The 72,089-nt window shown below is 37.2% G+C and overlaps 9 protein-coding genes and 1 pseudogene across 9 annotated transcripts; 4 read left to right on the top strand and 6 right to left on the bottom strand.

The window, feature by feature from the left end:
* Positions 1 to 3,261: 3,261 nt before the first annotated feature.
* LOC119818810 (olfactory receptor 5M11-like) lies at positions 3,262 to 4,224 on the top strand. Its single transcript, XM_038336583.1, has one exon. The coding sequence runs from the start codon at positions 3,262 to 3,264 to the stop codon at positions 4,222 to 4,224; it is 963 nt and encodes a 320-aa protein (XP_038192511.1).
* Positions 4,225 to 8,380: 4,156 nt separating this feature from the next.
* Positions 8,381 to 9,319, bottom strand: LOC119818821 (olfactory receptor 5M10-like). The gene has a single exon (XM_038336610.1). The coding sequence runs from the start codon at positions 9,317 to 9,319 to the stop codon at positions 8,381 to 8,383; it is 939 nt and encodes a 312-aa protein (XP_038192538.1).
* Positions 9,320 to 10,995: 1,676 nt separating this feature from the next.
* On the top strand, positions 10,996 to 11,159 carry LOC119820174 (annotated as a pseudogene).
* A 5,163-nt stretch (positions 11,160 to 16,322) lies between these two features.
* On the bottom strand, positions 16,323 to 17,273 carry LOC119818812 (olfactory receptor 5M10-like). The gene has a single exon (XM_038336586.1). The coding sequence runs from the start codon at positions 17,271 to 17,273 to the stop codon at positions 16,323 to 16,325; it is 951 nt and encodes a 316-aa protein (XP_038192514.1).
* A 4,153-nt stretch (positions 17,274 to 21,426) lies between these two features.
* On the bottom strand, positions 21,427 to 22,380 carry LOC119818820 (olfactory receptor 1020). Its single transcript, XM_038336608.1, has one exon. It carries the CDS (start codon positions 22,378 to 22,380, stop codon positions 21,427 to 21,429), a length of 954 nt encoding a protein of 317 aa, XP_038192536.1.
* An 8,723-nt stretch (positions 22,381 to 31,103) lies between these two features.
* LOC119818822 (olfactory receptor 1019) lies at positions 31,104 to 32,033 on the top strand. The gene has a single exon (XM_038336611.1). The coding sequence runs from the start codon at positions 31,104 to 31,106 to the stop codon at positions 32,031 to 32,033; it is 930 nt and encodes a 309-aa protein (XP_038192539.1).
* Positions 32,034 to 40,377: 8,344 nt separating this feature from the next.
* Positions 40,378 to 41,313, bottom strand: LOC119818418 (olfactory receptor 2G3-like). Its single transcript, XM_038335736.1, has one exon. The coding sequence runs from the start codon at positions 41,311 to 41,313 to the stop codon at positions 40,378 to 40,380; it is 936 nt and encodes a 311-aa protein (XP_038191664.1).
* A 10,088-nt stretch (positions 41,314 to 51,401) lies between these two features.
* Positions 51,402 to 52,319, top strand: LOC119819622 (olfactory receptor 1013-like). The gene has a single exon (XM_038337899.1). It carries the CDS (start codon positions 51,402 to 51,404, stop codon positions 52,317 to 52,319), a length of 918 nt encoding a protein of 305 aa, XP_038193827.1.
* A 4,812-nt stretch (positions 52,320 to 57,131) lies between these two features.
* On the bottom strand, positions 57,132 to 58,064 carry LOC119819495 (olfactory receptor 9G4-like). The gene has a single exon (XM_038337724.1). It carries the CDS (start codon positions 58,062 to 58,064, stop codon positions 57,132 to 57,134), a length of 933 nt encoding a protein of 310 aa, XP_038193652.1.
* A 12,745-nt stretch (positions 58,065 to 70,809) lies between these two features.
* Positions 70,810 to 71,727, bottom strand: LOC119819450 (olfactory receptor 1013). Its single transcript, XM_038337665.1, has one exon. The coding sequence runs from the start codon at positions 71,725 to 71,727 to the stop codon at positions 70,810 to 70,812; it is 918 nt and encodes a 305-aa protein (XP_038193593.1).
* Between the last annotated feature and the right edge of the window lie 362 nt (positions 71,728 to 72,089).

The following is a 72,089-nucleotide window of genomic DNA, read 5'->3' on the forward strand; positions in this document are numbered from 1 at the left end:
AGGAATGAAATTCATGTGAAAAAAGCTATCCAATTATAGGAAGTGTATAGTATTACTCCAAAAGAACAATAACAATGCATAATAATCATATTATTTGAAATATGATCCGTAATTCCAAGGCTTTAATCAGATTTCAGACATATGTGTAGAGGCCCAGGTCTGCGCTCTATGCGATAGATCCCAGTTCGCTTCGGGCAAGGGGCTGGAGGTTGAGAATACACACGCAGAGACAGACCGACACACAGACCTTCTAACACTGGTACCAAAAGCTCCTCTTTATTAGCACCATGTAGGCTTAAATACACTGCAGTCAATGGCCAACAGGTGATAATCCTATCCTCTGATCCTCTAAACTAGGCACAGCTTCTAGTAACTTCAATTAGAAGGTTCTAGCAGGAAAGAGCAGCTGAAGGACAGGACCATTAGTCCCAACATCTCCCCCCTAAATTTTTTATAAAACAGAAGACCCTCCTGTCTTAGGTCATCTCAGAAGAGTAAGCCCTTACCCCTCTTTGGGAGGCCCCCTCCCTGTCTTAGGCAGGCCCTCCTCTGTAGAATTTGCCTATCTGTGGAGGAGTCTTCATAGTTTGTGCAGTATTTGCAATCAAAGCTGGAGTACGTTTGAGTTACTGGCCAACAGGCTCAGAAGAAGCTGCAACTATAAAACCATTGTTAAAAAGCTCTTGGCTAAACTTAAACGTGCTTGGGATAAAAAAATCAGATAACTTTCAATCAGAGAAAAGAACATTTCAAAGCAACTGCTTGAAAAATTATGAAAGTACTTTTGGTGAGCAGAACTTGCCTTCTTTTTCCTCTACAGCATCTTAGTTTGACACACCATTGATTGCACTGGTGTTAGAGTAGCTATGATCTATCTGGAGAAGAGAAATGGCTTTTGTTTTAACTGCATAGGCTGAAATAAAGTACCTGGTATCCTGAATAAAGTGTGCTTCTCATGATTGTTGGCTAGAAATAAGCCAAGGCAAGGCATTCATGAAAAATAGTAAACCTCTGTGTGTGATTTGAGAGCTGGGTGGTGCGTTCCCCTCCAAAAAAGTTAAAAATATGGCCATCCCTTTATGCCATGGTCCTTCTATCTCCTGATCTCTCTGAATGTTACCACTGGAGCCCACCCTTTATGCCATGGGCTTTCTATCTCCTGGTCTCTCTGAATGTTACCACTGGAGCCCAACTCTATCACTGAAGGAAGCCTATTGACTACGTATTCTCTGAAATTATAAATATATCTTTGAATAAATGGTTCATTTTCATATGCCAAATATCCTTATTACTATTCTAGCTAATTTAAATTAAACTAATAATCACATTTACTTATTTAATATCTATTTATTAAACACTAATTGCACATCTAATTTTTATGCATATTTCTATAGAGGATATCAAGATAAAATTGACATTAATTATGTTTTCAGATCATTTGTAGGGGGTTGAAACAAATAGAAAATTAAATTAGGACACAAATACTATGAAATAGAGAAAAAACCAGGAGAGAAACTCAGGAGATGAAAATTACAATTCTTTTTGAGGATTTGATGAATGGGATCATGAGAAGATATTCTGATTTAAAAAAAAAACTGGGAGGGATAATCTTTAAATTGACCCTTAAATGAACATAGATACCAAAGTCAGTCCAAGTATTTTGTTTTTGTTTTTGTTTTTTTTCCCATGGTTTATTTCTTTTTAAATTTCCATCTCCTCCCCTCCCCTCCGCCCTTACCCCCCCTCTCTCCCTCTCCAGGCCAAGGAGCCATCAGGGTTCCCTACTCTATGTTAAGACCAAGGTCCTCCCAACTCCCCCCAGGTTCAAGTACCAGAAGAACTAGCTTTGTTATTTAAGTAAATCCCTAGCTGATCATACTCTTTTTAATTTTGATTCTTCCTAATACATTCTTCATCTGATAGCAAGTATTTGTAGTTATTCAAGCCTTAGTAATATCAGAGCTAAGAATCTACATGCCCAGAAAAAAAAACCAATTTGCCTTGCTAGCAAACTATCTCATTGATTCAAGTAATGATTTATGTAATATATGCTTTGATCTCGGCACTTGGTTGTGTTTAAGGTAATACAATACAAACTAAGTTTCTGCCTATATGCAGAAATAGTAGATGAATAAAGAATCACTGGTAAAAACATGAATAAATAATAATTCCAGTAGGAGACATGGAACTTAGATGTATGGATGGTGGACTCTAAACAGCTGCTTGGTTTCACAATTTCCAGGTTTATCTTCGCTGACAGTAACCACATGGTCTCTGGATAATCATCCAAAGGCCCCATTCCTTTACTCACCTATCACAGGGACTATATTTGAGCAGCAGGAGCCTGAGTTCCTCATTAGAAACACCAAGGGTGAAGCCAAGTAAGTCCTTTGTATTATACCAGCGCTCAGGAAAAAGTTGTGTAGCAGCCATAACAGCATAGATTAAGGTCTGCAAACTCTCCAGTATTACATGTTATAAACAATACATAAACCAATTGATAAGAGCAGCTCAGTTCTTCAATTTTGGAAGTAATTTTAACTCTTTCTTTTGTTGACACATATACAAATGCATGCACTCACAAACAAATGTGCAGGGGGGTAGGTAGATAATGATGATGATGATAGATAGATGATAGATAGATAGATAGATAGATAAATAGATAGATAGATAGATAGATGATAGATGATAGATAGATAGATGATAGATAGATAGATAGATAGATAGATAGATAGATAGATAGATAGATAGATAGACAGACAGACAGACAGATAGATGAGTGTATAAATTTGTTCAGCTCTCAAATACAATGTCCAACATAGAAGGAGCTTCATGGGTTTTTAGAGTGACAGAACAAAGGAAGTTAAAAGTCAATTCATTTTGAAAACACACTGGTGAAAACATAAGTGGGCAGTTTCATCAGAAAGGGGAATCTCATCTGTAGACTTCAGATGGTGTCTGATAATATTCTTAGCTCTTCCATCGGTAGAGAACGAGGTTTGAAGTTATGCATTCCAAAGTGTCTTATCAATTTATAGGCATGATGCAGAGGAGAGTGAGGGATAGATCTTCAGGGGCTAAATATATGTCAATCAGATCACATTACATCAAGGCTTATATCCGTTGATCAGCTATCCAGACAGCTTCTTTTAAGGATTCCCAACACTTCTAAGGAGCATTTTTTGAGTGAGCACTGTTATGGGCAAACAAATTATTTTAAAAATTAGTTAATATTTCTTACTCATTTCTCTTTTAGGGAATATGATGGTATACTTAGACCCAGAGCACACTGGCACTGAGGCAACCGAGTTTTTTCTTCTGGGACTAAGCACCCGACCAGAACTGCAGCCAATTCTTTTCGTGGTGTTTCTCATGATTTACCTTATCACACTCACCGGGTTCATTGGCATGATCTTACTAATCAGGTTCACTCCACGGCTGCAAACCCCCATGTATTTTTTCCTGAAACACTTGGTATGTGTGGATATTTTTTATTCCACCAATGTCTCTCCTCAGATGCTTGTCAATTTTCTATCTGAGAAGAAAAGCATTTCTTACACTGGGTGTCTGGCTCAATGTTTTGTTTTTGTAACTTTGCTCCTAACTGAATATTACATGCTTGGTGCCATGGCCTATGACAGGTACATGGCGATTAGCAACCTACTACATTATAACACAAAAATGTCCCGACCAGTATGCATTTGCCTGGTCACTTTCCCCTACTTCTGGGGTTCTATGGTGGGCACAATGCAGGTGATATTAACCTCACGTCTATCCTTTTGTGGACCAAACACCATCAACCATTTCTACTGTGCTGACCCTCCGCTCTTGATGCTAACATGTTCTGACACTTACATCAAGCTAACTGCCCTGTTTGTGTCAGCTGGGATTAATCTCACAGGTTCTCTCCTCATCATTCTCCTCTCCTACATTTTTATCTTTGTCACCATCATGAGGATCCATTCCAGTGAAGGGCAACAAAAGGCTTTCTCCACCTGTGGCTCACACCTGACAGCCATCATTATGTTTTATGGGTCCCTCTTCTGCATGTACCTGAGACCAGCAAATGAGAGGTCTGTTGAGCAAGGCAAAATTGTGGCAGTGTTTTGTATTTTTGTGTGTCCCATGGTGAATCCATTTATATACAGACTGAGGAACAAGGATGTGAAACAAGCTCTGAAAAGAGTGTTTGTAAGAAAACTTCGCAAAGGGGAGAAAAGTTAAATGCACCTCCAATTTTAATAGAAGTTATGGATTTGAGAAGGAAGGGAGGAGAAGGAGAGGTGGAAATTATGCAAATGCAATACTCATGCATAAAAGCCCCCCCACCAATTTTAAATTAAAGAATTTTTTTTTTTACCAATTCTCTGATTTGATTTAGCTGAATGTAGTTCTTTGGAATGACCAGAAAAGAGTGCATAACTTGGGATAAAGTGAGAATATAATTGAAATTATAGATTGAAACGTTGTTGGAAGAGCTGATTGATAGGAAATGCAATCCCAGACAACATCCTTCAAGATTGAACAATATCCTGAGTTTAGCTTTGCTTGATAACATCTCTCTGTTTCACCAGCATATAGGTTCTTCCTTCCACTTTGCAAATATGTTGTTTGACACCATTTTTGATCCAAGAGGAGTTGCAATGTATCTCCTGAATTTTAAAAACATGATTTCTATTCAGGTGAATATACCACACATTTTAGCATATAAATTCTTTTTAATATGTATGTAACATTTTCTCAACTTCACGAAGACTTCTATAAATACAAGTTTCTCCTTCTAACCAGTTACCAAGCAAATTATCTGCAAAAGTAAATGACAGTCTTAAGTAGTATTCCCTGGTGCTGATGAGAGGCAGAAGAGAACTTACCAGCGAGCATTAGCCATAAGTGTCAATAGTAGTCACTTTCTGGAAGATAATTCCCTCCCGAATAAGTCAACATGGATTTTAAAATATCCGAAGTATTTGATTATTTGATAATGATTTTTATTTTTTAGGTAGCATGCACATGGATTTTATTTTTCCTCTGTTTTACTTTTATTTAAGATATATTTTGATTCCTCTGATTCGTGGCTCTATTTTTATGCAAATACCAACTGTTTTTATTGCTATACCTGTATAGCAGAGCTTGAAGTCAGGGATGGTGATACCTCCAGAAGTTTTGTTATTGTACAGGATTGTTTTAGCTGTGCTAGGTTTTTTTTTTTTTTTTTGTATTTCCATGTAAAGTTGAGTGTTATTCTTTTGAGCTCTGTAAAGAATTGTGTTGGGATTTGAAGGGAATTGCACTGAATCTGTAGTTAGCTTTTGGTAAGATTGTCATTTTTTTACTATGCTAATCCTATTGATCCATGAGAATGAAAGATTTTTCCATTTTCTAATCTCTTCACCAATTTGTTTCTTTAAACACTTAAAAATTCTTGTCATTTGGGCCATTAACGATCAGAATTGAGACTTTATCTTAATTGATTTTTCTTTTGATGGTTATGAAATATCTTCCATTTTTCAAGAACCTCTGGCTTTTAGTGTTTCCATTGAGAAATTGGGTGTTATTCTGATACATCTGCCTTTATATGTTACTTGGTCTTTTTCCTTTGGAGCTCTTAATATTCTTTCTTTATTCTATATGCCTTGTAATTTGATTGTCATGTGGTGAGGGGACTTTTTTTTGTTCAGCCTATTTGGTGTTCTAAAAGCTTCTGTACCTTTATAGGCATGTTTTTCTTAAGGTTGGGTAAGTTTTCTTCTATGATTTTATTGAATATATTGTCTGTACCTTTGAGCTGGAATTCTTCTCATTCTTTGATCCCTATTATTCTTAGGTTTGGTCTTTTCATAGTGCTCCAGATTTCCTTGATGTTTTGAGTTAGAAATTTATGGGTTTTAACATTTTGATTGATGAATCCATTTTATCTATTGTATCTTCAATACCTGAGATCCTTCCTTCTCTTGTATTTTGTTGGTGATTCTTGCATCTGTAGTTCCTGTTCATTTCCCCAGATTTTCCATTTCCAAATTTCCCTCGATTTGTGCTTTCTTTATTGTTTATATTTCAATTTTCAAGTATTGAACCATTTCCTTCACACTTTTGATTGTTTTTTTTTCTTGACTTTCCTTGGTTAAGGGTTTATTGATTTCTTTTAGTTTTTTTGTCTTTCTCTCAACTTCTTTAAAGTTTTCATTTCCTTTTTAAGAGCCTCTATCATCATCATACAGAATTTTAAGTTCGTTTTTGTTTGCTTCAGCTGCATTGACATGATTAGGTTTTGCTGTTGTAGCATCACCGGGTTTTGATGGTACCATATTGCCCTTTCGGTTTTTTAATGTATAACTACACCAGCATTTATTCAACTTTTCCTCCAACTACTGTGGCTTGTGCCTGTACCTGTTCTACCAATGTTGTGGTTTGCATCTGTTTCTATGTAGTCTGCTGTTTTTCCAACTGGTGTGGTTTTCACCTGTGCCTATGAACTTTGCTGGTGTTTCAAGAAGGCTGGCTACAGGGGGCATGTTCAGATGCTTGGAGTTGGGCCTTTGGAGTGGGTCTTGGTGGGATAGCATCCAGTGGATAGCAGGAGGGGGGACATCTGGAGACAAGTATCTCATCCAGTTGCAGGTTGGTGGGTACTGCAGCAGAGCAGTGGACTTCCACCAGATGTGGGAGCAGGATCCAGCCGCTTTGCTGGTATTGTGATGTGAGGGAACAGTGCATGGGATATGCCCTGGGGTCTGCACTTTGGGGCAGTCTAGCTGAAAGACCAGTACCTCACTTGTTTTCCCAACTGATGTGGTTGTCACATGTGCCTATGTGGTCTGCTGGGGTTGCAGTTGAGGGCTGGCCACAGGGAAGATGTTCAGGTGCTTGGGGTGGGACTTGGTGGTACAGAGTTCCGTGGGTGGCGGGGAAGGGGGAACATCCTGGAGGCAGGTATCTCCTACTTGCAGCATGGTGGGGACTGCACAAGAGCCCAGATTACCATTTTAAATCAGACTATGTTGTAATACTACTGACAAGTCACATGTCTCCTTAAATATAAATATTACATTTTACCCCTCCTTTTTAAAGTTCTGAAAGAGAAATTTGTCAGAATTTTAGATTTTTTTCCATGAACCAAGACTCCAAAGTGGTCAAGCTTTATAAAAACTATAGAAGATTTATTTCCTGCAAAAATCTATTGTACATTTTGCAGCAGGATTCCGTTAGATTTTCTGTATTTATATTTAAGTGAAAACATTAAGGAATCAAATATAAGGCAATATAATAGAAGTTAACTATACATGTTGGAAAACCTAGATGTCCAATAATGAAGGGGTTAAGACGAATGGAGGATATAGCTTTTTACCTTGATGTTTCTGTGACTGAATCTATCACTAAAACTTCTTAGTACTACAACACCTTGTCTAAAAAGTAAGATTCCATTGACTTTGGCTCCATTATATTTATATATTTACCAAATAATAATAATCAAAGATAATGAGGCCATGAATTTGAGAGGGAGTCAAGTACATGACTTGGAAGGGGTTGGAGAGAGGAATGAAAGGGGAAAGGATATAATTATATTTTCACTAAAATTAAAAGTTATCACAAATATTAAGATTTCACTTGTAATAGTAAATCTCAAGAAAAATAAGATTTCACTCACTCCTACAGAAATATTTTCACCAAAGTATCCTTAGGTACACAGAAGTCAATAGATACACCATATTGCTCCAAATTATCAAATTTTAAATATAAGTGATTGTACTGAGAAATATGTAGACTATACGGCTAAATGAGTCTGATTAATAGTCTTAGCAATATATAAAAAGATGGTCATTCAATATAGTATTTTCTGGCTTAGAGAAGATATCTAGATGAATGAGTTTTGAATGCTATATTTTAAGAAAACAAACAAAAGTCATAGGACAAAGATCCATATCTTTAATGTTAACAAAAATGCTCAATTAATTATCTGGATATCCAGCCAAATTTTTTACCCTAGACATTGTATTAGAAGTGATCTTATGAATCAAACATTATGAAATCTTTTTGGCATATACCTTTAACCACATTATTCAAAGAAGATCGACTGTAAGAGTTACACGGATCATAAATTTGTGATCTTATATACCTACATGAACGCAAGACATTGTATGGAATCATTGAACACTAACTGAAGCCTTTTTGGAGTTTTTCTCCTAAAGAGGGTATTTTTTAATGCCAGTATCACAGATTTGAACAACTATTCTCCCTAAAAAAATTAATTTCAAGAATAAATAAGGAAAATTGATGTATGACAGTTCAGGTTGCACACAGATATGACACTGAGACACATGGGTTGCATATAATGACATGGCTTTAAGGGTGATTTCAACTAAAAACATGCATAAATTGACGTTTATTGAAAGAGTTTTCCTTTAATAACTTGTTTCATGGCATTAATGACATCCTTGTTCCGTAAGCTATAGATCAAGGGGTTCAACATTGGGCTTAAAAAAGTGTAAAACACAGCAATTACTTTGGACTCTTCTACAGACCTCTTTGATGGGGGTCTCAAGTACATGCAGAAAAGGGTTCCATAAAATATGGTGACTGTTGTCATGTGGGAACCACAGGTGGAAAAGGCTTTTTGTCTTCCTTCAGCAGAACGGATCCTCAAGATGGCTGCAAAAATGTAAAGGTAAGACAAAAGAATGATACTGAGAGAACTTGAAAGAGTAAAGCCGGCAACCACGAACATGGCCATCTTTTTGACATGGGTGTCAGAGCAAGCCAGCATGATGAGAGGAGGGTCTGCACAGTAGAAGTGGTTGATTACACGGGAGCCACAGAAAGACAGGTGGAAAGTGAGCAGAGTCTGAGAGAGCCCATTCAGGAAGCCAAACACATAAGGAAATGCGACGAGAGACACGCAAACATTCTTGGACATCCTGGTACTGTAATGCAGAGGGCTGCAAATGGCCACATAGCGGTCCAGTGCCATGGAAGCAAGGATATAAAATTCAGTGATCACCAGAGCAATGAAGAGAAGACACTGTGTGAAGCACCCAGTATAGGAGATTGTCTTCTGGTCTGAGACGAAACCACGCAGCATGTTGGGAGTAACATTGGAAGAGTAGCAAATGTCTACAAAGGAGAGGTGCCCAAGGAAGAAGTACATGGGCGTTTGCAGGTGGGAATTGGTCCTGATCAGCACAATCATGGACAGGTTTCCTGCCAGTGTGACGACAAAGATGAGCAGAAACACTGTGAAGAGGATCCTGCCCAGCACCGGGCTGTCTGTGAGTCCCACAAGAATGAAATCCATCTCTGCAGTAGTACGGTTTAGGGAGGTCATTTTCTTACACTTGCAAGCTGAAAGTGGCAAGAAATATGAGCAGGACTTCTTTTTTGTACCGCCCATCAGCTTCACTTATTTCTTGAAGTTCTTATTTTCATCAATTACATTTCTCAGTATACACACCCACCTTTTCAGTGTTTATTCTTAATTCTGCATCTTTCTGTCATGGCTCCATTTCATTTTATCTGTATCTACTTCCCTCTCTCTTTTTCTCTGTCTCTCTCTCTCCCTCTCTCTCTCTCCCTAGTTAACACACAGACAACATGCTTACATGAAATTTGATTTATTTCTTTCATACTTCCTTCCTTACATATATGTATCGTCTTGTATTTTTGCGTACATCTGTGTTTTGAAAGTCCCTATTAAGCCAGGTGCTGGTGGCACATACCTTTAATCCCAACATTCAGGACGATGTTAACCTCTGTCAGTTTGAAACCAGCATCATCTACAAGAGCAGGTTCTAGGACAGGCTCCAAAGTTACAGAGATACCCTGTCTCAAAAAACCAAAAGGAAAAGAAAAAGAAAAAATAGAAAGTGCTTACTTTTATTATATTTTCCAAGCTTTTTGGGAAAAAAACTAAATAAATAAAACCAAATGAGCAAAATAAGAAAGAGTTAGTTACTCCTATCATGCAAATTGACCAGTCATATATCTTGCATTTCCAACTTTTCTCAACAGTGATAATCTCTCATTTCAGATACAAAATAAAACTGCTTCATTTCCCCTATAACCCCTGATATTGCATCTAACCTTAGTTATCTAGACAGAGCTTAACATATAAATTTTGTCTTTTAATATGTAACAATGATTCATAATCAAAAATTAGACTTTCTCTTGACAAGTCACACATTTATTCATGTGTGCATGCAAATAGCATTATAGGATTTCATAAAGTAAACCAACTTCCCATTTCTACAGCACTCATTACACTGTAGATATTAATCATAGCAAAACTAGGCAAATAAAATGATCCATTTTGCGATGGTAGAAAGTCTTTTCCTAAAAAGGTAGCATTTACACTGTCAATAAAAAAAATATACTTATCTTAGAACTAGTGTAGATTTTTGGTTCTTATTTGATTTTGATTCTTATTACTAAATCATTCATGCAAATATTAGCTTATGGAACCATAGATGTTTTAACAATGGCCTCTCTCTCATCGTGTGTGAGTGACTGAATAAAAAAAGATCACAAAGCTTGGTCGTCAAGCACCACCCACTCAGACAGGCATGTGCTTGTTCTCCAACTGTATATTTGAAATACATGCAAATTATGTGGATTCTCCAATGACACAAAAATATCAAAATATTATTAGAATGGCCAATTTTCAAAATAAATATGTTCTCAAAAGGGACAAGGCAACATGCAAACATTCACAACAGTTTTACTTACCAAATGCAGAAAGAAACTAACTGTGGACAAGTATGTACCATGTATTATAGAAACAAGGTAGAGAGATTTATAATGTATTGATTTGAAATAGCCTCGTGGGTTTCAAAAATAATTCTAAGGATCCAATTAATATATTCTTTGATTCTCAGGGGTAGAACACTAATTTGATGTTTTGAGGAACTGATTTTCCTTTGAGGCCAAAATTTCAGCTGAATCTCTGTGTACACAGGTTGCCATACTGTGCTTAAAATCTCAGCATGGCTAGAAAAGTATACTGTCATCATTATTAACCTTTTAGCTAGGATCAAGTGAAGTATCTCTTATCAGCTTAAACCTGTTACATCCTTAATATGAGGAAAATATATTAAATGCATTTTTGGAATTTTGTGCCATCACACCCATATGTCAATCTGATATTGCAGCACTGCCTCAGACAATTCCCAAAAAGAACTAAAAATAAGTAAGTTGTGAGCTAGAAATTCCAATATGTAGGCAAATAACATAAGAATTTTATTTGTTTCTTTTTATCAAGTGTGGTCGAAGATTACTCGTTTATTTCTCGGCACCCCAGACCTTAAATAATGTAGAAACTGTATTAATTAAATCATTGCTTGGCCTGTTAGCTCTATCTCCTTATTAACTAGGTCTTACATCTTAAATTAAGCCATTTCACAAGATTAATGATTAATTAATTAAGGATTAATTAATATGGCAAGATTCCAGCACATCTGAATGCTGTGGGCAGCTACATGGCATCTCACTGACTCTGACTACTTTCTCCCAACAATGTTTAGTTTTGCCACCTAGTTCTATTCTTCCCTGACATAGGACAAAACAGCTTTTTTTTTTAATTCATTAACCAATGAAAGCAACACATATACCGATGGACTTCCCACAGCAAGTACACTAAGTATACAGCTGTTTCTTCTTATGAATACAGACTGAAGTAATGGGGAAGAAGTCCTGCTGTATGAGAGATGTAAAAAAAAATAGTTGAGAGGGGATTTCAGCAAATCAATTGAACTAGTACAAAAAAACTGATCAAGTATGGGGCGTTTTATAGATCAGGGCTTCAGGACTTAAACTTGTGGAGTTATGTTTTCAAGACACTAAGAAGCACAGGCTAGTCCTAAAAACACGATCATTTACAAATAACTTAAACTTGTAATTGAAGAGGACATTTAATAAAGATCCCAAGGTGTCCATTAGTGGGTTAAGGAGTAGGCAAATGTTTTCATTGGCACTTGTCTTTCAATGTACAGGTAAGTCCGACTCAAACCACTTGAATGTGTCAAAATATAGTGTGACAATAACAGGTGAGGCATCCTCAATTTCCATAGGCATCCAAGTAATTCGATGGCAAATTAGCATTCTTTTTTATTTCTAAATCAAATTTTTTTTTCATTGCAAGACTAGAGAATTTAGGACCTGCCTTGTGACTACTTTGTCAATCTGAGTATGAAAAACTTTCTCTCCTTCCATTACAATATGAGATAAAAAATTAGTATAAAATAGCATAACAGTTCTAGATTCCAGTCCCCTACTGGTGATATGGAGATTAGAGCCTATAATCCTTATCAAATCTCTCCAAGGTTCTACCTGAAATCTCAAACGACGGGGCTACCCAGGAAGAAGGTGACACAGAATGATCACAGAGGAGTTCTGCCTCACATAGAACTTGCAGCTGGGAGCTTTTACCACTCTGCGGTGTTCCCTTCCTCTCACTGATGTCCTGCTTATCTGCTTCACTGATTACTACTTGGCTGGTGTCTTCTTAGGTACTGTTGTGATTGGAATGTGATTGGCTCCCATAAACTCGCAGGGAATGGCACTGTTAGGAGGGGAAGTTTTATTGGAGTAGGTCTAGCCTTGTTGGAGGAAGCTTATCACTGTGCAGGTGGGCTTTGAGGTCTCCTTTGTTCATTTTGCTCAGTGTGACACGCAGACCACTTCGCATTGCCCAAAGGCAAAGATGTAGGACTCTCGGTTTCGTTTCCAGAGTTATGTCTGCCTGCACACCACCATGTCCCACCATGATGACAAAGCCTCTGAGAATATAAGACACCACAATTAAATGTTTTTTTTTCCTTTATGGGAGTTGCCATGGTCATGTGCTAGGCTTCCTGAGCCTCCTAATTCCCCAGGGAAAGGTGAGCGCATTATCCACCTGTTCCACAGCTCCACAACGCAGGACAATCAGACAAAATAGGGGTCGAGTCAAAGCAGGAACTCAGTTTATTACTGTGAGCATCAGCTTATATAACTTAAGTGACATCCTGTGATATGGGGCTACCTCCAGACAATGAGAAGCAGCCAAATGCCCCCTCTGGCTGGGGGAGCATCTACCTAGGTTTGCTGTCCCATCCTCACTCAAACTCAAGACAGGCTTTTCTCTGTCCTATAAGCCCTGAGATAATTTTGGCCCAACAATCATGGTGTCTCTTCACAGCAATAGAACCATAACTTACTTCCTTGCTTAATAAAATGGAGGCTTATGGAGGAAGAAATCCAGTGTCAACCTCAACACACACACACATACACAGACACAGATTCTCTCTCTCTCTCTCTCTCTCTCTCTCTCTCTCTCTCTCTCTCTCTCTCTCTCTCTCTCTCTCTCTCTCTCTGTCTCTCTCTGTCTCTGTCTCTCTCTCTCTCTCACACACACACACACACACAGAGAGAGAGACACTCATAAACAGAACTGCATGAAATAAATCCATTATCAATAAACTCTGAGTCCCCAAAAATGGAATTAGTGTCACATTAATTAAAGAAATAAAAGTTTAGGTTGGGATAGATAGTTAATATTCTATTAAAGGAAGATTTAATGTCATTCTGTTAAAGAGAAGTTACAGAAACAAGTTGAGTACAGAGTAGAACAGTAGTCTCAAGACTTAATTTTAATTCATTAATTTCATTTCAACAAAATTAATTGATTTTTGTATTCATTTTTAATAAAATGACAGATTTTATTATGAAATTTAACAAGTGAGTCAGATTTGAATTCACGACTCCATGTTCCCTGTATCTTCCATCCTGCCTGTTGTATGAGTCTGAATCTGTGTCCGACTGAAAGCTGACTTGTGACTGCGTCCGTGGTTTGAGGGTTTCTGTGTGTCTGTTTCTAACAGAAGGGCTTTGCTCTATTGTTATCAAACAGCACAGAAGGCATCACATGGGAAAGGAATACTATCCTTTACAAAAATTTTTAATAGAATTTTACTAGCTACCACTGATCTCCACTGACCCAAAACAAAACAAAACAAAAAAAAAAAAACACAAAAAACAAAACAAAAAAAAAAGTACTAGAAAGAACATCATTATCAACCCATACCCTTAACTGTTGCTTTCAGTCTTTGGGGTAGATTTTTAAAAGTTTTCTTTCAACCTTTGTATTTGATGCTTTCAGAAAATGTTACCCATGCACTGATCTTGGTCAAGGGCACAGAAGTATACATAATTTAAGAATTCAGCTATGCATTAGCTTAGGTTATAGAAACTAATTACATGGGAAATTCAAGGCAACTAAGTGTTACCTTTATGTCATTTCTTTAAAAGTAGGCAAAAATAAAACAGCCTGAGTAGACAGTACAATAGGAATCTTAAGTCTTAAGTGACCTCAAAGTACGTTATTAACTCTGGCTGTGATGTTCAGCAATACTTCCATCCTCTTAGGATAAGAGACATTTTCTTGCAGGAAGAACACTGTACACATAACAAACAAATCTTTTTTTAAAAAAAGGTGCATTTTTGGAGTACTACATCACTACATAAAGGGATTCCCAATCATGCATATAAATACAGATTATTGTTGATTATTGCTGTAGAAGCTGATTATATTCTTTTTTATTGGTTTTTCGAACAGGGTTTCTCTGTAGCTTAGGAGCCTGTCCTAGAACTAGCTCTTGTAGACGAGGCCGGCCTCGAACTCAGAGATCTGCCTGCCTCTGCCTCCTAAGTGCTGGGATTAAAGGTGTATGCCACCATCACCCGGCAGAACTTAGATATTTCTTTTAAAAATCACAGATACCATAACCATAATTAAAATTTCACTTACATCCGTAAATGCAGCGTTTAACCTTATAAGTCCATCATCCTTGACATTCCATCCAGCATCCTGGTGGGTTGAGAATTTATATGTCCCAAAGTTAGGATAACAGAAGGAGAATGAGAAAATAAATGGTTTTTATTTAAGCTATGGACTCTGGTAAGCCCATTAATTTCTGTGCCAAAGACTCCACATTTCATAAACAGATATAATAACTCCCTCATTATTTCATTAACAAGGTACAAGTCAGTCATACAAAAATGAGAATAAATAGACTGAAGGATAAAAACCATATGATCATCTCATTAGATGCAGAAAAAGCATTTGACAAAATTCAACATCCCTTTATGATAAAGGTCTTGGAGAGATTAGGGGGTCAGGGTCATTCCTAAATATAATAAAGGCTATTTACAGCAAGCCAACAGCTAACATCAAATTAAACGGAGAGAAACTCAAGGCCATTCCACTAAATTCAGGAACACGACAAGGCTGTCTACTCTCTCCTTATCTCTTCAATATAGTGCTTGAAGTTCTAGCAATAGCAATAAGACAACACAAGGGGATCAAGGGGATTCGAATTGGAAAGGAAGAAGTTAAACTTTCGTTATTTGCAGATGATATGATAGTGTACATAAGCGACCCGAAAAACTCCACCAAAGAACTCCTACAGCTGATAAACTCCAAAAGAGAGAGAATATTCGATTTAGCAAAATCAGAAATGAAAAGGCAGACATGTTAGAAATTCATACTTCAAAAATCTGTACTTCTTTAATCCCAGCACTCGGGAGGCAGAGGCAGGCGGATCTCTGTGAGTTCGAGGCCAGCCTGGTCTACAAGAGCTAGTTCCAGGCCAGGCTCTAAAAAAGCTGCAGAGAAACCCTGTCTCGAAAAACCAAAAAAAAAAAAAAAAAATCTGTACTCCACAAAATTGGAAAATTTTTAAAAATTGGAAAATTTAAAGGAAATGAACAATTTTCTGGTAAATATCACTTACCAAATTTAAATCAAGACCAAATAAACAAAGTACATTGACGTATGACCGCAAAGAAAACAGAAAGTCATCAAAAATCTCCCAACCAAAATTATTTTCTATTTACTTTATGTCATTTGATTGCTGAGTAAGGAATCAAAGCAATCATTTTGTGGTGTTCTTTATATTAGAAAAAAGTCACCATTGTAAAAAAAAAAACAGTAAAATCATTTATTTTTTTTGAAATCTTCTATAGGTTGCAGCATGTCATACTTCACAGGGTATGATTTTACCTTTTTTTTTTTTCTTTAGGACAGTTGGTTAGAAACTAAATTTCATATAAATTAAGACAATGTCTTTATATAGAATCTTGAATAGTAAGTAAAAATTCTTTTTTTCTAATTTCAAAATGGTAGATTTACCTTAAAAAATAACTAGAAGGTGTAAACTACAATATGAAATACACAAAAAAGAAGTAACTAGGGGTATATGATGTTGCACAAAAAGGAAATGTAAGATACTTGTAGCTTCATCCTACAAGAATACTATGTCATAACAGATGCCAACTAACAACACTTAAACATCTTCCTAAACCAAAACTTTCTGGCAGAAATTTCCCTTGATCACCTCTTTCATGGCATTGATAACATCCTTGTTCCTTAGGCTATAGATTAAGGGGTTCAGCAATGGGCTCAAAAATGTGTAAAAAATTGCTATTATTTTGGACTCCTCCACGGACTTCTCTGATGGAGGCTTTAAATACATGCAGAAAAGGGTTCCATAAAATATGGTGACTGTTGTCAGGTGGGAACCACAGGTGGAAAAGGCTTTTTGCCTTCCTTCAGCAGAACGGATCCTCAAGATGGCTGCAAAAATGTAAAGGTAAGACAGAAGAATGATACTGAGAGAACTTGAAAGAGTAAAGCCGGCAACCACGAACATGGCCATCTTTTTGACGTGGGTGTCAGAGCAAGCCAGCATGATGAGAGGAGGGTCTGCACAGTAGAAGTGGTTGATTACACGGGAGCCACAGAAAGACAGGTGGAAAGTGAGCAGAGTCTGAGAGAGCCCATTCAGGAAGCCAAACGCATAAGGAAATGCGACGAGAGACACGCAAACATTCTTGGACATCCTGGTACTGTAATGCAGAGGGCTGCAAATGGCCACATAGCGGTCCAGTGCCATGGAAGCAAGGATATAAAATTCAGTGATCACCAGAGCAATGAAGAGAAGACACTGTGTGAAGCACTCAGCATAGGAGATTGTCTTCTGGTCTGAGACGAAACCACGTAGCATGTTGGGAGTAACATTGGAAGAGTAGCAAATGTCTACAAAGGAGAGGTGCCCAAGGAAGAAGTACATGGGCGTTTGCAGGTGGGAATTGGTCCTGATCAGCACAATCATGGACAGGTTTCCTGCCAGTGTGATGACAAAGATGAGCAGAAACACTATGAAGAGGATCCTGCCCAGCACCAGGCTGTCTGTGAGTCCCACAAGAATGAAATCCATCTCTGCAGTAGTACGGTTTAGGGAGGTCATTTTCTTACACTTGCAAGCTGAAAGTGGCAAGAAATATGAGCAGTGCCTTCGCAATTAGCGATGAGCTGTAGTCCTCACTGATTTTTAGTTGGTCTGCAGCACAATTCCTTGTCTTGTCAAATGCTTTCTCATACCTACACATCATATCCAACCTGTATTTTTTACAATCTGTTTGTGATTTTCTTTTTATTGTATCCCTCCTAATCACACAGCAGACAAAACAATTGCGGTCTCACTGTGCTTCTTCTTTCTCACAATTGTATGTGTATTCATTATAGACAGATGCTTTCACATATGTATTTGCACAAGTATGCCTGTGCTCTCAGTGATATCCATGTAGAATGTATTTCCACCTTTTCTAACAATTTAAGATCAACATTTAAGAAAAAAGTTTTAAAGGCATGTCACTTCATAAGCAATGAAGAAATATTTGTTTCCAGTATTTGAAGCTGCCATACCCTATACCTTTGAAGTCAGAATGAAATATCAGCATCTAATGCGTCAAGTTACGCACAACCCACAGTGGTCAATAAGTGAATGAAGAGGCCCTGAAGTTCTGAAATTTGTCTTAAAAATCATGATAATCTTTCATAATCTAAGCAAATTTTCAACAGACCATGGTGCTAGATGCTTGAATTCTCAATAACCTGGGTGGTTACAGGAAAAAAAAATGGCAATATCTGGTTACCCTTGGAAACATTGTTTATTAATTAATTTATGTTTTGAAAAAAAATATATTTTCTCATTTTACATACCAATCCCAGATCCCACTCCCTCCCCTCCTCTGTCTCCCTCCACCTTCCCCTCTACCCCACCCCTATTCAGTCTTGGGATAGTTAATCAACATAACAAAACTGTGTTTCCACAATCCAAATCCCCACCAGCACCAACACCAACAACAAAGAAATAACCCTAAGTAACCAGAATTGTTCTCTCTATGTTGGATGTTTATCAATACATTAAGTCCTGTGCACAGCAAACTCCATTTTCTGACATTATTCAACAATATAAGGTTAAGGCAGTATCTCATCCTGTGTCTTCCCAGAGTGTATGTTGCAGAGCAAAAGGAATAGATACTAATTCATACAGAAACCTATGTAACATATTGTCAAATGAAAACAAGTTATGATATTAAAAAAGCAAAGGAAGAAAGATTTCAGGTGGAATAAAATCCCTTTCTGAGAGAGAGTATTTGAACAGCCTAAAGGATATTCAAATGACTGCAATAAATCCATCTTTATAGTGTGATTTTTTTGCTTGTGTAAAATGTTCTTATATTTTAACCCATTTATAAGACTATCTACTAGAGAAAGCCCAGATCCTTAACTATGATATCAATGCCAGTATAACCTACCATCCAGAATTTCTATGTGTTTGGAATATCATGTTAAAATTGTCTCAGTACTTGGCTTTAAACCATTGTTTACTTGCTTCTCACAAATACATTAGAGTTCACATATAATAGTGGATATTTTAGAGTCACTGACAATGTATTTTCCCACGATGATATATACAATCCATATACAAGCACACAAACATATATTTGTTTATCAAATACAAAATTTAACCTACCTGCAAATATTGACTTACTGTGCATCATATAATGTAGTAAGATTTATGATATGTTTTCTTGGTTAATCCCCTAAGTGTCTAAAAAACAGCTTTAGAGGTACAATTTAAATGTTCTTTGATTCTCAAGAGAATAATCTTAATTTGATGTTGTATGGAGTTTACTCACCTATGAGGCCAAAACCTCTCCCTAACATGTGTAAACAACTCTCTTTCTGGCGCTCTCTCTCTCTCTCTCTCTCTCTCTCTCTCTCTCTCTCTCTCTCTCTCTCTCTCTCCCCTCTTCTTTTCTCTCTCTTCTCTATCTCTACCACTGCATTTGCCATTTTATCTATTAATGTAAATAATAAAAGACAAGGTGATATAGTTAGAAGATGTTTTGTATATTTAGCATACAAAAGTAAAAGAAACTCCACCTGGAGTTTCTCATTTTTTACTGTTCATACTAAGAAGAAATAATCCAGTGGGACTGAGGGATAAAGTATAATAAGTGACAGTTTTAAGAACAGATTACTGAAAAAGTATAGTACAAATGCAATTCTTTATTTGTTCTCCATTTCATGAATTTCATTGAACTAACTCCAACTTAAATTTTGGTTATCCAAAGTAATTCTATCTATAAAAATTGATTAAAAAGTAAATGTTGCTTCTTCAGAATCAAGAAAATCAAAAATATTCATTGAATATTTAGTGTTAAGAAATATTTTAGTTAGCAGAAAGCTAATCATTTGCAAATTATATTTGTTCTCTGTAAAAAAAATGAGATAATACTGTTTGTCACGAGAAATTTAAATAAAAGAGCAGAAAGAAATTGGAAGCTTGTAGTGTACGGGAAATTACTTTTTTTTCCCTAAATAATGGCATGAATGTTCTGGTATAAACCAAACACTTTCTGATTTGATTAAAAGTCTGCTTCAGAAGACAACTACTGCTTTCTGGACCAATAACTCATGGAGAACTAATGCATAACCCTCAGGCATACCCTGATACTATTTCTCAGCTAAATGACCACACTGTCAAACTTCTCCCTTAGTTTTTATCATTATATTCATATATTAGTGCACCTCTCAGTCCTTATCAGAGAACCTTCCTTTTGTAGTAAATGGAGATTAATAGAGACTCTCAACTGGTTTTTGTAAGAGAATAAGAAACTGTGAAGCGTTACTATAAATGCAATGTCTGTATCACAATCCCTCCCTTCAAAGCTCAGGGGTGAGCAGAGAAGAAGGGGATGAAAGATTGAAAGAATCAGAGGTAATGGACATCTGCAGCATAGTAATTTTTTTGGACATAACATGACTGTTGCAGAGATGACTTGACATGGCTTTGTGGCCCCCAAACCTACAGGGCAGTCATATTTATTATATGAAAGTCTAGAAATATCACAGAACAAAGACAATGTAGCTCTGGTTGATTTTTAATTATAGAAGAGTAAGTATAATTCAATTTTATTATAGATCATGTCAAACTTAAGGAAATAAAGTATATAAAAATAATCAGAAATAATTCATTTCCTCTGTAAGATTGCCTATAATAATCTGAAAACATATGAATTATAACTCTTTATTCATGACTGAAGTAAGGAAGTAAATCTTGTCTAATTGTTAAGAGAATTTAGAATACTGTAAAATGTTGCCTGGATGAGACAAATTGCCAGCAGTCCTCCATAATTTATTTTCAGAGACACAACAACAACATTTGGATCATACAGCACAGTGGTGTTCAATCTTCGTGGTCTGGGGCAGTTGATAGAGTGGAAAGAAGCAAGTAGGAGACACTCCTGTGGTTCTAAACTTCACAGAATCTGCTTCAATGTGGCAATTATCAAAAATATCAGTTATCATATTGCTCCAGCATTGATTTTCTCCTACCCTAATGAAAAACACAATACTCATATCTAATTTAACAAATGTTTAATAACAACTCTATGTCATTCTGGAAGAAATATAAATAAAACACAGAAATGCTTAGAATTCTGCCATGTTTCAAATAATTTAAAAAGATCCAAATATTTCCATGTTATGGATGCTATTCAAATTCTATAATATCTGGTAAGACTTTTTATTATGTATTGCATTCTTGAGTGCAATGTGAGAAAAATAAGGATGATATTGGTAATGCATATCTGATAAATTAGTTAAATGTGTCTATCATGATTGAAACATTTATCATATAACTGATGCTTTGGCAATTCAAAATGCATAGCTAATTTCCATGTATAGCATTGATCATACTGAAAAATTGTCTTAGCAATATTTCTGATTCTGCTAGATAGTACACACACACACACACACACACACACATACACTTTACCTATGATATGTATTTATCAGATGGGTCCAAAAGACATATTTCTGACATGAGGGGATTAAGAAGTATCTGTTACATCTTCCATGAGGTCCCTACCCAAGCCCAGCTGATGTCAGCAGCATACCCAAACCTCCAGAGCTATAAGCAAAATAAATCTCTTTTCTTAATCAAAAAAGAAGTATCTTTAATTTTAACATATTAACTTTAATACATAGAAACAACTTAAGTAATCAGAGAGCAAATCCTGCAAAGCCTAATGAGGGAGAGCATAGACTTATAGCACATGTTTCTGTACGATTTTCCTCACTGCCTCCTTCACATCTTTATTTTTCAAACTGTAGATGAGAGGGTTAAGCATGGGGATCACTACTGTATAAAACACAGAGTCAACCTTGTCCTGCTCCAGCGAGTAGCTAGTAGTAGGCCGCAAGTACATAAAGAGAATAGAACCAAAGAAGATGGTGACAGCCATGAGATGGGAGGCACAGGTAGAAAATGCTTTGTGCCTTCCTTCTGCAGAGGGCATCTTCAGTATGGCAATGAGAATGCACAGGTAAGAAATAAGAACAATCAGAACACAGCTGAGAACAGTAAAACTGGAAAAAGCCATGATCACGATGCCATTGATATGAATGTCAGAACAAGAGAGCTTGAGCAGGGGCGGGGTGTCACAGTAGAAATGGTTGATTTTATTAGAGCCACAAAAGGACAACTTGAAAGTCATCCCTGTGTGGATGGCTGCATTGCCAAAGCCTGCTAGGAATGAAGTAGTCACCAACATAAAACAAATTCTTCCAGACATGAGAACTGGGTACAGCAGGGGATTCCAAATGGCTGCATAGCGGTCGTATGCCATCATGGCTAGCAAGAAACACTCAGTTCCCAGGAAGGAGCCAAAGAAGAAGAACTGGGCAGCACAGCCATTGAAAGAAATGCTCTTATCCTCAGTCAGGAGGTTTAACAGCATCTTAGGAGTGACAGTTGAGGAGGAAGAAGCATCGACAAAGGAAAGGCTGCTGAGAAAGAAGTACATAGGTGTGTGCAGAGAGCGGTCCACCTTAATTAGTGCCATCATGCCCAAATTACCCACCAGGGTTATCATGTAGATCACCAGAAACAATGCAAAGAGGATGTTCTGCAGGTCTGGATTGTCTGAGAGTCCCAGTAGGATAAATTCTGTCACTTCTGTCTCATTTTTAACTTGGACTCCTCTCACAGTTCTGACCATCTGTGCTGCAACATAAGAGAAGTTGGAGCATTGCATTATTTAGGTGAATGTAGAATATAGATGATATAAATATTTATGAATGTAATGGTGAAAACATAAATGCATTTGTAGAGATTTTTGATACACATGAATTATTTCAAAATAGTAAAATATTGATACCATAGTGAAAAGTATCTTGGAACTGACATCAAGTCCAATCTATTATAACTGAATTTGGGTATTGGGTCCTGAGGACCTTAAACAGAATTAAGATCTATTGACTTTAATTGTGCTTGTGGTTAACTATTTTGAGATATAACTGTCTTCATTATTAATGATTAATATCTAAATTTATAAATATGTATGCCTACTACTTATAACTGAAGAAACATTGCACATCTTCCTTAAACAACTGACTTCTCTTTGTCATTACATATAAAGAAGTTCAAAAATATTAAAATTCTGAAAAGTTAGTCACTAATACAAGGAGAATCTTTGAATTTCTATATGTTTTACATTTTTATGAAATTGATGCTATCTTCAGGCAGTCACAGGATTGAAATAAACTAAACATCAAAAAGTTCAGTAATACCCTCTAATGATTAGAGAACCAGGTCTTAAGGACATGTAAACACTCATGATGGGAAAAAAAGCATGAGCAGCCTGTGCGGTTCAAACCATTACCCTGGAAGGCACAAGATCACAGAACTATTACAAATCAGATTTACTATGGATAGCAATTGTTTGCTAGATTCCTTAAGCTCTTAAACCTGATTTAACAGTTATGTGGATGCAAGCATTATCAAGAGAACCTGCATGTTACTCCTTGAAGAAACAATCTTTTACCATATCAGTTAAAATACTAACAAAATAATAGGGCCATAAAACGTAGCACATAGAATTACCTAATGATGACAATGAATCAAAAGAAATTCTTTAATATAATAAAATAGAAATGTAAGCAAAATTAACACCTAGCAACATGGAGTGAAGTCAAAGAGGAGAAAATAACAGAAAGGAAAAGGACAACTCAGAAGAGATGCCAGCCTTATCCTCTAAGCAACAGCTTCGATGACAATGTCAACCAGCAAGAGTCTTCATGCCCATTCCAGGTGTCTTTCGTTATCTCATATTACTTAGCAATAAACTAAGGCGGCATAGCCTACTCAAGAAATTAGGGTTCCGTATGCTATACCACCCACTTATCACTCACAGAGAGGTGCTACTTTATACTTTCCAAAATTAAAGCATTACCCAATATCTTTGCTCACAATGATAATGAAAATGGTATTGAATGCATGCAACCGGTTAGAAGAGAGTACAAAATATGATTTTGTCTTTCAGAAACATCCATATGTAAAGATGGATAATGTATATTATTAAAATATATATTGATATGTAGTTTCCATTGAGACAGACACTCAAGAGTTAAACTATATAAACCCTCATATTTTCATAGTCATTAAAACATGCCTGGGGAGTCATTTATTTTGTTACCATATATGAACCTCAGCAATCAGTGATGGAGTCTTGGAAGGAATTATCCCAGGAGTATCCATTGGGGTATGGGGGTTTGGGGCTAATCAGTAGTGCATTTTCTGTCATAAAAGAGATAATGCATAACTGTTGTATTGGCCCTTCCTTAATATGATCATTTCCATGCCAATGATTTACTGGCACAGATAAACTATGATAATGGCATCTTTAGGCTCTGGAGTGATGGCTCAGGGTTTATTAGCACTGGCTGCTCATGCAGAGAACCAGGGTTTGATTACCAGCACCAAAATGTAGCTCACAACAACACCAGTTCAAGGGAACCCAACACTCTTTGATACTGCACATGTGTGATGCATAGCCATGCATGCAGATGAAACACTCATGCACATAAAATAAAAAATAGACCTTAAAAATAATTTCATCTCCAGAAAATAAAAAATAAGTCAATTGCCACATTTCCAAGCATAACTCCCATGAGAATAGAATTCTAACAAAAACAGTGAAAGTAATGCCTTACAAGATCTACTAATGATGAATAGAAAGTAATATTAGTTAAGATAGAAAGCATTACAATGTTCTGAATATGCTTTTAGTCATGTCTGTGCACTATAAGTCCTGTGTTAAATGTTTTGATTACGTTATTTTATTGTATGCCTATAGGATAAGCAGAGAGCAAATCTAAAGTGCAAATCATTAACTTGCCAAGAGTCACAAAGCTCCTCATTGGAGCATAAATATAAACTCAAATTCAATCTTGGTTAGTCAACTTTCGAGGTCATTTTCAATAGCATCATCAATGCTGAAGTGGGTTCTGGTGCACAGTGGGATGGCAGCTTAGTTTTATGAGCCCCATTCATACTACTGAACTGACTTTGTTACAGTGAAGTCACACATCAGCTGGGGTTACAGCTCATAACCTGGCATGTGTGAGGTCTGGGTCAACCCTAATTGTTGCCCAAAGTGATGGTGTCTCCACCTAAGGAACTATAACTTCAGATAGTTATTGCAAAATATAATCGTTTTTATAACCTTATTTGTGAATCTTGTTCTTGAAACTTCTTTTCTTTTGTTCTTATGTAGATCCTCCCTGTGTCTAAAATGGAACAGGAGACCCTCCTACCACATCCTCTCCATGGCAGGGATTACAGGGGTGAGCCACCAAACCTCACATCCCTCCTCTCTTTTAATAAGAATATGTCCTGTTTCTCTACAATGTGCTTCCCACCTTGCTGTGATTTTGCAATCAAACCCACAAACTAGGCAATAATCAACATGTCTTTGCCGATCTACATGTATCTAAAAATAACTAAGATTTCCTACTGTACTTCCTACATTTAAAATTGCATGAAGAGGTATATGAGAGGGCTTGAAATAAAGAGTAAGAAAGATAATGATGTAATTTTACTACAATCTCAAAAACAGAGAAAAAAGTGAATTTTAGAAAGCCCTGGAATCATATTACTTATTGATGTTTATATTTATTCTAACAACCATAAATATCTGAGCAAGAGAAATGGGTGTAGAGTCAATGTAACAAACTTTCTTCATCCCTAGGATCTTTTGGAATTTTGAGCCAGTGGGTAACTCAGGAAAATAATAGCAGAATGGCCTTCGCCTCAGGTCAGTCCTCTAACCAAGCAGCATATTTGAAGTATCCCCCTTACCGTATGCAACTGCTTGACCTCTATTGATCCTGCTGTTTCTGCTCTATGCCTAAATTCACAAACAAGCACAGCCTCAGCAAGAACACTTCTTCCTTCTTTAAGGAGTTACTGAACCTCTTGGCTCCACACACAGAGAAAAAAATATGAAACTTATTTCTTTCAGCTTTCCTTAAAGTGGAGCATCCCAACTTACTGAACTGCAATGATGTTCTTTTCAAAGGAAATCATCTGTCAGTGTGCTCCACTCTTGCCAGAGACTTCAGAACACACCAGATAGGATTCACACTCACTTAAAGTAGCATGTGGTTCTCATTCCTTGGCCTCTGGGGACTGGTTTTCTCATGTGACATCCATGAAACCTACATCATGTTTCCTCTCTGAGATTTAGAAAATATCAAGTCTCCTTTGCGTTTCTTTGTTTCGCCTTTGGGAACACTGAAACTGTTGGAGAATAATTTTTGAGTACTATGTTCTTAAGCACTATTATTGTACATCCTTCCTCTCTCCATTGAAAGCTGGAGCCGTATCTGCTTGGACAATTTGAGTCCACAAAACAGCGCTATCTCTAGTGTTATTTTCTACAAGAAAACTATATACACACAAGAAGTTAGGTCATTGGATAATGTTTAGGGGTGAGATGAGGAGACACGGGGCAATTGAGACCCCAAGGGTTGTTTGGGGGATGACAGCTCCACACTGTGACTCAGTGACTCTATCACACTGGGATGTTTCCTATGTCTTTCTTAGCTATATTGTCTGCAATGGCTTTGGAGATGAGTGTAGATTGCTGCATCCAATAGACAGAGATAATAAATAAGATTATACATACACAGTTAGAAAAGAAGAAGCATAAATTTGTGAATGAGTGGGGGACAGAGAGGTATGGGATGGAAAATGAAGGAGTGGAAAAGATGTAAATATAGCCTTCAAGTATGAAAGTCTCCAAAAATTAAAATTTAAAAATAATTTTCTCACCTTTACACCCATTTTATACACATATCTAGAATCTCCAAAATCATAATTATCAAAATGCAGATTGGTGTGAGGTTTCCTTATGAGACTCTAAAGCCATGTTGTATACATCTTCAATTTGACCTGATCACTCCAGTGGGTGAGCAAGCCTGGCCTACATAGGGAAACCACTCATGAATGACACACTAAGAAGAACTTCACATATTCTTTGTGTAAATTTGGATGCGCTTAGACATTTGAATCACTGATGTTACACAGAAGAGTTGAATTTATGGACATACACCTCTGAAAGTTTTCTTTTTTAATTTTGTTTTTAATTTATAACATAGCAGGATGGTCCTGCTTTTTTTCCTTTTCATTTTCTTCCCTTTCCTTTTAGTTTTTGTTTGATGTTTTTTTAATTTTATTTTTTAATAGTCTTTTCTCATTTTATACCAAACCCAGTTCCCACTCCCTCCCATCCCGGGAGGCGGTGGGTAACCAGGGGAAAGTTTTCTTATCTATCTTTAGCTAATGACTCATAACACCTTTTTTTTAGTACCTTGATGCCATTCTATAGGAAATGGCTTTCTCAAAGGACATTCGTAGACAAAGGCATAAACAGAAAACCTTCTCATTCATCACCTAATCATACCTCACAAGAGTCTTTAGCCTAGAAAAAAAAGGCCTGCACGTGTACGATATGGTGAGGGCAACCTTTAATCCCGGCACCGGAGAGTCAGAGGCAGGCAGGTCTTGGTGAATTCAAGGCTAACCTGGTTTACACAGGTTTACATAGGGTGTTCAAGTCAGGGTATCATAGTGAGACCTCATATGCAAAAATAAAAAAGAAAATGAAATGAAATAATAATAGATGAGATGACAGGGTTTATAAGAGATTCTAACCATGTATCTTCAAATAAGCCTGCACATCTTTCTTATTATTCATCTCCGGGGACAGAGGAAGTAAAATGCCTCAGGGAATAACGTTCAGCATATCTGAATCTCTAGTGGATGCAGAGAACCATTTCGTGATATTTCTTCTGGGAAACAATGCTTGTCTGCGAGAATTAAATACCTCCTGCCCATGGGTGCGGCAGCAGGAGGAGCAAGTGGCCCTGAAACAGGCAACGGGGCGAGTCACACTCTGTGACTCGGTTGCGGAACACTCACTCCACGAGACCCATCTGAGGAGAGAAAACCTTCAGCTGCTGCTACAGAGAGAAAACAGGTCAGCTCTCTGTTGGGACGGAATGGGACCCCTGCTCAGGGTGGCTCACATTGACCAGTGTTCCTCTGACTACTGGAACTTCTTGACACCTGGTCCTTTTAACCATATCAGAAACAGCAACAATGTTCAGGCTTGTTTTAACTTTTATTTGCTGTTAGAATTCAGAATTTAAAAACTGATTAACACTAAATATCTTCTCCACCACACCCAATTCGCAGATCCGAAATCCACACTGAAAAGAGCAGTACACGGAGTTGATCAAATCACGGCAGGAACTGCAGTGGCATCTCCAGATTTTTAATCCTTGTTCTTTTCATATATAGGTTCTCTCATATATAGAAATTTCAAATTCAGGTGAAGAATTTAAGGCTAAAATTTGTTTTGCCAGCACTTAGTTTTATAGGACAGAGCTGTTCCTAAGTTTGCAGATTTACAGTTTCGAGATTACAGCCTACTTTCTACTCATTTTTAATTTAATTTAGAATTAAATACTCTCCCTTCCAGAAAAGACAGCAGTCATTGTGAAACCACTATGAAATAAGCATTTAATACCATTTAAAGATTTATGAATATAAACTTGTGTACTGAATTAAGCGTTAATCTTAGTACACAATGACCAAAAACATTCAATATTCAACACAAAGTCATTGTTGCACCCAGAAGTTTAATATAGTCTAGCTGAGCTTTGCTCAGTATTGTTAAGGTAAATACTTTTCGTCCTATTTAACAAGTGACAACTCTTGAAGACAAATACTAATGCTGAGAACTAGCAGCAGCAAATGATCATGGCTGCCCGTCTCTGTCCACAACACACGAGAATAAGCAGCGTGTTTTGTGGTGAGTGAAGAATCTTCTCATAGTCTGCTCTTTTTACTCAAACCTTGGATCTGTAAGGAGGGAGGGATGCATTGCTAATCAAATTGTTCAATTGAGTCACACATAGACAGTTGTGGGTCTGAAGCCTAACTCGTTACAAGGTAGCTTTACTCCTGTAAATACAAATAACAGAACCAGTTCAGCCACAAATAAAATATCTTTGCAAATTTCTTCTGTTTGAGGGTTGTTATTTCCTAAGGAGTCTGACCTGTGAAATAACACATGAATTCAAATGAAGTAATGAGGTGAGGGGTTGTAGGAGAGTGTTGTCTAATTTGTTTTGGTTTTCTTCTTGATTGTTTATTGGGCAACTACATTGAATTACAATTGCCATAGAATACACCTGAAGCACATACTATTTGGTGTATTTTAACACATATATGCAAGCATGAACACATCATTACAAACAACATCAGAAGTCAACTCACCATAGGCAAAGGATTTCTTGGAGCTCTATGCACTGCTACCTCTTATTCACACACACACACACACACACACACACACACACATATGAATTTCAAACAGTCATACATCTGCTTTCCATCACTATTATTAATTAATCCCTCATTTTATTCATTCTGTAAATGGGAGAATGTAAAGTATCCAGTTCTTATGTTTTGTCCACTGAGTGTAATTACTTTTGTACTCAGCCTTCATTTTAACAATATCAATAGTTTTGCCTGTATTTGGGTAGCGTAGCATCATGTGCTGACACTGTAGTCTATTAGGCTTGGGCCCATGCATGAACACTTACTTTTTGATGGATGAATCATAAAATCACTATTTACAGGTTTACTTTTATAAGAGGCTAAGCACTTGCACACTTTACACTACTACTAATCATGATTAAAACTCCGACTCCTTTACTTCCTTGTCAACACATGTGTATTATCTAAACTTCATTTATTTTAATATGCATTTATGAGTATTTTACATTAGTTAAATTTGCATTCCTCTGATATAAATACTTGAGTATTTTATTTTAAAATATTAAATTTATTTAAGACCAAACACTACGTTCTATGTAATCAGGAATGATGCAATTTTCTAATGAAGCTTTTTAATCTCACAGAAAATTTTAAATATGTATTCAGTTATAGTAGTGTGTGTGAGAGAAAGAGAGAGAAAATGGGGGAAGAGAGAGAGAGAGAGAGAGAGAGAGAGAGAGAGAGAGAGAGAATGCATACACATGCACATGCCCATGTGTATGCAGTTTCATACAGAAGTCTAAAGGGGCCATAAAATCCATAGGAGCTAGAGTTACAGGTCTTTGTGAGCTGCCTGATATCAGTTCTAAGAACCAAACTCCAACCTTCTTAGAGATCAGAAAGTATTCTTAACAGTTGAGCCATCTCTTCTAACACTCAATTATAATCTTCTTTTTAGAAAAAAATTTTTATGCTCTAAAAATGGGTAACACAAAGAAAATGTAACAGATCACTTCCACAAGGGTCTTTACATTTTTGTTCAGACATTACACCCATGGAATACTCTGCTTCCTGTGTAGAGCTGCTTCTCTTCTTACTCAGGTCTCAGGTTTCTACGTGAGTTACAAATACAAACCTTTGTCAGAAAAGTGCGTCCCAAACAAATCCTTCCAGGCAGGCCTTTCCATGCTGATTCCTGGCTGATCCACTAGACATGATAATATGCACAGTGGAGTAAGAATAAGGTGACAGATGTATGTCTGGAAAACAGGAAGCTTCTCAGATAATATCCATCTCAGACAACCACTTCTGTTGTGGTTGATTATATTCTTCTAACAATTTAAAGCTAAGGGTTCAACTTGTAACTCTTTCTAATCAAGATTTAGTCTTACCTACTATGAATTTCTGCAGTCCTATAAATACATCACTCCCTCAGTTTCTTGTCCTTTGTTGTGCAGTAAACCACGGAAAGGACAGGCAGGGTTCCTCTCTTATGGTTTATGTCTGCATTACACCCTTTCCTAAATGACCTTCTACCGGTCTTGTTTGATTTGATCTGTTTTAGTTTTCCCACTGCCTTAAATCCCACAATTGAATCGACAGCCAACTAATCAAGGAGGGAAGCAAAGCATCACAAATGGGTATTCCTCTGTTTTGTTTCAGGGAGAAGAACATCATAGCCTTATCTTTCCTGCTAGTGGATAATCACAGAGAACGGATCAAAAACCTGATGTCTTGTTTAAATGACCTCAGCTGTTGAAGAGGCAGAACTTGCTCGCTCAGGAAGCTCAATATCTTTCACAAATGAGTGCATCTGCAAAGGATACAGAGCCTTGACAAAAGTCCTCTGAGTCACCGTCATAGTTGCTGAATTGAATGAGAAGGTAGGGTATCATACAAAATAAAACTTTCTTTTATAATAAAAAATAGTCTATAATATCCTGAGCACATAATTGCTTAAGTTTATTGTTAGCATGTCCCATAACAAGAAATATACTAAACTCATTGATAAACTACTTAGAAACACACACATACACACACACACACACACACACACACACACACACACACACACACACACACACACTGCTTGGAGCAATGGATATAGAAAATCACTCAGTTGTGACTGAGTTTATCTTTGTAGGCATCACTCAAGATCCTCAGCTGCAGATCATCTTTTTTGTGGTCTTCCTCATTGTTTACCTGGTCAATGTGGTAGGGAATGTTGGCATGATCATCCTGATCATAACAGATAATCGGCTTCATACTCCCATGTACTTTTTCCTCTGCAACCTCTCCTTCGTCGACCTGGGCTACTCCTCAGCCATTGCTCCCAGGATGCTGGCTGATTGCCTCACGAAGCACAAAGTTATCTCTTTCTCCAGCTGTGCCACCCAGTTTGCTTTCTTTGTAGGCTTTGTGGACGCCGAGTGCTACGTCCTAGCTGCCATGGCATATGACCGGTTTGTGGCCATCTGCAGACCCCTCCACTACAGCACTCTCATGTCCAAGAAAGTCTGCTCGGCCCTGATGCTGGGCTCTTATCTGGCTGGTCTAGTGAGTTTAGTGGCCCACACTTCCCTCACGTTCAGCCTCAGTTACTGTGGTTCCAACGTCATCAACCACTTCTTCTGCGAAATCCCACCACTCCTGGCTCTCTCCTGCTCAGATACCTACATCAGCGAGATATTGCTGTTTAGTTTGTGCGGGTTCATTGAGTTCAGCACTATCCTTATCATCTTCATCTCCTACGCTTTCATCCTCATTGCAATCATCAGAATGCGATCAGCTGAAGGCCGCCTAAAGGCGTTTTCCACCTGTGGGTCTCACCTTACTGGTGTTACCCTGTTTTATGGTACAGTCATGTTCATGTACCTGAGGCCAACATCCAGCTACTCCCTGGACCAAGACAAGTGGGCCTCAGTGTTCTACACCATTATCATTCCCATGCTGAACCCTTTAATCTACAGTTTGCGGAACAAGGATGTGAAAGCTGCCTTCAAAAAACTGATCGGAAAGAAATCTTAATAATTACAGGAAGTTAAAAATCTGATGGTAGACAGATAAATGGTAGACAGAAGGACGGTATCAGAATATGCTAACTGTAGAATTGTCACTCAAGTTACCATCTTCTTGTTGAACAAACTTGAAAGAATTTTCTAGAACCTTTTGCAACCTGAATCTCTTCTACTATGATAGGTGGAAATTATCTCATTTTACAAATAATAAAATTAAAGAGGCAGCAAGTCAACCAACTTATCAAAATGAATAGAACATAAAACTGGTCCAAGGGCCACACTTCACATGGAAAGCATTCAAGTTATGAATTAGATAGAAAACAACCCATATGAAGATTCTGTGACTTTTTAACTGTGTAATCTTAGTCAAGTTAGTGAATATCTTTAAAAACACGTTACCTTTATAATTAAAATTCTTTAGAGTTGTTTGAGCATTCAACACCTTCTTGTAATGTTTTTGATCAAATCCACCCCATTTCTTCCCCTCCCATTCCTTCCCTATCTGTTCTCTCTCCAAAGTTCATACTCCCCCTTTTTAAAATGGCTGAGTCTACTTAGTGATGCCTACATGTGCAGTTGTAAAACACAATCTACTGGAGCATGGGCAGCCTCTGACACACAGCTCTCCTAAAGAAAACTTATACTGACTCTCCCAGAACCCATTAATCACCAATAGCTCCTAGTTTGAGGGTGAAAGTTCATGACCCTCTCTACCCATCTGTGCTGGGATTCCGTCTGGGTAGATCATGTGCAGGTCTTGTATGCACAACCACATGCGTGCATTTGCCCTATCATAGCCAACAAATAGTGTTTCACTAGAGATGTCCACTACCTCTGAGTTTTAGAATCCTTCTATTTTGACCTGTGACAATCCTCGAGCCTTGAGAAGACTGGCTGTTTCGAGAATAAGACACGAGAATGCTCAGCGCTAAATTGGAAACCTTGTAACATTTTAGAGCATCTACTTCTTCACTACTAGGTTCCCATCATGTAAAGCACACCACTAAGGTGAGACCCACAGGTGGAGAAAACAATTATACTTCTTTTGATTTATAAATTACATACCCATATTTATGATGGTCGATAATCACACCACCAATGAGTGATAAACTGAAAATGAATAGCTTTAATTTTTTAAATTGTTTCTAATGAGCTATATATATTTCTCCACTTCCCTCCATTCACTCCATTTTTATACCATAGTAGCAGATAGAAGTGTTTCTATTGAAAGTACACAAAAGTTGTGTATATAACTTCAATCCTCACACTTTTAATCCCAGTCCTACCAGCTCTGTCAGTTAAATCTCTTGGTATCTGTGTACGTCAATTTCTCCATCAATAGAAAAAAGACTATATTTATATTATAATATATTATATATATATATATCAGATCTCATAGTTAATAGTTCAATAAGAGCTCTTTGGTTTGACAATAATCATAAAATCGGTAAATATGTTGATCATATTCTCCATAATAGATTATAAAATTCATAATCATTGGTTTCTTTAATACAAAAAATAGAGTTTGTATCACTTCCTTAGTGGCAGTAAAGAAAAAAATTGATGGAATGGGTACAAGTAGAGACAGCAACATAATATAAAACCGAGATTCAATTGTACTTGTTCTATATTTGAACTATATGCCCTCAGGAAGAATATTTCAATCAATAGTTAAGATTGATGGAAAATATAAGATACACAATTTTATGAAGTTTAACTTTTTAGGAAAATATAACAAATGCAAATATCTAATATCATAGGAAAACTATTGATAAATAATAAGAAAGAATCACAAAGTTCTATATTGATTCACAAAACAACAGTGTATTTTCTCCAGAGATAAGAAAAATTTTATGAATTATAGGGCATATTAATCATCTTTAAATCTTGAGCAAAAAGTTAAAGAGAAGAAAATGAGGCAGAGAATTTGCACTAGTGAAATAAGATACAGTGTCTGAGACAATTACTTGGGCTGAATGTGCACCTTCATTATCTGGCAACATTTAAAGACATGAAGTTTACTCCTTTGGAAGAAAGGAGTTTATATCTTGTGCACAGTAGAGAATATATTCTCTGCTCCCTGCAATCATGTGACATAGCCAATCCCACAGCACTCTGACCTCCAGAAGTCCATGCTTCATCTTTATTGAACTTTTGAGCATGGAGTTTTTGCTCTTTATAACTCTTCATATGTTTGAAGAAAGAAATTGGAAGGGATAACAGAGGATGGAAAGACCTCCCATACTCATGGATAAATACCAAAGCAATCTCAACATTCAATCCTATACAGTCAAAATATTGAACACAATTATTTTTTTTACTTTGTTGTATTTTGTTTATTTTTTTTTTACTTACCTATTTGCTTATTTTACATCCTGACTAAAGTTTCTGCTCCGTCCTGTTTTCCCAGACCCTCCCCCAACTCTCCTCTGACCTCAACAATCCAACAATACACTCCTACTCCTTTTCTGCTCAGAAAATAGCAGGCTTCCTATGGGTATCAAGAAAACATGGCATATGGAGTCACAGTACGACTAAATACCTCACCTCGTATTAAGGCTGGGCAAGATGACTCAGAATAAGGAGTAGGATCTCCAAAGTCAACAAAAGAGTCAAAGGCAGCCCCTGCTCCCATTATTAAGCATCCCATAAGAAGATCAAGCTATATAACTGTCCTGTATATGCAGAGGACGGAGAGCAGTCCCATGCGGGTTCCCTGGGTGTCAATTCAGATCCTTTGAGCTTCTGTGAGTTCCTTGTGGTGTCCTTGACCCCTCTGACTCCTACAATACTTGCTCCCTCTTTTTTTCTAGTTCTACCCATTTGCCTGCAAATTTCCTAATGTCATTATTTTTAATAGCTGAGTAATAAATACTCCATTGTGTAAATGTACCGCATTTTCTTTATGCATTCCACAGTTGATGGACAACTAGATTGTTTTGAGGCCAAACACAATTCTTTACAGACTTTGAAGAATCAATACTAAACTTCATATGTGAAAACAAAACTAAACTAAAACTAAAAAACAAACAGACAAGCATTAAAATCATCACGTCCTGGGCTTTTTTTGGTTGGGAGGTTTTTTTTAATGACAGTTTCTATTTCCTCATGACTTATAGGTCTGTTTAAATTGTTCACCTGGTCTTGATTTAATTTTGGTAAGTGGTACTTATCTAAATACAAGTCCATTTCTTTTACATTTTCCAACATGGTGACATATAAGCTTTTGTAGTAAGACCTAATGATTCTCTGAATTTCCTCGGTGTCTGTTGTTATGTCCCCCTTTTCATTTCTGATCTTGTTAATTTGCATGTTCTCTCTCTGCCTTTTTGTTGGGAGCAGTGAGACCCCAGATCCTGAATTTCTTGTAATCCCCTGATCTGAGTGCCGACAGCTGCTCTGAGCACCAGACCTTCAGGAGTTCCTGATGGCAGGAGAGTGGTTTCTGGTGGGTTTGGCTGGGGCGTGGCTACCTCTATATAATCTGCCCCTGAACACAATAAAGGGGGCATTCTTAGGGAATTCAAGGATGACCCGTGTCACTTTCTCTCTGTCTGTGTGTGTCTGTGTATTTTAACCTCCTGCCCCTTGCCCGAAGCTCAGTAACTGGGTGCCAGGGCACTGAATGCAGACACTGGGGCGCGGTGAGCAGCACCTTTTGATTAATTTGGAAAAGGTTTGTCATTCTTGTTGACTTTCTCAAAGAACCAGCTTTTGTTTTGTTGATTCTTTGGATTGTTTTCTGTGTTTCTATTTTGTTGATTTCAGCCCTCAGTTTGATTATTTCCAATCTTCTACTCCTCCTGGGTGAGTCTGCTTCTTTTTTTTTCTAGAACTTTCAGCTGTGCTGTTAAGTCTCTAATGTGAGCTTTCTCCATTTTTTTAATGTGGACACTTAGTGCTATGAACTTTCCTCTTAGCACTGCTTTCATTGTGTCCCATATGTTTGGGTATGTTGTGTCTTTATTTTCGTTGAATTCAAGGAAGACTTTAATTTCTTTCTTTATTTCTTCCCTGACCCAGGGGTGGTTCAGTAGCTGACTGTTCAATTTCCAAGAGTTTGTAGGCTTTCTAGGGGTAGAATTATTGTTAAACTCTAACTTTATTCCATAGTGATCCGATAAGACACAGGTGGTTACTAATATTTTTTTGTATCTGTGGAAGTTTGTTTTGTTACCAAGTATGTGGTCAATTTTTGAGAAGGTTCCATGAGCTGCAGAGAAGAAGGTATATTCTTTCCTATTTGGGTGGAATGTTCTATAGATATCTGTTAAGTCCATTTGATTCATAACCTCCATTAATTCTCTTATTTCTCTGTTAGGTTTCTGTCCGATTGACCTGTCCATTGGTGAGAGAGGAGTGTTGAAGTCTCCTACTATTGGAGTGTGTGGTTTGATGGCTGCCTTGAGGCCTAGTGTCCAAGGAAATGTCCCCAGCTTGCTCCTTGAGCAGCTGAGGAGAGGGGGCCTGAACTGGCCCTTTACTATAGCCACACTGATAATTATCTTGCATATAACAATAGAACCTTACTCTGACGTTGGATAGAGATAGAGACAGAGACCCACACTGGAGCACTGGACTGAGTTCCCAAGGTCCAAATGAGGAGCAGAAGGAGAGAGAACATGAGCAAGGAAGTCAGGACTGTGAGGGTTGTGTCCATTCACCAAGACATTAGGACTGATCTAATGGGAGCTCACCAAAGCCAACTGGACTGGGACTAATGGAGCATGTGATCAAACTGGACTCTCTGAACATGGCTGATGAGGAGGGCTGACTGAGAAGCCAAGGACAATGGCACTGGGTGTGGATTCTACTGTATGTACTGGCTTTGTGGGAACCTAGTCTGTTTGGATCCTCGCCTTCCTAGACCTGGATGGATGGGGGAGGAACTTGGACTTCCCACAGGGCAGGGAACCCTGACTGCTTCTTGGACTGGAGAGGGAGAGGGAGGGGGACGGGGGAGGGGAAAAGAAATGGGAGGAGGGGAGGAGGTAAAAATTTGTAAAATTATATAATTTAATAAAAAAAAGGAAAAAATACTCAACCAATGAAATTTTAACACTGTATGCTTGGGTAAATTAAAAAAATATTGTCAGCCAAAAAAAAAAAAAAAAAAAAAAAAACAAGCAAACAGAAAACAAGATAGATAAAATAGTCCTGTACAATAAAATAATTTCTGAAAGTATCACCATCCATGATTTGAAGTTCTACTACAGAACTAAAGCAATAAAAACTACATGATGTTTGGCATAAAACAGACAGATTTATCAATGGAATCAAATTAAATTCCCAGCTGTAAATCCACATACCAACAGAGACCTGATTTTTGATGAAGAATCCAGTAGCACAGGGACTATGATTGACAACTAACAAATGGGATTTCTGAAAAACTTCTGAAAGACAAAGGACACTGTCAGTAGGAAAAAAAACAGTAGCCTACAGGATAGGAAAAGATTTTCCCCAACCCCACATCTGACAGAGGGCTAATATACAAAATATTTAAAGAACACAAGAACCTAAACGTCAATAAAACCAAATAATACAATTTAAAAATTGGATATAGATCTAAAAAAAAATCGTAATAGAGGAATCTCAAATGGCCAAGAAACACTTAAAGAAATATTTAACATCCTTAGCAATCAGGGAAATAAAAATCAAAATGACTCTGAGATTCATTTTACACCTTTCAGAATGTCTGAGATTAAAAAATTCAAGTGATAGTTCATGCTGGCAAGGATGTGGACCAAGGGCAATGCTGCTCCATTAATGGTGGAGGTGCAAACTTGTAGAGCCACTTCGGGAATCAATTTGGCAGTTTCTCAGAACACTGGGAGTAGATCTTCAAGACCATGCCATATCACTCCTGGATCCGTGACCCTGTGTTTTGTGTTGATGTCCACAGTCCTTGATACCATTGAAGGCGATACAAATGCTGGTGGTCTGGACTTGCTACCTGAGGCCATGTTGATGTCTGAGGCCTCTCTGTCATCAGGGCCATACCAATAGGAGGGGCTTGTGCTTCCACCCATCGCCGTGGTGAAATCCAAGCCCAAGCTGTGGCTGAGGGCCATGTCTGGGTCCATAGTGCGACCACAGTCAAGGACTGTGATGATGTTTCTATTATAATGCTGTGTTATAACTGGGGCAATGGAAGAGCGGGTCCCAATTCTCACCATTTACCACACACACACTCACACACATTAATACACACAGTCACACACTCACAAACACACACACAGACACTCACACACTCACACATTCACACACACTCACACAAACACACCACACACACACACACTCACACTCCACACACACACAGACACACACACACCCTCTCACACACACACCTCTCATATTCCTCCTTTTCCAGAAAAGAAGCTAGACAAATATATATCACATTTTCAGAGTCACATAGCCTTTCTGTCTGCATTATTTTGTTTACTTGATTGGGCCTGATCACAAATTGTTGTGTATGTAAAAAACTAATATAAATGAAGAGGTTACTAATATTCAGAGAAGGAGGAAATTGTTGTCTCCAGTTGTCTGTCCATGGTTTGGGGTCAAAAAACTGCCTTTGCAATATTTGTGAATGTTTAATTCAGGGAATTTAGGGTGAAGAGGCAACCATTTTTTACTAATTAAAAAATAAAATATTACAAGTATACATATCATTGGCCACTTTGTGTTTCTTTTTCAAAATTAGTAAGGTTGTTTCTAAATTATCAATTATCAAATAAGCATATATGTCTTATATTGTGATATTTGGAAGAATTTAAAATTTTAACCTTTCTTTTCAACATGTTATTCTGAAGAAAATTTATCAACGTGTATGTTTCTAAACTTTCTGTGTATATTGTGAAAATATATAACATATTTATATAGCAAGAAAAATACTAAATATTAAAACTACTGAGTAATTAATTAGACTCTTGATTAGTTGCTTTCCTTTTTCTTTTACTTTACAAATATTTAAATTTTGTGCTTATAGTGACTACCTACATAATCAGAGCTGTCTTTTACTGACTGTATATTGCCCTTGAACTTCAGTAAAAGAAATATTTGTATCATATATGCTAGATAGTACTAAAAATTAATTTCAACCTTTTATTTTTAGTCTAAAGTGTAGAATAAACAAATAGGAAACTTTTTAATATTATTATTTTATTAATTAAAAAAATACCAATCCAAATTCCCACTCCCTCCTCTCTTCCCACTCCTTCCACACACCTTCCCACTCCTCCTCCCTCCAATCCTAAGATAGAACAAGGCACCCTGCCATGTGGCAAATCCAAGGCCCTGCCTACTACATCTAGGTTGAACAAGGTATGCATCCAAAGAAAATAGGATTCCAAAAAGCCAGTACATGCAGTAGAGACAAATTCCAGTGCCACTCAAAGTGGCCCGTCAGTCTGCCCCAACTGTCATAGTTTGATCCTGTGCTTGTTCACTCCCAGTCCAGTTGGAGTTGGTGAGCTCCCATTAGCTCAGGCAAACTGTCTCAGTGGGTGAACCCCTCATGGCTTTGACCTCCTTGTTCAATATGAGAGCAAGGAGAGAGATATCTTGATTGAGGGAGCCATTATAAGGTTAGCAGGAAACTCTTATAGAAGGAGTTTATCTCTACATGAGCAGTAAGCTAAATGTAGACCTTACTGTTGGTTATGTTTAATACCAAACTATATTTGACTATTTTCTTAATCAAAATAATTGTTTTCATTAAAAACATTACTGACGTAAAAATGTCCGAAATACAGAAAACTGTATTTTCACCAATATGTACATTTGGGCAGGTTGTACTAATGTTGGGGAGTTAGCCCTGCATAAATCAGAAAGAATTCAAAGACTTATATTTTGTCCTGTCAATCTTCAGAATATGCACGTCACAGTAATAATACCATTCACTGCTCACCAGGACTTTTTTTCATGGCCTAGCAGCTCCCGGGCCTTCCTGGCCACCTCTTGCTGTCCTCATTTGTTTCTCTTCCTGAGATTTCTCTTACTCTCCCTCTGCTGAGACAGCTATTCTATTCCACCAGCCTGTGTTCAGAAGGCCTTGTTTTCTTGGTATCCTCCACCCTCTCTGGCTCTGATACTTTTACTGCCTTCTGTTTTGTAGAGTTCCGTAAAGCCTGAGACATCCCATTACGCAAGGTATTATGTACTGAGATCAACATGAAGTCTGAACTGATATACAGACTATGGAGTCCTGTCTCCGGGGAGATTATAAGACTGTCAAAATTGTAGTAGTTCAAGTTATGTCTTTCTGATGTAAGTATTTTTTATTCTCTCTCTCTTCAAACTTAGCTGGTAATTATTTTATATTAATAGTTAAGCTCATGTCCCCTTTATAGATTTTATGTTTTCTGCCTCGTGATAGCTCTCCTCAGAGACCCTTTTACATCCTGGTTCCTTAGGCTGTATATTAGTGGGTTGAGCATAGGTGTCACTACAGTGTAGAACACTGCAATGACCTTGCCACCAGCCCTGGAGGATTTCGACTGGGGTCTCATATACATAAAGATGGCAGTTCCATAGAATAAGGTCACAACTGTCAGGTGGGAGGCACATGTAGACAGAGCCTTGTGCCTCCCAGAGGCTGACCTCATTCTGAGAACGGAAAGAAGGATCCGGGCATAGGAAACAATAATAAGAAGGAAAGGGATGAATACGATAATGATACTGAACACAAAAACTACCAGTTCAGTGAGTGAGGTGTCAGTACAAGCCAGCCTCAGAACTGAAGGAACCTCACAGAAAAAGTGGTTCAGGACATTCGGTCCACAATAGGGCAAACTCAAGGTGAGAACATTGATAACCATGGAACTCAGGAAGCTACTGGCCCAAGAAATGGCTGCCAGCTGGACACAGGTGCTTTGATCCATAATAACAGTATAATGAAGAGGGTGACAAATGGCCACATATCTGTCATAAGCCATGACACCGAGAAGAACACACTCAATCATGCCGAAGGAGAGTGAGAAGTACATCTGAGTAGCACAGCCAGCAAAGGGGATGGTCTTCTTACTCCCCACCATGTTGGAAAGCATCTGTGGGACATTGGTGGATGTGTAGCAGATGTCCAGAAAGGACAAGTTAGTGAGGAAGAAGTACATGGGGGTCTGCAGGCGAGGTTCTATCTGGATAATAGTGATGATGATGATATTCCCCACCACTGACAATATATAGAAAAACAAGAATACAAAAAAGAGGACCAGCTGTATCTTGGGATCAGATGAAAGCCCCAGGAACACGAACTCAGTCACTGTGAAGTTTATTTTCATATGATCCATCTTTTCAGGCCACCTTCCTTTTAGAGGATTAGGCACTCCCCTAAAACCAAGTTCCTAGCTGGGCATTACTCTGGTCCAGGGATTTAAGAAAATAATTAAAGATCTTAGTGTTGGATGGGATCTTAGATGTCTGAAGTTTAGCGCAATTGGGAAGATGCCTTCAGCTTCTGGAGAGGGTTTTCAGATGAGATCACAATGCTAAATTCATAGCTCAATGTAATTATGAGAATTTTGTCATTTCTAAAAGACATTTTGTCAGCCAATAATCACATTTCTTTTTGTCACCTAGTAATCACTTTATATTCTATTCATTCTTCAGATCCTTTGTCATAAATTACCTACTTCAAAGAGATCTGATTCTGGTTTTGTTCCACAGCTAACAAGAGGGCAGGAGGGAATAGCATTCATGGAGACAGGAATGAATGTCACTGTTCCATGCACAATCACCTGGTCACTAAGTAAAGACGAAGGTGGCAGCATAGGCCACCTCAGAGTTGTCGTGCTATGTCTTAGACTGCACAGACACTCCAGACAGAGAAGAACAAGGATGAATCCCAGATAATGCAGGCATGAGCCACACTAATAAATGGCTCTCCTCATTTCCCTACCTTCATGCTGTGTGATATGACCTGATTATGTTCAAATAATAATAATAATAAACAACTTATGAGATTTTTAAGGATTAAAGAAAATATCTGAATAATTGTATGTAACAATAAGAAATAATACAAAAAGTCTAATGCTGGTAGAGATAACAAAATGTGGTGATGCCACCTTTACCTGGAATTCACATCCAAAATTATAACCATTGGAAATAAATAACATTACTGAAAAGGAGCTAAACATGTTAAAATTAGGGTAACATTTTACTGAGAGGTCCTTAGCCTCTTCCCTTTTGCCCTGAGGATATACACAGTGTTCTATTTAGCCCACCTCATTCCAGCCCAATTAAGAGAAACAACCTAGAAGCCGGGCGGTGGTGGCGCACGCCTTTAATTCCAGCACTCGGGAGGCAGAGGCAGGCGGATCTCTGAGTTCGAGGCCAGCCTGGTCTACAAGAGCTAGTTCCAGGACAGGCTCTAGAAACTACAGGGAAACACTGTCTCGAAAAACCAAAAAAAAAAAAAAAAAAAAAAAAAAGAGAAACAACCTAGAAGTATATGAGATAGCAAAGAAATCTTGAGCACAGACATTGCTAAGGAATATCCGCCAACCATTCATCCATCCTTTTCTCCATTCTGTCTTCATTTTCTCATTTCCTTTTCATGTATTCCTTTTAATAATATTTTGATAGTCACTTTGTGTCAGAAGGTATCTGTCATTAATAGATACAATAAATACTCTTGATTCTATAAATGAGCAGGTTGTCCATGGAACTTTGGGAAGAGTGAAGTTTTCTGGTGCCTGAAGAAGTGTAACATATGCTAAAGGAGCTTTTCCACAAAAAAGTATTTATAGGTCACGAAGTGGCCTCAGCTTGCAAAGTATCCATTTGCATGTAGTGTTCTTAGAGATATTTTGAACACTTGAACTTAAAGTTTTCAGGTAAAATAGTTATTTGAAGTGATGTTAAGATATCTAGACTGTGAAATCTGAGGACTAAAGCAAGGATGGACTTAGAAAGTGCTGAGTTGCAGGTTTCTTTTCATCTTAGGAAACAGAGGAAAGGGAGAGCAGGGGAAGGCCTCCAGGCATCTTTGCAGATCCTCCAAAAAGCACTTAGACCTTATATTATAAACATAAATGTTAGTGTGGTTGTTAGAAGTGATTACAATGGCGACAGATGACATCCCTGGCTTCCCCAGTAGATTAGATTTCTCTGTGTATAACAGCATGGTGATACAAAATCAGGAGAGTGGATAAGTAGGGTTTCAGAACTCTAGAGGGTTTGTTTCCCCATGTGCCTGGCTCCTTCACGCACTTGGCTGAGAGGCCTTACAACTTCATATCACCAGTCTGCCTTGTTGAGCTCATCTGTAGAACTGGACAAAGAATCATCTATTTCAAATATGTGATGTGTGGCTAGCAATTTAATGAGATACTGAATGCATACATAAAACAAAATTAGGCCTTGATTATAAGTGTTTAATACATGAAAACTCATTGTAAAATCATTATGTCACATGATTCACATTATAGAACGCTTAGATCTACAGAAAAAGAATTAATGACAATCCTAAAATTATAAAGGAAAGCTGTCTTTGATACATGAAATACTTTTGATTTGTATTTATATGATTTAACTATTTATTAATCATCTGAAGTTCTTGAATAATTACATATTTGTTAAAGGGCCATACAGTACACGTTTAGGCATAGGCACACCATTGTCAATGTATACTAATAAAATCATATCAAATTTATAGTTTCAGATATTTGATATGTGTTCACAAAATTGATTGAATGTAAAGAACATCAATGTTTTGGGTAAACTTCTAAACACTCTATATTTTAAAGTGTCACATAATAGGACAATCCCTCAATTCCTGCTTGTGCACATTTGCCCCAAAGAGCATCTTTAGTTACTTATATCTTCAACTGTTACAAACATCTATAAACAACACAATTGCAGAGCTGTTGTGGGTAAGACCCAACTCTCTAACTACCTGAACACACAGTTGTATCCCTTTCACAAAGAGAAGGGAGACGTACGCTAAGAAATAGTTATAAAATCCAAACTACGGAGCAGATTCATGAAAATAAGTGTGAAGTTTCAGGAGAGTTTGTCTGACTCCCTGTAGATTTCATATAGGCATCACTATCAATACCTAGTTAACTATATGACCTCCATTTGCTTTATAGGACTATGGCCACCTTTGCCAAGTACCTTCTTTCAACATCGTACATTGATAACAGTTTATACAATAGTCATGTTTCCTCTTGCAATAACCAATGCTTTTCTGTCAAACTATTCCATGTCTACACTTCAATGATTTCTAGTGTATATGTGTTTCTCTTGTGAGGGGGGAGTGGGACTGTCTGTCTGTCTGTGTCCATGTTTTGTGTGTCTGTGTGTTTCTGTGTGTGTCTCTGTGTGTGTGTGTCTGTCTGCCTATCTGTGTCTGTTTGTTTGTGTGTATGTGTTTGTGTGTCTGAATATCCAACAGTGACTGTCTTAGGTTTCTGAGGGCCTGTTTATGTTTGATTACCTTCCTCCAGCCCATGACTGTGTTTGTGTGTCTGAATATCCAACAGTGACTGTCTTAGGTTTCTGAGGGCCTGTCTATGTTTGATTACCTTCCTCCAGCCCATAAGCACTACTAAATGCTGACAAACTCCAATAAATGCTTGCTTTTTCCTATATTTGTCTTGATCTTAGGTGAAGAACAAACCTGTTTTCATGAGAGCCAACATTTAATAAAATTATGTACTCAAGAAAAAGAATTTACTTACCAGTGACAATGCTGCTTAATGCTCAATAACTTAAATTCCACTAAAAAAATCAGTTGAGGTGGCATCATGTTTAGAAATAAGAATGTGTGACTGAACTGTATTTTTTTCTAAGTAAGGTTCATTGGCATTATATCACACAAACTATCCAGCATATATGTGCTACCATGATAAAAATGGGTAACAAAAAGTCTGAATATCTTTACAATAAGCCAGGAAAGTCTTATACACCACTATTATTTCAATAACAAAATCAAATGTTCAAATATAGATAATAATTACACATGAACCTCAAATACAAATTTATTCAGTATGTTTTCTGATGTAATCAAGTTTTCATCACTTACATTTTGTTGTTAGATTTGGTGGACATTAAGGTTACTTTTGAGTTTTTGGTAACTACTTCTCTCCAGGGAAAATTTTGCCAGGAAATATATTGTAGGAATTAAAAGAAAAAATTCTGGAAACAAAGACAAGAATATGAATGATGACCCTAATATTTTATACTGCATTATTTTTGCAAACAGAGTTTATTTCTGTCCTATGATAAGTGAGAACTATGTTAGTATTAATTTATGAGATGGTGCAGATATTACTGCAGAATATGTCAGGAAGTTTAGCAGAGTATGTAATATAGGACTTTATAAAGCACAACAAATAATATTTTATACATTACAGGTTGACTCAATTTGCTACAAATATTGTTGTTCTTTCTATGGTTATTTGTTTAAACACAAAATCTCATGTTAATCAGTCTATTCTTGAGCATCATGTGTAATTGAGGTCAACCTTAAGCTCCCGATTCCCATCTCTCTAGCTCTCAAGTGCTGTGATTATAGGCACACACTACTGCAGGCAGATTACTAAAAATCTCACTTTGATATAATCATATTATTAATATTGAACATATAACTCTAAAGGCACTTAAAGTCTACTTTGTCCCATATACAGCTTGTTGCCAAAATGTGTGTTTTCTTTTCATGGGTTATTTGTTCCTCAAAACTAAAATTTATTGATAGAAATAAAATATAAGAGCAAAACAGTTTAAGGACTAAGAAATAGTAGAGATTGCCTCATAAAACATTTATGAATGTAAGAAAAGTTAATCAATATATTTTAAAACCAACTTTCTAATGAATTATTACTGACATGAAAATTATGCTAGAAAAAAATCACTGTTTGAACAAGTAAGGATACCATTAGTAGTACTAAATGTTATTGATGTTAGATTACCACTTGCCAAGAAATGATTTTTTTTAAGAATTGATTTTTTGAATCAACTTGAATATTAAAATGTAGAAGAGAAAGAGGAAAAATGTGGACATAAAGAGCTCTCGGGAAGAAAGAATTTAAATCAGCAAAAATGCCTATGAAATACCATAAACATTTAAACAACTCTTGGTGTTGAATCAAGGGAAGTATATAACTTCCCCATGATAGACATTTTCTTTACTAAAAGGAAAGGACATCTGACCTTATTGCTGCATACTGTGCTCTTTATTAGAGTTGTAAATACTTAAATTTCTTCTTCACAATACCTTACTTTAAATGCAATAATATTGAAGATCAGAGAGGCCGTGTAAATCTTTAGAGGATTATCTAAACAAGTAATAATCTATATTTAATACCTAAAAATCATACTAATTACTGATTATTGTAATTATTAATTTTATACCTCAAAATCTACTGCAATTAAAACTATCAGATCAATGTATTCCAAATCATAGGAAATGCATGGAAATAATCTTTGGTATACCTTCCCTCTCCACCTATAAATGGAAACAAAAGTCTTCAAGGGATAAAGCTGATGAGATTCATGGAGGAGTAAGTACAGATTTACAGAAGTGAATTTCTAATGATAATACTGCTAGATTGCAGCCCAGCCCTTTTATATAATGAAAGAAAAAGATAGTGTGCACACAATGAAATTTCTAAATTGTCTTAGTTCTTTATCATGTTTGACAACTGACTGAATTTTAAATTCTTAAGGGAAAATGTCCCAGCCCAGTAATTAAAAATTAATTATCTGTTCTGAAGAAATCCTGGATGATGCGTTTGGTTATTGTCCTTCTCATAGATATTTGTGCACCTAATTTGCTTACATTTTTCCATTGTCAGAATATTATTGTTAATTCTTCAATTTACATTGTTCTAGGACAAGAGAAGTAGTTTAAACTTTAAGATTCAATACTGTATCAATGTCAGAGATACTTTACAAAGCCATGAACTAACCTAAATCTGTGAAATAGGTTCTCCAAGAAAGCAATTTTGAAATGCTCAAAGAGTTCTCTTTCTGTATTGTTCATACATCAGGAAAAATGTGTTGGTGTGTTATATATACTAATGAAAATGTCAAAAAAAGAAACCCATGATTTTGCACAATGGCTATAAGATAATTTTAAAACTTAAGTGAGTACAGACATAAGAGTGGCAATACCTTAAAAAAAATACATCCTCACATAGCAAAGTAAAGTTGAATTTTAAGATGTCTAAGAACCTAATAAACTTTCAATTTATCCATATAGTAGAAACAAAATTATGTTCATTACTTGTCAAAAGTGCCCAGAGTAAGCAACTGTTGAGTTCCAAGCCCAACATGAGCTATCTATATGATCTATCCTAAGCTTCAGAGAACATCACAGAGGGACTGTAAAGAATGCAAGAGCCAGAGAATAGAAAGAGGTTCTGTGGAGTGCTGACTTCAGGACATGAAATGTCTCTTGCATTCATGCACACATACCAGCAGTGGGTGGCTCCTTGCATAAGACCTGAACAAGACAGGATCCATTAACATTCCAGAATGGAGAGAGAAGGGACTCATGAAGCCCCACTCTTCCCTGAGTGCTACAGACAGTTCATGGCGGCTGGTGGAGGCAGAGTCATGCTCTTTGATAAATTGTCCTTCCTTAAAAAAATATCCTTCACCCTGCTCCTGGAGTCAACCCCATTTAGAATTGTGTTCCTTTCTAAGCGCAGTAACTCTACATTCATTTTTTACTGCAAGGCTGCTGAACAGTTTTTAAGGAAACACTAGGACATGCACTCAAACCTACAAGTCATGAGGACCCACACAGTGTTTTGCTTTCAAGAGAACCAATCCCTTTTGACTGTGAATTTTTTATTTCCCTCCATAATAATTTTGTTTATAAAGTACAATGTAATATATATTCATTCAATGATGTGTTCTAATATACCCATCCACTCAGAAATCTTTGTGAAAAGAAAATCAGAATTTTATTATTTTTTCATGATAGCTTATACAGAGTTTTGATTTATGTGTCAAAACTCTGTATAAGCTATCATGATTATTATCAAATTAGACAGTACAGTTTAGGGAGGTGCCATCTTCTTGACATTTCACAGATAAAAATGACCAGGAGAATTTTTAAGAGATAAATACACTATATTAGAGGCAGTGGAGATCTCCACACATCCACTCACACCAAGCTAGATACCAGAGAAATGGGGCTACAGTAAATATGTAAAGGCACAGCAGAAGCAAAAGATACTCCAGGGTCTATAGTCCCTAGGCCTTGCATAATTGAGATTAACCTATCAGAGGTTTCCCTTCTGGTGGGCTGACACCTGGAACTGCAATTGCAACTTGCTGCTCCTCTGGCATGGCCAGCAGCCGGTTTTGAATATTTTTATTTATTCTTTAAAAATTTTTATTCACATATACAATGTATGTTGATCTTATAACTCCTACTACTTCCCTCCATCGTCCACTAATATTTATGAACCCATCTTTCTCTGACTTCATATCCTATTTATCATTTATTTTCATTAGTTCCCTGGCTCCAATTAGTGCTGACCATGGACAAATGGTTGTGCAGACATCCACTTGCAACATAGAAATAGACATGTCCTGAAAGGAAAATGACTCTCTTTCAGAAGCCACCAGCTACTTCTCAGGTAGTAGTGGGACCAGAGTAGCCCATCCTTATTTGTACTGAAAGTTTGGCTGCTTTGATCTTATGCAAGTCTTGTGACGGAAAATCATCAGTTAATGTGTGCACCAGCCATGCCATACCCAGAAGACAATATGTCACAGCTCTCCTCCTCATTCTTATTCTCTTATACTCTTTCCAACAACTCTTCTATGAGCTGTGGTTGGATGAAGGTTGATATTAATTACCCACCTGTGTCTGAACACTCCCAGTTCTTTATTCTTGGCACTTTTACCAATTATGAGTCTCTGCATCATCCTCTATGCAATTCAAAGGAAAAAAAAAAAAAAGCTTGTCTGGTCAAGGTTGAGAGTAGTACAAATCTACAAATATAAACATTCATTTTAAGGTAATTTGACAGCATGAAAATTTATTTAACAAAGCACTATTATAGAGTCTCCCTGGCCTTATGATCTTCCCTTTTTGACCAGAACACAATACCAGATCTGAAATCACTCTTGTGGAACAGGCCTCAGATCCAATCAGAATGTGGACACTTATATAACTACCATGCCACTATTAAACCAATTTAAACAACTTACCTGAAAGTCTGCGCTGTGGCATGAGTAGTCCAGTTATGAGTAAGTTCTTTGTTTTCTTTTATTCTCCAGAAACCTTTAGTGTTACCTCTATGTTTCAGATGGCTCATCTGTAAAATGAGAATAATCACATTTATGCCACAAGATCATTTTAGTGATCACTGAGTTTATGTTTATAAAGTACTTAGCAAAGTATCCAACAATGCAAAATGCTTTGTAGAAGCTACTATGATAATGTCAAAGCTAGTAAATTACCCTTACTATGTCGTGTTGCTAAAAAAAAAAAAAAAAAAAAAAAGAACAATCGCATTAGCCAAAGTTGTTATATTACCAAATAAGTCATCTTTCTAATGATTTTAATTCATGTAGTGATTGGTAGGTAATAGTAAATGGGGCTGATGCAAAATCCATCTACATAGAAATTCAGAACTAGGAAACTTTGCCCCGAAAGCAATGTGACTAAAGATCTATCGCATTTCATATAGTGTTCTTGAGGACTGGAAATGTAGCTCAGTTAGTAGAGTGCTCATCTCACCTTCATAAAATCTTGGGTTCCATCACAGCACATCTTATAAGTGAACACGTGGTGCATATCTGTAAAGGTGGGGTGATGGAGAAAAGATCAGAAGTTCACGGTCATCCTTAGCTACAGAGAGGGCTCAGATGGCGCCTAAGCTACATGAGATTCTGTCTCAAAAACTGGTTGTTCCAAATTATCCGTGTGATAAACTATTTCTCTACTTCACAGCCTCATCATCCTATTAAAAGAAACATGAATTTTACACTGAAACTGCACTGGGCACAAACCCTAATTGTACTATCTTGTCATGATATTTGTAAGGCAATTACTTCCATACATATGTGCTTGACCACAGTATTAATTGCAGTGTGTATTTCTGAGTTTTTGAAAATAGAGTGCTTTTGTAAAAAGTGGTTTCTATACATAATACTAAACATGATTTCAGTCATTTTTGTATTTCACTTTGAACAAACAAATCAACAGACTTTTGTTTAATTGCCTTTCAGGCACTTTCAAAACTGTGACCCCCCCTGAGGTGGGAAAGAAATCGTACACAAGGGAATCTGAGCCAGAATAAGTTGCCTGGATCTGCCCTGTCGTATTCTGTTGGTTGTGACTATGGGAATTGCAGGTAAGTGTTCTATCCTGGGTAGTGACAGTAGAATCCTTCCAGGGTCATTAGTTATATTTTACATGAAATACATAGGGATCTGGGAGAAGAACTGTGAAAGTTAGACCTGTAAAGATACAAGAAGGACAAGTATCCTAACAGCAGGTTTCTGATTAAGTAGCAGGACGCAAACAAAACTTGCTATTCTTGCTATTGTATAATTGTTAGCTACTTAGCAAACCCCAATTGGATGATTTTTTTAAATTTTGCAAATAATGCTTCAGTTCATAGAACATGAACACTCTGAGGAAATAAATGAAATATTATATATGAAATACTAGCTGTGCTTGGCTCAGAGCAAATTGTTCTAAATGATTGATTATGACTTTTACATTGTTAGTTGTGAGGATAACCTTTAATGGCTGAGCGTTAAAACTCCCTCACACATGTTGAGCATTTAATGTCACCAGGGTATATTCACCAAGGACTGATGGAAATGTGAAGGAAAAGAGGCACAGGAATTGATTCATCAGTCTTTTCAAAATTCAAAATATGGAATAATGATGGCTAGAATATATAGTTAAAAAAAACACAGAACAAAGAAACTCAGGCAGCCATGAGAACCTGGTGAACAGGCAAACAGTTTGGCATTCAGCAGAAAGTAGCAACAATCTTGTCAAATACTATAGCGATCAAGTCAGATTAGACAAATTTAATTACATATTTAGTCACCTGAAGTCACTGAATTTGTCATGAAGTAAGATTTTAACAGCCCTCATGGTACATCATATGGCTTTATATACTTTAATCAGATAAAAATATGGTTATTTAGATTGATATTAACAACATAAATATTATTAATGTAAACACTTCTCTAGTTTTTAATGACCATACAGATAAAAAAAACATTTGCCAGAAGTTTTATTTGGCTATCAAATAAAGAATATTTCTAAAGGACCCCTTAGAGTGTTGCATCTGAGATTTCCATGATTACCACGAGGAATAGTCTGATTTACCCTTTTGCATAGTAATTAGTAAACACTTCTTTTCTATCTTTTAAGGTGAGAATCTTTACATCCATGGATAGGAGCAACAGCACAGTATCTGAGTTCATCCTACTGGGATTCACCTCTGACCCTGTCATGCGGCTGGTCCTGTTTGTGCTGTTTCTCATCATGTACACGTTGACTGTCTTAGGAAACAGCACCCTCATTGTGTTGATCTGTAATGACTCCAGACTCCACACTCCCATGTACTTCTTCATTGGAAATCTGTCTTTTTTAGACCTCTGGTTGTCTACTGTCTACAATCCAAAGATCCTAATGATCTGTATCTCTGAATACAAGAGCATCTCATTTGCTGGCTGTGTGGCACAGTTCTTCTTCTCTGCTGGGTTAGATTATAGTGAGTGTTACCTGCTGGCTGCTATGGCTTATGACCGCTATGTGGCCATCTCAAAGCCACTGCTTTATTCCCAGGTTATGTCTATAAAACTATGTGCATTTTTTGTAGCAGCCTCCTACGTGGGTGGCTTTATTAACTCTTCCATCATCACCAAGAAGACTTTTACCTTTGACTTCTGTAATGACAATGTCATTGATGACTTTTTCTGTGACTTGCTTCCTTTGGTGAAACTGGCTTGTGGTGGGAAGAATGGATACCAGGCCCTGATGTACTTCCTCCTGACCTCCAATGTCATGGTGCCCATTGCCTTAATCCTGGCCTCCTACCTCTTCATCATCGCCACCATCCTGAGAATCCGATCTACTCAGGGCCGCCTCAAGGCCTTCTCCACCTGTTCCTCCCACCTCATCTCTGTGACCTTGTACTATGGCTCCATCCTCTACATCTACTCTCGCCCCCGCACCAGCTATTCTTTAGACACGGACAAAATTGTTTCAACCTTTTACACAGTGGTTTTCCCCATGTTGAATCCTTTGATCTACAGCCTAAGGAATAAGGATGTGAAAGAGGCTCTGAGCAAACTCTTTAAGTAAATCAAGATCATTCACTTACGAGAAGCACAGAGAATATGAAATGTGCTTATGTGAATGTTGGTAAATGCACTGCTGATCTCACCGTAAAATAGGAAAAAAATATTTCCACCATTCCTGCATGACACTTCAGGAGACCTACTTTAGAAAGAAGGTTAATGTATGTATGTACAAACACTTATTATAAAATATGCAGGCTTGTGTTGTTGCCACATTGTCTTAGATCACAAATAAAACACAAAGCTAATGATTCATTGTCTAGCTTTTAAGAGTGACAGCTCACCACTGTCGCAGAAAATCTGAATCATTAGTATTTGGAGACCAGGATGTACACAATTATTTGCTCTTAATGAGAACAATGTATTTAGTTTATTTCACTATTTTCCTATGATTAGAAACAAGTGTATCCAATATATTCCTTTACTTAACTGTATGAGTGAAACTAGAAAATATGCCATTCTAGAAGCAAATGACTTGTTCAAAACTAAAACTATGATAGCAAATAAATTCTTAAAACTGTCTTTATCAGAAACATATCCTCCTTCCCTCTGCTTTGAAGTCAGGGTTTCTCAATGCACTATGTGCAGAGAGTTTATTCTAACCATTTGAGAAAAAAAAAGCAAGTTTCCTTCTCTAAATGAGATCAGAAAATATTAAGATACTGTAAGCATGACTGATCAAAGTGTGTGCTCATTTTCTTTCTGTGTGGAAAAGGACCCTTGGCTCTAGTATAATCTATTAATTATAATAAATATAAGAAAATAGAAAGGTAAGTATAGTCAAATTGTGATTGAGTTCATAGGACTGACATTTTAGAACACATCCAAGACTATGACAAGTTCCTTCATGCTTTATGTGAAGGTTTATAACCTCGAAGTATTCAGAGGAATCTTCTATACTGATTTGAAATTTCAGTATAAACTCTACATGGTATTTGCTCAAATATAAAAGCTTGCAATTCTTAACATAACTGGATTCCATAGTTGTATCGTCAGATATACAAGTTTTAATAAATTAAGTATTTTGATTTTTATAATTTACTTTTTCCTTTAGATTCCATAGGAACATTTTCATGAAAGTATATAAATGGTTGTGGCAACATTTTTTAAAAAAATCATTTACTTCATTTTTTGAGATTATAGTATACTTACATCATTTCTCCACATCTCCTTTTCTCCCTCTATCTCACCCCGTGCAACTCTTTTGCTCTCTTTCGAATGGATGGTCTTTTTTTTTTTTCATTAATAGTAACAGGCATGTATATGGATATGTATTCGTAAACACTTAAATACAACCTGCTCACTTGGTATACTTCGTGTGTGTGTGTGTGTGTGTGTGTGTGTGTGTGTGTATTTGTGAGGTTGACCATTTGATATTGGATAACTAATTGGTGTTGGTGTTCTCTTCCATGAGAAAGACATGTCTCCTGCTCACAGCACACCTTAGTTACCTGTAGTTCGTTGTGTAGAGTTAAGGTCTCACGAGCTTCACCTTTTTGACTTTGACATGCCCACTGATACTGTCACTGCTCAGCTCATGTTTTATATGTACAACTTTGTAGGGTATCTCATAATCGGATTCATTTATAGAATGTTTTATACAGGGAACATGACTTTAGAGTCACTATGTCATAAGTCTCTTGAACTTAAACATTCTACTAAAAACGGAGTTGGTTGCTGTATTCATTTGTATTCTTCATAAAAATCAAACCAGTATGACGTCTGTGTGGGGCACAGGTTCATATGAAGACTGGCACTATTTATCTTCCATGTTGCTGAGCAGGCTAGAAACCTAGAGCATTTTGTGCTCCACGGGAAGTTCAAAGCAGAAACTCTCACAATTACCCATCACTTGCACTACTAGGAATTGACTAATTCTTTTTACTTGCCCTCACCTGAGTGGTTATCTCATTTAAAATTACTTTGCCAAGTACTCTTCTCTAAAATGTGCTTCAAATGGTACTGGGTTAAACTATTTCATTGGTTTTTAATAAGAGGCAGACAGTAAAAACTGTAGACACTAAGCCTAGCACTCCCTTTTATTTCCTGGTGAATATTAATATATTTACAGTGATACACCTGGATCTTATAAACCTATAAAATGTACACACACACACATAATCTCTCTCTGTGCCTCTCTGTCTCTGTCTCTCTCTCAAGGGGATATGATGTATGTTCTGTTTTATATTTTGCATTTTTAATAAAGTAATTTTGGAGAGATATATGCCTTTGCCTATTTAATAGTTAATTACCTAACCCTCTACAAACATTTATGAAGTAGTTCTTTATATTAAATACAGTGCAGGGATTATGGTAGGCCTAAGATATTTATACAGTGAGCAAAACCAACAGAGACTAAGTCATCTCGTGGCTTATGGTTTGGAAACTACTTAGGAAACATAAAATCACCAGTATATGAAATTTTGCAACATAGGATGTGTTAAAAGTAAAAAAAAAAAAAAGTTTACTTTAAAAAGAAATCTAATGGGTTTTGATTTTTGATTTATTCAGTTGTTACAAAGTCAGATTCTCAAATATCAGTTGATAATATCCAAATTTAAATGTGTTATCTTGACTTTCTCTGCCCATTTCTTTAAAACCATGCAACAATTAAAAGATTAGTATTTCCAACTGTGTTGTCAGAGAATAATATCCAAACTACATGAAATTTGAAGTATCCAATAAAATAATTCCCTGCCTATCAAGTTTTACTGCCACAGATCAGAGAAGTAGAATTGAGAGAGTTTCCTGGTTTTCTTTGAATATTGTTTTTCTTTAATGTCTGAACACAACCACAGCCTAAGTACGATCTAGATCTTAAACCCACATTAAAATGAATCTGCTTTATGCTTTCTCCCCAGTCCTCCAAATTAAGTCCTCTCGCATTTGCAAATTTGAGTCTCTATGAGAGATCAGGTGTGGTGGAAGCTGCTGCCCAGCACTCTCAGGACGCTCACTCTTCCAATCCAGGTGAAGTCAGACAGCCTCATCATGCCAATAAAACTCCAGTGTTCTTTTCAAACGTTATTTCTTTGATTCTTGAGAACTCGCAAAGACTGCAGCAGCAAGCACAGGGCCAGGTCTTCCCAGATCTGCTGCATATATACTATCGCTTTCAATTCAGGATAATATCTCCTGAGTGTGTGAACGAATGGGCCACGGACTTTTGTGCTTTCCCTTGGGCTTTTGTCCTTCTGTTAGTTTGCCTTATCCAACTTTGATATAACGGGTTTTGTTTTATCTTATTATATTTTATTTTTGTTATGTTTTGTTGCTATCTCTTAGAAGCCTGTTCTTTTCTAACTGGAGACCAAACAGGAGTGAATCTGGTTGGGAGGGGCAGTAGGGAAGGAACTAGAAGAGGAGTAACAGGAGGGGGATTTGTAATCAAGATATACTGTATATGTTATATATGCAAATACATACAATATAAGAAAATCTATTTTCAATAAAAGTAAATAAAAATGAAACAATAGTTTCAAAGTTTTCATATTGTAATGCATTAAATAAGAAGGACATTATTTGTGTCATTTGTAGTATAGTTATGGTCAGACTACAGTGTGAAGAGTGCTGTACTGTGTCTAGCAGGTAATAATATACATTTAAAGAACAATCAGAGTGAAGGATGTAATACTTTATTTCTAAAATGTCAATTGAAAATTAACTGGATGAAATAATTAGGTCATTCTGACAACACCAATTTTCTTTTCAATAGTGAAATTCCAACCTTGAGTTTTAGGATCTTCACTTGCATCTATAAGATTTTAAATATTTCAATGACATTGTTAAAAAGAGTAACTAAAATATCAACTGAGCCCCTGGATTATGACATTCATTTAACTGTGAGCTGACATAAAATACCTGGGAAAAGAAAACAACCATAGGGTCCAGAATAGAGCTGAACATTGGTAACCTTTTCTAAGCTTTTTCCATTTAGTTATGATATTTTAATTCAATGGGACTTATATTGAAGTAAATCATAAATATTAGTATTTATACTCTTAGGTTAAAGTAAGAACCTCAAAATGATTTAATTTATATGATTTATTTAAATATTTATTTTGCTTTTAATTATGGGTAGGTTTTCTCTGCTTGTGAGGGGTATAGGCACTTTTTACATGTGCTTATAGAGGCCAGAAGAATCTGATGTTCCTGGAGCTTAAGTTACAGGGAGCTGTGAACCACCCATTGTAGGTACTGGCACTGACCTCTGGTCATCTGCAGCAACAATATATGCTCTAATGTCTGAGCTAATCTTCAGAGCTTTATTTTATTTAACCCAAAATACCTCTAAAGAACATTTGTATTAAAATCCTAGAGCAAAAATGGAAGTTTTACACAAATATCTTTTGTGTTTAATTACATTTATAGGAAGAAATTTAAGAGACATCTTTACTAAGAATACTAATTTATAAAACCTTGAACAAATTTCTAGCAATCTTAGCATTGTATTATTTTCATATTTGATACAATTCATGTATAAAACTACAAAGTCAAACTAAGTAAGAAAACACAATCAAATTTTTTCAATTTCATCTTGTCCCATGACCATCCTGACCAAAAAAAAGATGGGGTATGTTATTGTTTTAAAGTTAGTATTGCAAACAAACAAGAATATTACATTGAAAAATTAATTGTTATATATTTAGAAAGCTTAAGTAGCAAGAATGTATTAATCATAATTTAGGAGAAGGTTGCTAAGGTTTCAATGGCTGTTAGGACATTGTTTCAACTTTAACTATGATAGAAAAAGTACAAACATGTCTACAAGTCAGTTTTTAATCAGCCATAATATGTAAAATGTAACCTTTCATGCTCATTGTTGTATATGTTGTATCAGTTTCTTAAAGGCTTCTTTAACATCTTTGTTTCTCAGGCTATAGATGAAAGGGTTGAGCAATGGATTGATGATGGTGTAGAACATGGCAGCCACTTTGTCTCTCTCCAGGGAGTAGTTGGAACTAGGCCTTGAATACATGAAGAGCAGGGAGCCATAGAAGAGGGTGACGGAGACCAGGTGAGAGGCACAGGTGGAGAATGCCTTGCGTCTTCCTGAGGCTGAGCGGATCCTCAAGATAGCCAGGAGGATGTTGAAATAAGAAACGAGGATGGCAAGAATGCTGGAGAGCACAGTGAAGCCCACCATACTAGAGAGAATTTTCACATAGACACGAGTGTCTGTACAGGACATTTTTACCAATGGAAGCACATCACAGAAAAAGTGATCAATAATATTTTTACCACAGAAACTTAACCTGAATGTGTTGGCAGTATGGGCTATGGCATTCAAAAACCCTCCAACATAGGATCCAGCCACCAGCCCAGTACAGAGAGAATTTGACATGATGCTTGAATAAAGCAATGGGCTACAAATTGCAGCATGGCGGTCATAGGCCATGGCTGCCAGCAGGTAGCACTCAGTATAGGCTGCTACACAGGAAAAGAAAAACTGAGCCCCACAGCCAGCCAAGGAGATACGCTTATCTTCTGAGATACAATTGACCAAGATTTTAGGTATATACACAGAATTATACCAGAAATCCAAAAAAGATAGACCTCCTATAAAAAAGTACATAGGTGTATGTAGCCTGGAATCAATACGAATTAGGATAACCAAGGTCATGTTTCCTGACAAGGTCATCACGTAGATGGTTAGAAATATTCCAAATAGAATCCACTGCAGGTGGGGGTCTTCTGAGAAGCCCAGGAGGATGAATTCAGTAAGGATGGTGCGATTGTCCATCTCCATGCCCTCAAAGGAGAAAGCCAGAGTAGAAAGATGCAGGGAATACACAGAATAGAGACAATCCCAATAAGATGATAAGAGAAACAAGCAATCATCAATCACTGGACCTGAATAACATGATGTGATAAAAAATGTAGATTAGGGATGTAATCCATTAAGAGAAAGACGTAAGCAATATATATCCATCAAAGCAACAAAGACTGGGAGGTTTATAGCCATTCTCTCCTTTAAATAATTACAAGACAGCAAAAAACAGTAGAGTTTCAGACAGTGACTATGGAAGACTTTTGGAATTAAAGGTTTAAATTAGAAAATTTCGAAGTTTCATGACTGTGAAAGACTCCTGGAGTTAGAGGTTTTAAATTAGAAATTTTCAAGATCTCATTTCTGAACTACATCATTTGGACCCAGTCCCTTATCAAAAAGATAAGAAACAGAAAGTTCATGAACTTTTACAGTTTCCTGACAGGTTGTCAGCATGTAGAAAGAGGATAGATAATAAAATACTCATTAACTGTATATGGCAGTGAGCATATCAAAAAGAAGTGTTCAATAAAATGTTGTACTCAGACATTAAAGTGAAAAATTAAATACATGAATGAAATAAATGACACCTTTGGAATTTAATCAAAAAAGCCAGACCACTGTTTAGCATATTATCCTAAATTTTCTGCCTTGCGTACTGCTATAACCTAAGAGATTAGACACTTTCTATTAAACTCAAAACATTCAATAATCTTTCCACAAGCTAATGTGAACATTTTATATGCTAGGCGTTGTGATGATGCTTTTATGAACAGAAGTACATTGTAGTCTTCCAGACTGTAAGTACAAAGAGAAAACTGTATTTGTATGTTCCGGTTATGACTCCAGGTCCAGTCTCTCACCATGTTCATCCTTGCCCATAAGGGAGCATGTTATAAAGTAATGTTATAAGCCTGTCTCATCAGTTGACACAAGGGAAGCCCAGATTAAGCAGGATGCTCCCAGTGACCAGTGTGGTCTGTTGAGCAGCTCAGTTCATAATATAACTCAAAAGCTCCTTGAGCAAATGTTTCCAAACTCCTAGCAAAAAAAAAAAAAATTAGGTTTCTCCAATGGTGCCTCATTGGAAATACAAACCACAGCTAAGGGAGGCTCCATGTCCAGCAGGAGATGTCCAGCATAAGACAAAGTCAAGAGTATTTTTGGAGATTTATTTTCTTATAATGCTTTGTTTGGGCAATTTTTACCTTGTCTTTTGCATATCTGTTATTATATCCTGATTCTGTGTTTTTATGGTGTGTGTGTGTGTGTGTGTGTTTGTGTGTTTGTGTGTGTGTGTATCTGTTGGCATGTGTATATGTTTCTTCTGACATTTTATGGGTATTTGTTTTCATTTCTCTTTTTGTCTGTTTGGTTTGTTTTATTCTGAAGTTTTTTTGTTTTGGTTTGGTTTTGGCTGTTTTTTGTATAAAGAAAGTGGTAAAGAAGGTATGGAATAAAATATGTGAGGAGGTGGAAAGGAACTCAGATGAAGGAGCAAAAAATTTTAAGAATATATGGTATGAAAAATTATGTTTGAAGAAATAGAAAGCAAAGTGTGTTTCTCAAATGTTAAGCACTTACCATTAATAAAAGAGAATGACTATGTCCTCTTTTCTCTTCCTCACTGAGACCATTCTATAGCTGACTGACATTTACTTCTTTGATTACTAAATATGTTTTAAAACTATTTATTTTAAAACCACTTTTTTGCCTTTCCTTAGGTTATGTGAAAACATGATTGTGACGTTTTTGACATTGTAGATGCTCAACATGAGGAAGCGTTCAATTTTTAATGTGAGGTCATCTAGAGACTTAAAATCCTTGCATTCTATATCTACAAATACCAAAAATCTCTAAGGAAAGCTAAAAGACACATACAAAATACGATGTTTTTCCCAGTTGTTTGAAAACAAGCAAGAAGTTTAAATGAGCAATTTACTACAGTGTTTGAATTGAATAAAAAGAAAATGCAACTGTGTTATAAAGAATAAAAAGAATGGGGCTGGAGAGATGGCTCAGAGGTTAAGAGCATTGCCCACTCTTCCAAAGGTCTGAGTTCAATTCCCAGCAACCACATGGTGGCTCACAACCATCTGTAATGGGGTCTGGTGCCCTCTTCTGACCTGCAGGCATACACACAGACAGAATATTGTATATATAATAAATAAATAAATTAAAAAAAAGAATAAAAAGAATGCATTTTATTCTTTGCCATGGTGTTTACTGCTGTAGTGTACTATACCACACAGTTTCTCACATATATTCCTACAGTGAATTGGTGGGAAATTGATATTGTATCTTATAGCTATCTCCTCACACTGCCCTGTACTCCTAACCTGAGTCACACTGGCTTATAGACTCCCCCAAATACACTGCACTATCCCATAACTAAAAACAAAGAATAAAATTGAAACATTGACAATGAATTCTCAAAGTCTCTAGCCCACCAGGAATTTTTAATCAAGTGTCAGTTAAAGTATCCTTGGGAAGTAACAGACATAAAAACGTCAGAACTGACCACACAAAAGTCTCCAACTCAAAATAATCTATCAAAATATCTTACTCCACACAGTAATGCTTATGAAGATGTGACCCATAGGGAACGACTTAAAGAATAAGTTTTATTAAGTCATCTACAGCCCCTCAACATCACTCCCCTACTTTCTTCATTGGAGCCCCTCAACTTCAGTGGCAATAATGGAAACTTCTGGCACATTAAAGCCAACACCAAGAAACAGAACATCATACCATGGATGTCTGGGAAGCAAACTGCAAAACAATAACTAAGTTTGCAAGAATATCACAAATTCTACTCTCTTAACTTCCATTGAGTAAATGAGAATATTCATACTATGACCTTAAATGGAATCTGAAGTTAAAGACGAGGAACATATGTCTCATTAAATGAGGTGTGCATATGTATATAGAAACAATTATTTAAAATGAAAACAGACCTATGCTAATTGTAGCCAAGGACATAGAATGCCCACCTCACTTTGCCAAGCTTGGCTACTATGCTTACCTATAGTTAGAACAGCCGATTCCTGAAACTGACATTTTTTTCCTTGCTCTCTGATGCATTGCCAGCATCTATTGGACTCCTTATAGACATTTCCTCAGCAGTCCTTTGAGACTTTGCACACATAGCAGTATAGGAATATGTGTCTGCCTCCAAAGACTTAATTAGAGTCCGTCAGGAATTTGAGCTTTCTGGATTAATTACAATATGATGAATTCTGCAACACATTTTTAAAGTTGACACAATGATTGTATGTCTCAACATAATCATTAAGTATGTCTGAAAACAGACTCTTAAATTTTGGTAATTAAGTCTGTCTTGTATGTATTCTGCAATCTATTTTTTTTTTTTTTTTGGTTATGCTCTTCTCAGTCCCCACGCTACAAAACACTGTCTTGCCCATCAAGAAACCCAGATCCATTGGTGGAAAGGGAAAGGAAAGAAAAATAAAGAAAGGGAGGGGAGGGAGAGAGAAAAAAGAGAAAACTTGGAAATAGAGACTGAACTTTCCAGAAAAGAAAGGAGAAGTAGCTGTTATCATCGTGCAGTGTAGGGGTAACACTCAGAATTGGGTATGGGCAGATAGAGTCTAAATTGCAGGTCTCCACCAGGTTCTTCCCCTCAGAGGAGAAAGCTCTGGGAATCTGAGAAAAAAGAAGGAAGAAAAGACTGTAGGAGTCAGAGGGATGGAGGACACCAGGAGAACATGGTCAACTAAATCAAATAAGTAGGGTCACATGGGCTCACAGAGACTGAAACAGCAAGCCCAGTCCTGCATAGATCTGTACCAGGTCCTCTGCATATTTGTTATGACTGTTATCTTGGTGTTTTAGTGGGACTCCTAACAGTGGCAGCTGGTGTATCTTTGACTCTTTTGCCTGCTCTTGTGACTTTTTTCCCTCCTATTGGGTTGCCTTGTCCAGGCTCCATATGAGGTCTTTTGCCTTGTTTTACTGTATCTTATTTTGTAGTATCAAAAAGAGGAAGAAGGGAAAAGTAGAGAAAAGGGTTAAAGAAGAGGTAGAGGGTCTGGACATAATTAAGGTACAATGTACTTCTGTGTAGAGGTGTCACACTGAAATTCATTAGCTTGAGCTACTAATTCAATTGAATAAACGATAATGTAAGCAACAACCTTTGACAACTTAAAGTTAAATGACTAATGTCTTAGGGTTTCTACTGCTGTGTTAAAATACCATGACCAAAAGCAACATGGGGAGGAAATGGTATATTTCACCATATGGCTTCTAAGTCCTTCACTGAGGGAAGCCAAGACAGGAACACTCAAGCATAAATAAATAAATAAATAAATAAATAAATAAATAAATAAATAAATAAATAAATAAATAAATAAAAAAATAAAAAAAAAAACCTTGAGGCAGGATAGAGCAGAGCCCAAGAAAGACTGCTGCTTACTGACTTGTTCCCTCTGGCTTCCTCAGCCTGCTTTCTTTCTTCACTTTTAGAAATTTAATTAATTTATTTATTTATCTTATACTTTGACCACAGTTTCCCTTCCTTCCTCTCCTCTCATCCCTCCCCGCTCCTCTCCACCCCAACCCTCAGCGGATGCCTCCTCTGTTTCTATTTAGAAAGGTGCAGGCCTCCCATAGGTATCCACAAGGCAAGGCTTATCAAGTTGTAGTAAGACCAAGCACTTCCTCTTACCCACATAGCCCCCGGCACACTGTTCCTCTGCCAACAGCAGAAGACTTCTATCAAGCAGGACCAGGTCATACAGGCCAGTGAGCTACCTACCTGAGGTACTGTATACATCCCTGGATTCTACCTCCCTTGACCTTCCCCAGGCTAACGTCATCCCAAGATCATTGTCCCACGGTACCTTTTCCTGTAATCACATTGATGACCACCCTAATTGTCATCATAGAATCTTCATCCAGTCACTGATGGAAACAGATGCAGAGACCCACAGCTAAGCACTGGACTGAGTCCAGTCAAAGAGAGGAAGGAGGGATTACGTGAGCAAAGGGGTCAAGATCATGACGGGGAAACCCACAGAGACATCTGACCCAAGCTCATGGGAACTCACTGACTGTGGACTGATAGCTAGGGAACCTGCATAGAACCGAACTATCATCCTATGTGGGTGACAGTTCTGTGGTTTGGGCAGTCTGTCCGGTCACTGGCAGTGGGACAAGGATTTACCCCAATGCATGAACTGGTGTTTGGAGCCCATTGGCTATGAAGAAATACCTTGCTCAGCCATGATACATGGGGTAGGGGCTTGGTCCTGCCTCAGCTTGATATACCAGACTTTGTAGAAGCCCCATTGGAGGCCTTACCTGTTGGGAGCAGTGAACCCCCAGATCCTGAAACAACTTGTTTTCCCCTGATCTGAGTGCCTACAGCTGCTCTAAGCACGAGACCCTCAGGAATTTTTGATGGCAGGAGAGTGGTTTCTGGTGCGTTTGGCTGGAGCATGGCTATCTCTATATAAGCTTTCCCTGGACACAATAAAGGGAGCATTCTTGGGCATTCCTGTTTCAAGGATGACCCATGTGAGTCTCTCTGTCTGTGAGACTTTGTGTGTTTCAATCTCCAGCCCCTTGCCCGGCTCACAAACTGTATGGTGGCACACTTACCCTTTCTGAGGAGTGGATGGGGGTTTGGTGGGGAGGAAATGGGTTGGAGCAGGAGGAGGTGAGGGAGGGGGAACTGATGTGGGAGGGTCTTCTGTTTGAGTTGATTCCATTGGTTAATACAGAAACTGCCTGGCTCATTTGATTGGCCAACCCTTAGGTGGGCGGAGTAGACAGAACAGAATGCTGGGAAGGGAAGTTAATAAATAGCCATGCTCTCTGAGCCAGACCACGGTGCCTCTCCTCAGGGAGACAGACGCGATGAAGCTCCAGCCCAAGATTGACGTACGCTAGCAACTTCCCGGTAAGGCACCACTTTGTGGTGCTACACAGATTATTAGATATGGGTTAATCAAGATGTGAGTAAGAGGCTGAAACTAATGGGCCAGGCAGTATTTAAATGAATACAGTTTGTGTGTTGTCATTTCGGGGCATAAGCTAGCAGGCGGCTGGGAGCAGGGCTGCAGGAACGTGGCCCGTAGTGGGAAACTGTGGTTGCTATGTAAAATGAAAAAAAAAACTTTTAGATCAAAAATTTAAAAAGAGATGCATCTATTGTCAACGTATTCTGTTATATTTCTGTTACATCCAGCAGTAAAAAAATAAAAAACAGAATGTATGTGTGTGTGTGTGTGTGTGTGTGTGTGTGTGTGTGTACATACATACATACTGGCTTCTTGGGGCACTTTTGAGAGGTATGCTCATGTTATCCTATTACTTCACTGATTTCCAGGAGATACAATTCCCAACACTTAGTTAGTGACATTAGACAGGCATATTATTTACTGATAGCAAGTAAAGGGCAACAGAGGCCAAGTATTTCTTACAAAATGCTTCTCAAAATGTCCATAATTATATTCACATACATATGGTTCAGTCTAGGCATTTTAATGTATTTAAACATAGTGCTACACATATTTCTTCATGATGCTGGTATCTTCCAGTACCTCTAGATCAGTGATTCTCAACCTGTGGATCATGACCCCTTTGGCAAACCTCAAAAAAATATTTACATTATGATTAGTAACCATATCACAATTACAGTTATGAAGTAGCAATGAAAATAATTTTATAGTTGGGGGTCACTATGACATGAGAAACTGTATTAAAAGGGTCACAGCATCAGGAAGGTTGAGAACCATATAGCCATATGCTCATTATCTCAAGAGATAAATCTACAAAACTGGTACCAGTTAAATGGGTAAATATATGGATAAATATATACTAATATAAATTATAATATAAATATAAAATTAATATAAATATATATTACCATATAAATATATGGTAAATATATGGGTAAAGATAATGGATTGAGGTGAGAGTTCTTATTCCCAGGTCCTTAGACATGATAATGGAAAGGTCACATTTATGCCCCGATAGAATGGATGCAATCCTCTGCACAGGTACCCTCACCAATCAATCTTTTTCTATCTATCTATCTATCTATCTATCTATCTATCTATCTATCTATCATGTATCTACCATCTATCATCTATCTATCTATCATCTATCTATCTATCATCTATCTATCTATCTATCATCTATCTATCATCTATCTTTCATCTAACTCTCCCTCCTCTTCCCCCTTTCACTCTCCTCCCCTCTCACCTTGTAGGCTTAGAGATCAAACCACCCCATGATACTCTCTGCCTCCTATGCTTCTTTCACATTTTTGTACATTATTAAATCCTCCTTAACTAATTGACTGCAAATGGGACATTTGATTCCAAGAAAGACTCTAACTGATACAATAATTATTATCATGAGGGTCCCTAAAATTGGACAGTTAAGCCAAGTCATGAAATACATGTGGACTGCAGGGCACTGAGTCCCAAGTGTTGTGGTATGGAATGTAACCATGACAGCATGAACTATTAGAACTGGGTGTCATGTCTATAATTCTTATAGTTGTGAGGTAGAGACAGAACTTCACTTCAAGGCCAGCTTTACGTATATAGCGAATCTGGTTTGGGAGAGAGAAGTAAATTTCCTATCTATGTAACTAAGAATTTGGAAAGAACAGGGAAGTAGGGATTTGTAAGATTCCAGTTATGTGTTGCCTGATCTGCCACTGCCCAACAATGACACTCCTTCTCTCCTGTCAATTATCCTAAGACTCCGAGGACAATGGCTTCCCTGGGAAATTAAAATCTATTGGTGAATGAGTAATAAGCATTCTTTCAGGTTTCTTCATAGACTGAACTTGGAGGGATAGCCCTGCAGTTATAGAATTTATAGAAATCGTCAGGAGAGATGAGAATAATAGAAAGCTTTTTTCTTCTAGTTTAATCTTTGTAATAGGATTTTTTTAGGTTTTCTTTTTTATTATTGAAAATAGAATCTTCACTCATACAATACATCTCAACCCGGTTTCCTCTCCCTTCACTCCACCCACCCCCTGCCTCCCCCCTCCCCCCAGATTCACTCCCCCTCCGTTTCTTTTCAGAAAGGATCAGGCCCCCAAGGACAACAATCAAACATAACAAAACAAGCTGCAATGAGACAAAGCAAAAGCCCTCATAGCAAGGCAGGACAAAGCAACGCAACAGGAGGGTAACAGTCCCAAGAGCAGGCAAAAGAGTCAGAGATACAGATACTGTTAGGAGTTCCACAGAACTCAAGATATAGTCATAACATGTACAGAAAACCTGGTGTTGACCCATGCAGGCCCTGTGCTTGCTGCTTCAATCTCTGTGTGCCAAGTTTAGTCGACTCAGAGGGCCACGTACCCTGGTGTCCTCCATCCCCTCTGACTCCTACAATCTTCTATCCCCCTCTTCTGAGTGGTTCTCAGACCTCTGAGGAAAGGGACCTGTTGAAGACATCCAACTTAGCTTTCTTTCTGTGGATTTTTGCACCGGCTCCCATCTTCTGGCAGAGGAAACATCTCTTTATGATGACTGAATAAGGCAAAAAAAATCTATGGATATAGAAAAATATGATTTTTTTTGCCAGTCTACTCTAGGTTTCTGAGCTATCTGGTCTCTACTTCCTGACCATCCAGGCAGTGGGGGACAGGGCTGCCCTCTCGTGGCATAGGCCTCAAGTTAAGCCAGATATTGACCAGCCACTCCCACAAGTTCTGTACCACCATTGACCCTGCACATCTTGCAGGCAAGAAAGATTGTAGGTCAAAGATTTTTTTGGCTGAGTTGGGGTCCAAGTTTCTCTTTTGCTTTTCTGAAAAGTATAATTTTATTTTGTGTTTTTAATGCTAGCTTTTAAACTTCAAATTTCTGATTGTTAAAGTATCCAGAACAACTTTTTCATTCAAAAAGAATCCAATATGTGCTATTTCTTTCATTCAATGGTTATAAAGTTGAACTTTCTCTTTAATGACATAGAGCTTTAATGCTATAGGAATTGAGCATGAGTTGTCACTGAGTGTATTTGTCAGACGGACTCATTTAGAAAAGTGATCATTTAAAAATTTTGTTCTCCAGAGACGGTTTATAACGTGAAATTTTTCTCTTATGTATGTTTAAAAGCATATTAAATCATTTTATTATACTCTTATTTACTACTTAAATTATATTATTGATCATAAAAAGTATGGTTTAAAAATAATATGACTAGACATGCTACTTAGCTGTCAGAGATCCTGTGGAAGTGCCTGCTCATACATCTCACTAAATCTAGCAAATGACCCCCCTGTTCTCTCTAGTATCTGTGTCATGAACCACAGATTGGGGATCGTTGAAGAATAAAGAGGATGGAAGTAACTAGGGAGTATTTTTCTTATAACAAGAAATTTGATTTCTTATTGAATGAAGACTATCCTATGTCATAATATGGAAACTCGGTATCATTTTATTCTTTTAACTAAGCTAATTTCTAGTATCTAAAACCACAAGCTGAAAGGGAATAAAGTCTCCTTTATCTCTTTCAAAGACAAAAGTATCTTGTCTAGTAAAGTTTTTTTCCTACTAAACTCTCTTAAAGTTTTTCTATATGTCCTCTTTAAGTGAACTGGACAATAAAATGTAATTTATCTGGCTATAAATGAAAAATCTAATCAGGGAGTCAGTGAAAATGTATATGTATGAAGATATGTATATTTATATATGTATATATATATATAAATCATCATGTCTTTAAAACTTTTTTACTATGCAAATAAACTCAGCTAGTCACAGGACTAAATCAGAGGTCCCCATTTGAAGCACGATTAATAAAAAACTCAGTGAAAGAAATTGGGGTTCAACCTGAAGATCCAAAAAGCAAAATAGCCAGCCACTGGCACTTACCCTGACCTCAGTCCAAAATGGGGATCTTGCCTTCAGGAATCTCAGAATGAGACTGTGTCAGAGAGTTGTTGAAATAACCAGACTATGTAAGGATAAAACAAGTATATTTTATATATTATAAGGGGAAAAATTCACAAAACAGGAAACAAGAAATCCAAGCACAGAAATGTCCCGTGGGAAAAGGTGCAGAAAGAGTGAGCACCTGAAGGTCTGTCTGGTTGCAGCCATAGTATATGAATTTTGATTTATTTATATTTTATTCCCAATTCTCTGTGAACACAGAAATCAACATAAAGGAAATGTAGCATTGATACTTCTTATGAAAAAATTATATTTATAAACCTTATCTATTAGAGTAAAAGTCATATATTAATATAGACAAAAATGAAAGAACAAAATTTGTAAGGTTCAACAGGAACTTTCTCCTCTTTTATTTCTTATGTCTATGTGCCATGTGTTATATGAGGTGCATAAGTGTTTTTTGTTTTTTTTTTTTTTTTGGTTTTTTGAGACAGAGTTTCTATGTACCTTTGGAGCCACTCCTGGAAGTAGCTCTTGTAGTTCAGGCTGACCTCAAATTTACATAAATCTGCCTGCCTCTGCCTCCCGAGTGCTGGGATTAAAGGAATTTTTATATGCATGAATGTATAGTGGTTGTGTTCTTGCCTTCATGTACAGGACATGAGATGTGCTCCTCTACCACTTTCCCCACTTTCCCTTTTTCACCTGGAGACAAGGTCTCTTAATTAACTGGAGGCTTGACATTTGAAGAAGACTGGCTGCCCAGTGAGATGTTGGGCTCCACCTATCTCATGTTTTTTTTACGTATATAGAGAATTGTTACAGGTTACAGGATTATTCAGTAATTAATCAACAAGGTCAATTCCATCAGAATCTAGAATTCTGTGTGGAGTCTTAAACCAAAATGCTAGGCATGTCAGAAGTATTGCCTTATGAATAAACTGGCTGTTTCTTGCTGTAGATTTCTTCTTGTAGCTTATCCACTTCTGTTCCAAATTTGGGATTTAGCTTCCACAGCTGAGCACTATTTGATCATTTATTGGGCACAACGTCCCCTATGCATTTGAGGTTTGATGCCTTCCTCTAGCTATGGGTGAGAACTGTTTCCCCACTAACGGGTCTTTTTTCCTCTCTCCTATATAAATAAAGAGATCTACCTTCCTGAAATCATCTTTATTGGCAAGCATTTGGTCAGTGTTTAGGGTCCAAGAAAAAGCATTCCATTTAAGACATTCCTAGATATCCAAGGACATAGAATTAATATATGTCTAAAGCTATTGATTCATAACTGCTCAGATAATTAGAAAAAATAAGCATGTCCTGGTTTTACTTCACTTGTTAATAAGAAAAGTAATGACCTACAACCAACCTTGCATTAAAAGATTCCTAATTCATCATGCTCGCCTTCACCTCAGTTTACTGGTGATTTTAGTTTAGGAAATTTACTGCTGTGCACTACTTTCACAGACGGCAGAAAGAATAAATTAACCATCTGCTCACATCCTCTGGAAAGAAAGAAAGACAATCTTCCCAACTGGCGCCACAGATTCACAGTGCAAGCTATCAGAGCAGGTGATGGGCATCAAGCCCCAGATCTGATCATTTAGAGGCTTGCTTCTCCTCTCTGTTTCAACAGCTTAGAGCAAATGGTATAAACTTCAGATGTAAAAGGCCCCTAGAGCTTGCAATATTTGGTGACTGTGCTAATAGTCCAAAGATCACAAACTTCCCTTGTCTCTTTACATAGGTTATCTGGTTACTCTCTATGCCTACAAGATTTCGGGGACTTCTATAGCCAGGTCAGATCAAAGAGAATTAATAGAAGCTGGAGCAGAAATTGGGACATAAACATCCCAGAAATTAGAAGAAACAGGAAAATGAGAAAGGAGGAAGAGAAGGAGAAGAATATATCAGAGAACTGGAGTTGGAATTAGACTTGAGACAGAGAATTAGAACTAAGAAATTATAGACAGATAGGACAGAAGAATTAGAATAGAAAACAAGGAAGAGAGAACAATAAAAAGACACGGATAGAAAGAAGCTGTTGGGAGTAGATTCCTCGACCCTCAGACTTCAGTCTGTTTATTTATCCTAGCACCTTTTGTTGACCCCTGAGGGAAAGCTTTACAGGCAAGCACTTTAAAGTTTTGAATAAAGAATGTGCCCTGGCCCACATAGTAATCTGTACCCATTGCATAAAATCTTTATTCTTTAATTAAAACTTCATGTTATAGTTTAATTAACATGTAAAATGGTGTGAAGTGGTTTGATCATGATATCACCACAGATATGTAAAATATATCTTGACCATACACACACCTTCTATTACTATTTCTCTGTCCACTTTCTCTGTCTCTCTCTCTCTTCCTCGTGAACCCAGTTCAGCCTCCATACTCTATTCATATCCAAACTTCCAAAAATGAGACAAAGTTTAATATTTCTGTTCTGGTGGGACTCGTTTATGCCTCTTAATGATGCTCTCTACTTCCATAATTTTTCCTGCAAAAAAAATGCTAATTACATTTTTTTTCTTGTACCTTAGTAAAGAGCTATCTTGTACACATTACAAAAGTTTCCATATGCCTGTGGATGAGCACCTGGAATGATTCCATAACCCAGTGATTGTTAATATTGCTGCAGTAAACATGAGTACACAGGTATCTTTATAGTACGCTGGTTCAGACAGTTTATGTATACACTCAGAAGTCATAAGGATGAATGACATGTCCCTTTATATTACTTGATAGAACTATGGTCAGTGGCATCTTTCTTAGAACATGAGTAACATGCTTAAATATTTTCTTTGCATCTTACGAGAAAATGGTCTTGTTTCACTTAAGGAGTTTCTTCAGAGCCTCTTTCACATCTTTGTTCCTCAGGCTGTAGATCAAAGGATTCAGCATGGGGAAAACCACTGTGTAAAAGGTTGAAACAATCTTATCCCTATCTAAAGAATAGCTTGACCGGGGACGAGCATAAATGTAGAGAATGGAGCCATAGTACAAGGTCACAGAGATGAGGTGGGAGGAACAGGTGGAGAAGGCCTTAAGGCGACCCTGAGTGGAGCGAATTTTCAGGATGGTGGCGATGATGAAGAGGTAGGTGGCCAGGATAAACGCAATGGGGATGATGACGTTGGAAGTCAAGAGGAAGAACAACACAGACTGAAAGCTCTCTTTCTTGCCACAGGCCAACTTCACCAGGGGTGGGATATCACAGAAAAAGTCATCAATTACATTGTCACTGCAGAAATTCAAGGCAAAAGTGTCTTTGGTGATGATGACAGAGTTAATGAAACCACCCAGGTAGGCGGCAGCCACAAAAAATACACATAGCTTCAGGGACATGGCTTGTGAGTAAAGCAGGGGCTTTGAGATGGCCACATAGCGGTCATAAGCCATGGCAGCCAAGAGGTAGCACTCAGTGTAGTCCAGTGCAGCAGAGAAGAAGAACTGAGCCACACAGCCAGCAAAGGAGATGCTTTTGTCTTCAGAGATGCATGTTTCTAGGATCTTTGGGGTGTAGACAGAAGACAACCCAAGATCCAGGAATGATAGGTTTCCAATGAAGAAATACATGGGTGTGTGGAGCCGGGAATCATTGCAAATTAACACAATGAGGGAGCTATTTCCCAGCAAAGTCAATGTATATACAACAAGAAACACTGCAAACAGTATCTTCTGCATCACTGGGTCGGTTGTGAATCCCAACATAATGAACTCACTGATTGTATTATTATCCTTATCCATGACTATAAGGAATGTAACTGAAGAGGAGAAAAAAGGAAGTTTCAGATTAAGTTATTACACTGAATAAATGAAAAATAAGTTAAAGAAATAAGTGTCATGAAAATGTAATTACTGAAACTTTTATAAATTTAGAAAATGTAGCTTAATTCAAATAATAGAAATAAAAGAGATTTTTAACATAAGTAAAATGATTATGGATTATTATATATTATATATTAGTTTGCAATATAAATAACTTGTCATTTACAAAATAATTTTCATTAAATTATCCAATAACTGCAAATTATGTGCTGCTTTTTTCTTATTAAATAGAAAATAGATTCCCAGGGCTTAATTATTTTGACTAAATAACCTTTTAATTT

The sequence above is a fragment of the Arvicola amphibius genome, chromosome 7 (assembly GCF_903992535.2).
Source record: "Arvicola amphibius chromosome 7, mArvAmp1.2, whole genome shotgun sequence".
Lineage (NCBI taxonomy): Eukaryota > Metazoa > Chordata > Mammalia > Rodentia > Cricetidae > Arvicola > Arvicola amphibius.

Excerpts from the sequence above, each read along its gene's own strand:
- LOC119818820 (XM_038336608.1), bottom strand. The coding sequence starts at position 22,380 with ATGGTCAGAACTGTGAGAGGAGTCCAAGTTAAAAATGAGACAGAAGTG.
- LOC119818810 (XM_038336583.1), top strand. The coding sequence starts at position 3,262 with ATGATGGTATACTTAGACCCAGAGCACACTGGCACTGAGGCAACCGAG.
- LOC119819450 (XM_038337665.1), bottom strand. The coding sequence starts at position 71,727 with ATGGATAAGGATAATAATACAATCAGTGAGTTCATTATGTTGGGATTC.
- LOC119819622 (XM_038337899.1), top strand. The coding sequence starts at position 51,402 with ATGGATAGGAGCAACAGCACAGTATCTGAGTTCATCCTACTGGGATTC.
- LOC119819495 (XM_038337724.1), bottom strand. The coding sequence starts at position 58,064 with ATGGAGATGGACAATCGCACCATCCTTACTGAATTCATCCTCCTGGGC.
- LOC119818821 (XM_038336610.1), bottom strand. The coding sequence starts at position 9,319 with ATGACCTCCCTAAACCGTACTACTGCAGAGATGGATTTCATTCTTGTG.
- LOC119818418 (XM_038335736.1), bottom strand. The coding sequence starts at position 41,313 with ATGGATCATATGAAAATAAACTTCACAGTGACTGAGTTCGTGTTCCTG.
- LOC119818812 (XM_038336586.1), bottom strand. The coding sequence starts at position 17,273 with ATGACCTCCCTAAACCGTACTACTGCAGAGATGGATTTCATTCTTGTG.
- LOC119818822 (XM_038336611.1), top strand. The coding sequence starts at position 31,104 with ATGGATATAGAAAATCACTCAGTTGTGACTGAGTTTATCTTTGTAGGC.